Genomic DNA, 72,089 nt, shown 5'->3' with positions numbered 1-72,089 from the left:
CTCCAGGACCTTCTCCCTACCACAAACCAAATAAACTTTGGTGGGGATTAAAATCCCCTAAATTAATCCCTACCCTAAAATTATAATTATCTTGGTTAAACACACAGTGATATTCTTGGTTGGTCCATCCAGTTCACACTCCCTGGCTATCCACGCAGGCATGACTCTTCACACTGGTACACAAGAACAGGAACAAACAAAGGACTGGCTTTCCAGATCTTTTTTAAAAGCAGGTGACTAGGGTTAATTGATAAACAATTATTCAATTGACACCTGGCCACATGCTGCACATTCAGCTTCAATTGCTCATGGAAGTTTAACCTCCATGCCATATCCAGCATACACTGTTTTACAAAAAATATATATTTTTAAAATTTTTAAACTAACAAACCATATTTATAATATATCAATCAAACAACCTTTCATAGTGGACCACCATCACAAAGCGCTTTACAAGATGCAGTAACAAGACAAATCCATACTACTTTAAATACAGAAAAATGCATAATACATTAAATACAGTGAAAACTGCATAATACATGATAATAGCATAATACATGAAATAGTAGCAACAACACAGCAGCTAATAGCAGCTTTCAGGCTTAAAGAGCATGGAAAGCAAGAGAGAACAGGTGGGGCTTGAGAGTTGATTTAAAGCGAGCAACAGTGGGAGCATCACGCAACAAAGCTGGGAAAGAGTTTCAAAGAGTCGGAGCCATGAAGCTAAACGAGCATTCTCCAAGTGTGGTGCACTTTTGTGTGGGGATAACAAGCAGGCCAGAGTCGGAGGACCTCAGCTTGCGGGCAGGGACACAGCGGTTCCCCAAGTTGAAGAGGTAATCAGGACATGTGTGATGAAGGGCATTTTAGGTGAGCAGGAGAGTTTTGAAAGTAATCCTGAACTTTACAGGTAGTCAGAGCGCTGGGCAAGATGGGGGGGTGATGTGATCACGTTTTTTACATCTGGTAAGGATCCTGGCAGCGGCATTCTGAACTAGCTGCAGTCGGTTTATGGTGTGTCCCGGGAGACCACCATATAGAGAGTTGCAGTAGTCAAGTCGAGAGGAGACAAAAGCATGACAAAGTATCTCCACATCCGGGAGGTAGGCATGGACTTTGGAGATGCTTCGAAGGTGGTAGAAGGAAGATTTGACCACAGAGGAGATGTGGGCATCAAAGGAAAGGTTTCTGTCAAGAACCAAGGCTTCGTACTGTGGAGGAAGGCAGCAGCAGACAGTTTCTGAGGTTCAGGGCAGCTATACTGAGTTTTAGATCCTACTAGAAGCAGTTCAGATTTGCTCGTGTAGAGCTGAAGAAAATTGGCAGACATCCAGGCCTTGATGTCTTGAATGCAAGCCGAGAGCTGGACCATGGCAGAGGGGCTTCCAGAGTCGAGTTTTAAGTAGAGCTGGGTGTCATCAGCATAGGAGTGAAACATGAGGCTGTGCTGGCGGATGAGGTGAACCAAGGGAAGCATGTAGATATTGAAGAGACAGGGCCCAAGAACAGATCCTTGGGGGACACCACAAGTAACCGGGTTTGCGACACGACTGCATCCAGCGTAGAAAACAGATTGCATGCATCTGGATAGGTAAGAGGACATCCAGGAGAGACACATGTAAACCACCACCACATATACATTAATTTACAGGGGCAGGCCTCACTCCTGTCATAATATATCATAGTTTTGCGACAGCACAGCCTTTGAATTTAAAACACAGCTTTTTGCTGGTAGGTTCAAATTAAGCATTGCTCTCGCTGTGCTCCCACCTCTGTGGCACCTGTACATACTGATGTTCTGTCATAAACCTCAAAGCTATGTAAACAAGCATGTCTGATCGTGTTGGGGAGTGATTCCAGTAATCACTGAGACAGACAACAATGATCAGCAGAGGAGTAAGCAAGATACAGCAGAGTGAAAACATGAAATCAAAAGAATGCACCTGAAACCCCCTTGACAGACCCAGCATCTCTTTAAACAACATGATACGTCTTCAATGGAACACTTAAAATAATACCGCACTTGACGTCTTGTGAACAGGCTCATAATTATCAGTTCATTTATTGTTCTTTTTCAGCAGGTGTAAGTTTTAAATATATCCCTTTCAGTGTTTTGATTATAAATATGATGGGTATTTATAATAATAAAAAAATCACTTCACAAAGGGGACCTACAGCAGCTGTCTAAATTTAAAGGTAGTAGCATTGTTTAAAAAATTCTGATTGTCAAATTCCACTGTCTCCCATTAACTTTATTGTTTTTTTTTTTAAAACTGTTCTTCAGCAGCACAACCTAAAGAAAACTTTTTGAAAATAAACAGGACCGTAATCAACCAAGTAACAGTACATGCAAATATTATAATAAATCAATTATGTAACAAGATAAATCAATTTTATTAATAACTCAATTTAGTTAATATTGAAACATAGTAATAGTTTAAAAAACGTATTAATCATAGGCATCAATTGGATTTTTAAATTAATGTTACCAAGTACAAACGTTAATATGAAACGTTTCTGTAAAAAAACGTCTGAATCTCAAAACTTAGCCCACAGTACAAATGTATGCAATACAACTAATAAGTGAAAACAACATTCTATGAACACACTTAACAAATTATTATCCCAAAAGCATGTCTTTTTTTTAAATACTGAATTTTTACTATCCGTTGGTTAGTATCACATTTGCCAGCAGAGCAATCACATGACCTTACCAACACTGACCTCTTGCCAGAGCGCTTGCTCTGCATCCCACCTACAGATAGACAATCTGTTAGCTCTGATTTGCGAATCTGGGTTTTGATTGACAGTCCGCCAATACTAAAAAAAAAAAAAAGAAATGGACTCAAGGCTGCATCCCTTGCACTCCCCCTGACGCTGGCCCTGCCCCACCCTAATATCTGCTTGCTGTTCACAGCTGAGCTTTAGTTCCAGTTTCCTTATAGCATTACGTGCCTGCGCACACTTAATCACTGGTCATTGGTAAATCCTGTAGTTCTGTTTAGTAACCTACAGCATATAATCCAGTGATGATATAACTGATATCTCAATAGTTCCCCAGTATGTATAACATTCATCCCACTCCCTCTTACCTTGTGGGAGCAGCTCATACAAATACAAACACATGTAAAATAAAAACGTACACACTTCATAACATACCTTTTTCTTCAAAGGCTGACTGAGTAACTTATGGTGATGCTAAATAATCAGATCCACCTGGTTTCAATAAGAGGCAACCGCATCAGCCTCTTCTAAATGGTAACACCTTTCTGCAGGTGGCTGCTTTATAATTACAACTTAAACTTTCTTTTGGTAATGGTCTTACTGGAGACATTTGTACCCCGTTTATGATGATGTGGCTGAGGGTTTAGGATTCCTTTGTTTCACAGTGTAAACACGTCTGTCCTAGTTTGAGCTGCCCTAAATGTGACCTACCCACTTTAGGTCTCTTTCTTGCTCTACTCTGAATGCAGCCATGTCTGGGTCAGCTCACACAGAGGCACGTCATGGGCAATGCCCCCAGAGACAGTATCACTCAACTGTCTCCATGGTAACAGGATGCGTAAACACATTCAGATTAAGCCATGGTTAAGCAGAAAAGAGCCTTTGTTAATTATTATTTATTTTTTATAGTCTTTTTTCATGCACAGGGTCCGCGAATTGTCTGATATGACATGAAAACAGAACTCCATAAAATGATATCGTTTAGCTCATCTGTGCAACAATATGTATTAGTTTCAGACCGTATTATTATGTTTACATGAACCTTGTCCTGCTTAGTTCAGAAACAACACATAACAAACTGTAATATTATAAAGATAAGTCTTAATTACAAAATATAAAGAAGTGCCCCTTCTTCATTTCATCCTGTGTGTTGTAAGGATGCAACAGAGATATGGCGTCTTTAGTGCTTGTGTAACACGGCGGAGACTGGAAGCGAACCTGCAAGCACACACACAGCAAGTGAGCATCTTAACCACTAAGCAAAAGAGCTGTACTTGTCTGCATCCATGGTTACAGAGTTTTTAACTTTATATAATTTCACTGACCGGGGACATCCATAACAGCAGTGCATCACACAACATTGCCTGTTACACATGTGCATACAGGCATCTTAGAGTCAATCAATTGTCTACTTCAACAAACAAATCCATGATCTGACTGATTCCCTTGAAGTATTGCTATTACATAAGGTATACTTCAGTTGACCATGCGAAGGTGAGCAGCTGAGTGCCATGTGCATTCACTCATTTTCATATGGCACAAAGCAGGACTCAGCATAGCCATGCACCTGGAGGATAACCAGGGTCTGGTGTGAGCCTGGCTGTACTGTACTAAGAAGCCATTGTTTATATTATATTAACTTAACTACAGAGCTCTTCATTTGGCCTTATACGGTACTAAAGTGACGAGGGATGTCTGTGGAAAGCCTGCTGACTACTAACTCAGCTGGCCCTGTACCTAAACAATAAGAGTTAAGTCATTTCTTTTTTTCTCACATAAAGCAAATAATTGCTCGGACAGTGACAGAATCCCCTGACAGTTTCTTAAAATTGCACAAGAGGAACTTTCCTGTGGTGTTATTTTACAAATTGTCTAAGGTCAGGTCAGACAGTGTTTGATTTTTAGGTGGGCCACTTGATATTAATCTTTCCTCTGTGTCAACGACTCATTGGCTGGGTTGAATTATAACACTTGGAAGGAAAGTTTATGCATTGACTGTAAAAATATATATTTCTTCCTGGAAACATCCTCTAGACTTTTGAGACTGTCTTATATACTCCACAGGAAGTGTGAAAGAGTCACACAGTCGACTGTAAATACCAGCAATACATTTTAAAGTAACAGCTGAAATTAGATTGGATGTGTCCTTTCTGCTTTATTGAACATACTATTGTTCTAATAATGGAAATTTTAATTCAATGAAGTAACAGCAGTTGGTTTAATTGGTTGTTATATTAAGGCCTGGTCACACAGGCGACATTTGTCGACGGCACCAAGGGGGCTACAGATGTTGCCAGCTTGTCGCCTCATGTGACCACAGTGGGCGACACCCCGGCGACACACCGGCAACACCCCGGCGACACACCGGCAACACCCCGGCGACACACCGGCGACACCCCGGCGACACACCGGCGACACCCCGGCGACACACCGGCGACACCCCGGCGACACACCGGCGACACCCCGGCGACACACCGGCGACACCCCGGCGACACACCGGCAACACCCCGGCGACACACCGGCAACACGTCTCCCACTTAGGATGATGTTCTATTTTTCAGGCAACACGAGGGCAACATTTTTAATACCAGCCAATCAAATTTGATAGTAGTGTCACATGGTGATAAGGCTAGACCATAACGCCAGACAGACAGAGTATGATAAATTCAGATTCTTGCCTTTCATCCAATTAATTATAGTCTCTAGATCTGCAATACAGTGTGTATGTAGATAATCAAATGTTAATGTCCACGATTTCAATACCACATTTAAGCTATGAATAAATGTATCTTACAATAATAATATGCCACGTGTAGCGTATTTTTAAAAATGTTTTATTTTAAATTAATTTGTCATGTATGCAGTATGCCTGTCATTCCTACATTAACCCCCAATCATAACATCTTTCATTTTAAACAGTAAACAAAGTGAGATTTGTTTTAAAAGGTCTGCCTTCTTGCTCTCGAAAGACCTAGAATTAAAAGTACAGTATTGAAAACATTGTTTATGAATACCGATATATTTATTAGGCATATTAAATATGTAGACCTACTAACTAAATCATTCTACTAATGTAGACCTTTTTATTTAAGAAGGAGCTACAGGTTTGTTAATGTAATTAATTGGTACATTTTAATATCGTAGCTTTGCAGCATGTTTACGTCTCGTGACAAAAGCACACATTATGATTGGGTTGCATTACGTTGTTAGCTGTGTGTTACGAGCTTGTTGACCGCATGCTTGTCTCTCGTGTGATGACCGCAAACTGCAAGGCAACACGCAGGCAACAAATGTGGTCCTCTTATTGCCATCGACAAAAGTTGCCTGTGTGACTAGGCCTTTACAGTAAAATGTTTATTGTGGCAAGCTCTGCTACAAGTGTAGTATGAAAGCAAATACTGGTAGTGCTGATTATATAGGTTAAGGGTGAGGAAAGCAGCAGTCTTTATACCCAGAAAGTAACGGTTACAAGGATCAGTCACTTTTCCCGTTGTAACTGCATGTAAAACGTAAGTAAAACTAATAGCACACAGTTTTATTATGACAACCCTGTTACGGAAGAGAAATTCTGTGGTTGTCAACCTTCGTCGTCTTTTTTATTTATTTATTTATTTATATGTGGTATGTGTTAAAATTGCAATAGTTCTATATTTATTTTCATTGTTACAAAATACATTTTAGGGTAGTTTTCTGGTTCAGATTGCTGCTTTCTGACCCAAAGGCAAGCTGTGGTGTAGAGCAATGTGCCTCCAGTGTTTACTTTTTCCAGCAAATACCAGATGCACAAACTTCCTCAGTTCACAACAGATTAAATAAAACAGCCTTCAGGGAAGAACGTCACTCACAGTAAGGGTACCTTTTTGGAAGATGTAAGGTTCTGACAAGGACTTGTACAAACACAGGAAGTTTGAACCACTGAAACACAATGAACCAAAATGACAGAAAAGTATTTAACTGCTTGTTGATGATTTGCCAGCGTGAAGCAGAGCAGAGTCTTTTCTTTCTAACATTTCAAGTGTGAAAATAGCTAATTAAAGGAAATAAACATTACTCAGAAGGTGTCAGTATTTATATTAAGAGACACAATTTGCTCAGTGGTACATTTCGATGCAAAGTAATTCAATTATTATTATTATTATTATTATTATTATTATTATTATTATTATTATTATTAATAATTAGTTATTTAGCAGACGGTTTTATCCAAAGCAACTACAGAGACTAAGAGGTGAACTACGCATCAACAGCCGCTGCTGCAGAGTCACTTACAATAGGACCTCAGTTTTACATCTCATCTGTAGGATGGAGCACAAGGAGATTATCTAATTTAAGTTCGTGTTATGAATTGAATTAATTAACCAACCAAAAATCGAATCAACTAAAATATTTATTCCACAGAGTAGATAAATATTTCATTTTCTTTGGTTGTTATGTTATAGGTAGCTGACGAGTAGAGCAAGGACCATCCACTTTTACTTCACCTCCTGCAATGAAAATTAGATCAGAAACAGGTGACTCTGGCCTAGCCCTGCTTGAGATGGCTCGTAAGGAGCATGACATTAAAATGATAATCTATGCATAAAAGAGGAGAAGCTGAGATTACAAATAGCTGCTTTGAAAGGGGAGGGTAGTAAGCGGTTTGACCGTGCTTCAGTTCAACAGAATAATAATCAATAAATTATATTTTTTTCTGTATGTCATAATAAAAATAATTATAATAATAATAATAAAAATAAAACTACTGTATTGTAGCGATCCTGGGGGAAATCGGTGTGTAAGTGAATCGTGTAAGTGGTGTGGTTGTGTGTGCATGCAGGGGTTGCATGGTGCATTGTGTGTGTCAGGGAATTGGGTTGCAGGAATGGCACAAAAAACGTAGGGACAGGGGACTGGCGTAAGGGGCAGGGGAGCGAGGGTATATAAGTGGTTGCGTGGAAATGACCGGGAGACGAATGAGTGGAAAGAGTGCATGGTGCGTTTCCCAAAGAACTGGAAACGCTACAGTATTTTATCTTCTGTATATCATCTGTTTTTTTTTTCACTGAAAAAAATAATCGACTATATACTAGTGAAATAGTAATTTGTTATTTTACCCTATTTTAATGAATGAAAAACTGTGTAACCAACTTCTGTCTCATCACCTGTCGAATTCACATGTCTCTCGTGTACAGGAGACAGTAGGATGATTTCATCAGGTTCATCTGCTTCGAAATCACAAAGCCCCGCTTGTCTACTAAAATGATGCAAAACTGCACATGCCAGGATGATCAATGTGACCTTTGCAATTTAACACTAAGAAATGTTAAACAGAAACCTCTTTTTAAGAACTTTTTAATGTCCGTTCAATCACATTTCTAGTTTGTGCATGAGCCTTGTCGAAACATCTTTCAGGACCAGTTCCAGGGTTTAAAATTGGGGTCATTAAATACTGCCTACATGGGTAGCCATTGTAACCTAACAATATGCCTTCAATCAAACTGTTTTCAAACTTGGCGCAGACAAAACTGTTTTCAAATATTCAATAATCATGTGTAGATCCAGGCCATCGAGCAACTACGTTGGTAATATTTAGCTCTGAATCACTGATCATTTGTACATTGATTGAAGAAAAACCTTTTTAATTCCTAAAAGTTTCAGCACTATTGACCCCTGGTGATATTGTTGGCACATGGGTGCAGTCTATAGCACCTACCACAGCAAGAAAACCTGCTCTAACTAAAAACAATTGCTGTATACAATGGATATTTCGTCCATTGGAAAAGTTATGTGTTGCTCTCGTAAACTTGCAATAGCTTCAGTGATCCTGTGAATTACTTTATGCTGTCTTTTCTCATACGGAATCTTTGTAGAAAACTTCCATCATTAAATTCAACAAATGGATTGCTATGATCGTGAACAATTCCATATCTAACCAATCTTATGTCCCAAATTTGTCGAACAAGTTAAAAATAACTGGCAGCCATAACTTCACAACAATCCTGGCTCAATCCACCCTCACACCAGGACTGGAATGTAATCCAGGATCGAACAGGAATCTTGATGTGCCAATCCAGGATTTAATCAGAGATTCAGTCCAATCCTGTCTGAATCTCGATGTGCGCAATCCACCCTATAGTTTACAGAATTAATATCATAAATTGTCTGCGATGTACAGTACATACAGAAGTAACAATTATTTCCATTTGATTCTTGAAAGTAAAAAGGGGTATTTTGTGAATGTGCCTCACTGTTCGTTGTTTATCATTTTACTGTATATTTAAATAAAATATGTTATAAACTGACGGTTCTATATTTTCTTATTCAAGTAAAATAATTGTGAAGCCTTAGAAAAAACGAGAAATACTTAAGGCTGCCACACACCAGACGCTATGCGATTTTTCATTGGGTGACAAGATACTTTCGCAGCAACATGACCATACACACCAGAAGCGACACAGAGGTGATGCAACAGGTTTGAAAACTGCCAGATCTATACAACTATTAAAGTGTCACCCAGGCAGTGTGAACGGCTCATATAAAAAATACATTACATGTTTTATTTATTTTTGTTGTAGTTTGGTGTGTCGTACTACACCTTTGCTTGTCGCATCACATCTGTTGTGTAGAGAGGCCTTTAGGACGGTAGCATAATGCATTTTTAGTGATACAGTGATATTTACAGCACTAAGTAATTTGCTGAAGTATCCAGCATTTTCTCTGTTCAATCCAAACTTTATCTTCTTTGCATCTAAATCTAGTCTTACTTAAATCTTGAGTCAGCATGCTAGAGTGTAGGGGGATGGTGGGAGTTTTTTTTTCCTAAAAGATGAGGTGAGATTTGTTGCCCTTGGGAGGTTAGAAAATAACAGGAAATGACCATAAATCCTTCAGCACCAGATACATGGCTGATCACTGGGTAAATCACAAAAAGAAAAGCAATTGGTGTCACTTTAAAAGTAATCTCAGCAATGATATAAAAACTAGTTTATGGTTTCAGTTTGAATTGCATTAAGATAAAGTAACGGGCATGATTTGATACAAACCATGTACACAACAAGCTAATGTCAATACATCACAAAAAAGTAAGTTATTAACTGTTATTTAGATGGTACCTAAAAGTTATTGAGGAAAACATAGAAATGACATATGCAGATACTCTTTATACAAGCAATACATCATTTGTAAATAGAAACTAACAATCTATTCTTCTTATGCAGCATATAAAGAAAACTCTAAAGAAACTGTTTGGTCGTCATTTAGTATGAGCTCAAGTGGTTTGAATTTGGTGAAGGTTAAATTCAAAAGTAAAATGCCTGCATGAACTTGGAACCTCGCAGAAAAGTATGAAATATTGTCACAAAGACGGCCGGAGTGGGTGGCGTCAGACCAGATCCAGGAAATAAACAACAGAGACTTGGAGTTTTGGTGAAGCTGAGCACGTGATCGCGCTCAGCATTTAATAATTAACAGACCAGAAAATAAAAGGGGTTGAACACAAAACAGGACACGGCACTTCACGCCAAAATAAAGAGACAAACAAAATGGACTACACAGACAAACACGATGAGCTTCTATTCTTCACAATTACCTCCGTCTCCAATCCCGTTCTCCACTCACCGAACACACAACCCCAAGTGAATGAAACGTGCATCTATTTATACTGTTGTGCTGGGATTCAATTACTAATTAATTATTCACTTGAATCCCAGCACGTGAATTAATTACGTGCAACCTCGTGCGCGCATATTACTTACTTTAAATGCACGTGCAGTGATGTGCAATCCCGTGCCTAAATACAATTATACATTTTTAAATACACGTGAAACACAGACCCGTTTATATCCCGTGTACCAATGACTATACACCAACATTAACACACGCACCATACAACACATAACACACAAATGCACACAGGGGCGGGGCGCATTGCCACAAATATGTACTAAAAAAATGCATTAGAGGTTGATCCTGATGGTAATAATTGCTTCTCAAGGCAAGGATTATCACAATGGAAATCAGACCCCAGAGGATCAAAAACAGTGTTGTATATTCCTACAATACTCATCATATTAGGGTTTGTAAATCATTTGTTTGGTAATGGGAAAGTCACTCTCTTAAGGTCACCAGTTTAAGACTGCGGTTATTGGGGGGTCTATGTATAATAGCTTTTGGTGGTTTCAATGTATTACCTTGTTGAAAGTCACGATAAGTCATGTGAATAAAGGACTTCAGTTTCCAGTGATACTATCTTAAACAAGTAACATGGTCAGTCATTTGTTAACTGTGGATGATTGAAAAGGGAAATGATGATGTTGCCTTGTTTTCATCTTCTTCCTGCACATACAATAAACATGGTTTCAACTAAGTGACAAGTTGACAAGGTTGATATCTTAGAGAAAATATTTAAATGCAAAGTGTTTTGGCAATGGGTTGTCACTGACCTGTAAATACATTGTTGTGTTGCAGTTTATCTCTAGTCTCAGTATATGCAGCATTTGTCCTTTATGGGGTTTTTTTTTCAACTAAGTACATTTCATTGATGGTTTGGAATTTTCTAAAATACTTTTTCAGTACTTGTATTATTGGAAACACTCAAGGTAAGTGTTGGCATTATAAACAGGTTTGACAGAAGTGTCTCCATTTGCTTGATAATGGGATTTAGGGATTCACCATTGCTCAGTCAGCCATATACTATTTGGCCCGAAGCCTTGTAGGTCATTAGGTTTATATGTTCAGACAAATAGTCAAGTGATGGGTAAAACTAGAATTTGTCCTCCTTGTGTATAAAGGAGTAGCCAGTAAAAGGTGCAATATGCTATGTAAACCATAATGATATATTGCATGGAAAGCACAGATGCCTCGAAGTCACAGAACAAACTACATCGACCATCCACACATTCACAGAGCCTTGGCTGGAAACCCACCGAAAATAAATATAATCATGACAAAATCTGCAAACGTGAAAGGATGTTCCTGGCAAAACCTCCATGCAGACTCTCAATGGTTCCATGTGCAGGAGCCTTTAGACACTAAAAGACAGCGATACAAAGTAGTGCATGTGTTGTTCTTTTCCAGTCCTGAATCAGCTACAGCAGCCTCAGAAAGACTATGTCTTTAAACTGAGGTATTTAAATTATTTTGTTTGGAATTTTATGTATATATACACCACACTCCACTCACATTCACCCACATATGCAGCTCTTTCTTCTTCACTTTAAATTGAAAGTTCTCTTAACACCCCTTCTGTCCTATTACAGGCTCCGACGTATTGAGCGAACTGCTTCACAGTGATAGAGTATGACAGGGATTTCCTCACCTTTCAGTGGCTGTTGTGAAGTGGTTTAACTGCACTGAACAGACTCACTCAAAGGTGCTGATCTGTGGAAAGATTACATAGCCTGCAGGTGAGACGGTGAGGTGGGAAGCTTTCAGCCTCTTTCCCCTGCCCCATTGCTGATTCTGAAATTATCATGTCACTGTTACACACACATCAACAGTCACACCATTTGCCACAGGAAGGCATTTCAGTTGAGCAGAAGAGATGGTATTCCACCAAGCATATTGGAGCGGACTTCACTTCCATGTGTAAATGACATCCAACTGTTTAGGTGTTTAAATTGCAGGGGGCATGGAGGCCATTAAGACCTGTCAGACACCATTCTTATATGTCCTTTCAATGAGCTTAACAAACTCTTGAAGCACCACCACCATGATAGTAAAATAAATGCTGCTCCATGTGATAAGTGATTGATAAGTAATAACTTTTAAAATTACCAAACAACAAACATTTCTACAACCAAACTGACAGGACAGAAAACAAAAGATTTCTGTAAGAAATTAGTATTCATAAGAATTAATCTTTTTGTATTTATTTATTATTCATTGACATTATTTTAGCACCACAGTATTATCTTTCTCTTTCAGTTATTTATTATCTTTGTTGGACACTCAATATGGGTAATTGGGAAAAAAATTAGTATGTATGTAGGGCAGAGGCTTAAAAGTGGTGGGCATGACAAGGTTATCAGGGGGGCGCAAGAGCTGACTGGTAATTATTTGTTTCTGACTTCTTGGCGATTGTAAAACAAGGTGTATCGTACCAAAGCTTTATTGAACAATATTCTGACGCATGTCATTGCCCCTTAGCGCCCAAACTGACGTGTGAACATATAGACATGAACTAGAGCCTTGCTACCCGGCCCAAGCCTGATGGGACATGACAATAAGTGTCGGGTTTGGGTCGGGTGTAATTTGTATATTATAGTTCGGGCTTGGGTCGGGTCGAGTCAGTGTGTTATCAGTGAGTGGATTACGGTGTTTTTATTTTTTAAGTATTTTTTTCTTCCTCTGTGTGCAAGTGCTTCCTACAGCTCACTTCCTGCTTCACAATTTTTGATAAACCACTCTCCATGCACCGCAGGTTCTTTGAGAAATGACCTCTCTTAATATGATCTCACAAACCCGCTTATTCGTTTTGTGCAGCCTGTCAAATGTTGTGCCGCGCTTTACTTAATAACCACAGGATATAATTAGTTTCCAACGCAACTAACAACCAATAATCATCTCAGCTGATAAACTTACATTTTGTGCAGCCTGTCAAATTCTGCATGGGAGGTCTTAACATAATAGAGTTCAATTACAAAACACCAACATCACCAAATTTTAACATAGTCTTATGCAAATGCACACACAAAAAACCCCACCAAGTGCACCGCCTAACTGATAGCTGTCATCAGTCAACAAGTCATGCTTTTTTAAGATAATGACACAACTGTTTTGTTCCAGTTAATGGTACAAAACGTATGTGTCCTTGTGGCAAAGTGCCCCGCCCCTGTGTGCATTTGTGTGTTCTGTGTATGTATGTATGCGTGCGTATGTTAATGTTGGTGTATAGATTGGTACACGGGATATAAACGGGTCTGTGTTTCACATGTGTTTAAAGTGTATAATTATATTTAGTCACGAGGATGGCACATCACTTCACGTGCAGATAAAATGTGTATAATGTGTGGCACGGGGTTGCACGTAATTAATTCACGTGCTGGGATTCAAGTGAGTAATTAATTAGTAATTGAATCCCAGCACAACAGTATATATAGATGCACGTTTTAGTCACTTGTGGTTAGGTTTTCAGAGAGTGGAGAACGGGTGAGAGAGAAGGAGTAAAAGCGTAATTATAAATATAATAAGTGTATTCTCACCGTGTTTGTTTGTCTCCGTGCACCGTTTGTTAAGTGTTAGTCCGTTTTGTTTGTCTATTTATTTTGGCTACCAGTGCCGTGTCCTGTTTTTGTACTGTTAAACCTTTTTATTTTGTTAATAAACGCTGAGTGCAGCCATTGCACTCAGCTCATCATCACCACCGTCTCTGTCTGTGTATTCCTCTCTGGTCTGACGCCACCCACTCTGGCCGTCTTTGTGACAGTCCTGTAGTAAATTATATGCCTTTGTTTAAATGCAAAGAACGACTAAATGTACAGTATTAAAACATTGCTCTTTAATTCACCATTAGTTTTCTTTCTTTTTTTCTCGCAGTCATAATGTGCTGTCATAGGCAAACGTGATATGATATAGGCTTGTCCAAAATGAGTATGCAAATTTCCAAGAGCATCTTCTGTGCTATTTATGATAACAAAGTTTTGAAGAAACCTGTTGTTGTCTTCTTTTAAATCATGCAGTGTTGGATTACTAGGAAAGGAAGTAAATGAGATATGATAATTGAGAGTGATTTTTTCTTTATTTATTCACGTTTTAACTGGAAATCGAGAATACTCTACACTGAAGGTACTTAGTTTCGATAGCATATGTTTGGAATATATCTGTGGAGATGGTTGGGTCGGGTCGGGTATGCAAATATTTCAAAGGTCTCGGGCTCAGGTCGGGTTCAGATTTGTTTGGTCAGGTCGGGTTCGGATCAGGTTTTAAATTTAGGCCTGAGCAGACCACTAACGTGAACGTGACTCAAATGTTATTTGTTCTCGCTAGCGATTGATTGCGTTAATGTTAGACAGCAAACAATAGGAAAGAATGTAGCATTTTCTAAAACGTAAAGTTGACAATATTGATCCAGATGAAAGAGCAGTTAAAGCCGGGCAAAAAAAGAACAGGAAATACCAACCCTCTTACTTGGACTTGGGATTTACATGTATTGGTTCTGACTAACGTCAGCGACTACAGTGTGTTGTTTGTGTGGATGTTCTTGCCAATGATAGTATGAAACCAAACAAACCAAAACGCCATCTGGAGACCAAACATCCTGCCCTCAAACATAAACCACAAGATTTTTTCGAACGAAAGCTCTTTCAACTCAAAGGACATAGGAGGTTAATTGAAGAAAGCAGCGTTACACCTACCAAAGCACTTGAAGCATAATATGCTGTCTCCTACCAAATAGCAAGTGAAAAACCCCATATGATTGGTGAAGATCTTGTGCTGCCAGCAGCAACTGAAATGGCATTGATAGTATGTGGAAGGAAAGTTGCTGATCAGTTAGGTCTTATTCCACTGTCTGACAACACGCAGAATTGCTGATATGGCAGAAGATATTGAGGAGCAGCTTGTTGAAGCAGTGAGGCGAAGCCCCTTTATAGCACTACAAATTGACGAGAGTACCGACAGCACCAATGCAGCCCAAATAATGGTTTATGTTCAATACATCAGCTCATCTTGATTTTGCCGCTCTGCCCCAACGAAAACTACTTGTGAGGAGCTGTTCAAAATTGTAGATCGGTACATGTCGGATAAAAACATTGAGTGGAATTGTTGTGTCGGGATTTGTACGGATGGGGCAAAAGCCATGAGTGGCTGCGAGAGTGGGTTTGCAGCTCGCATTAAGGCTGTTGAATCACGCTGTGTATGGCGTCGTTGTCGCATTCACAGGGAAGCGCTTGCTGCAAAAGCGATGCCAAAAGAGCTGTCAGGTAAAAATAGTTAACTTCCTAAAAGCTTGACCACTGAACTCACAACTTTTCTAAGGGCTATGTGAAGAGATGGGATGTTTGCACAAGCAACTTCTGCTTCATACAGAAGTTCGATGGCTGCCACGGGGTAAAGTTTTAGCAAGAGTCTGTGAACTTAGGGAGGAGTGTTCCCGACACTGTCTTATGTCATTATGGACATTGTGTTCGAAATCCGTTTTCAGAGAACTTTGTAGAAAAGGCTGAGATTGGTGTGAGTCTAAAAGAGAATTTGATAGACATTGTTGGGGACTCTGTTTTGAGAGATAATTTCAAAGGCAACAGCAAAAGGCTAACATGCTGGTAGATGTAGCTAGTGGGAGTACCTGGTAATCAACACCAGTGAAATTCTCTGTTTATACATACTTTAAAAAAAGACTACAACTGCCTGTATATTATCTCATGATCTATGAATTTAAGTAGTCGTGTCAGTGGAGGGCAAGTTATGCCATGAAAAATAAAGTGTGATATATTTCCTGAAAGCTTTTATAATACACTTCAATGAACACAGCTTTTTTTGTTATAAATTACAAATGCAAAAACATATATGAATCATTAAATCATATTAGCCGATAGCAATTTTTAAATATGTTCCAATTGTGTGGGCCGAATGAGACATGCACCAAACGGGCTACTTTCAAAGTGCTTTACTGCATATTTGTATGTGTCCATGCGGATCTCACTTACAAAACAATAGATTTGTATGAGGTAAGATGGCCCTGCCTAGTTCAGAACAAAAAACCCTGCATTCCTTTGCTTTTAACCACAAAGCAGTACAGTACTTACAGCAGGTTAAAACATGCAGGTTTTAATAACCACTGCTTTTGGAAATAGTTTGAGTGGCCTTATCAAGGTGCCATTATGTAGGAGCCTCATATATTTTGTTTCCCCTAGACATCATTGATACCTCAGAGTTAGATCTACCCACCCCAAACAATATGGCTGTGACATATTTGTGCAGAAGAATAGTGTGCACCTGTTTATAGTTAGCAACAGCAGAATTCTCATCCAGCGAACCACTGAACCATACTGATGTTTTTTTGTTTTTTAAGTACAGCAAACAAATTCAAAGTTTTCACACGTTATAAAAAATGTTGAATTAATTTTGTGTGGGATTCAATTTGAATTATATAGAACATGCTTAGTTTCTGCCTGCTTAAGTAGGGTTTTTAGAAAGGGTTACCAAGGGCAGAGACTGGCATGCCTCTGCCCTCAAATACCTGTCCTATACCACTTTCACACACAAATACCGCTACTGAGCCGTCTCAGAGACATTAAAAAAATGATTTATAATACCCATTAACACAACATGAAATTGAGCAATCTAGGCTGGTATAATACCATCATAACCCTTTCACACAGCCAAAGAGATCATGTGAGTACAACTTTCAAACCTGTCAGTCAACAGATCGTTTTCATGGCAACGGCAACGGAAACAAATATATTGCATGTTTGTCGCAAAAAAAAGTTCTACCTATTGCATATACTGTCAACAGCTACAAAAAATTGCTGATACGTTGTTATATATACAGTATATATATATATATATATATATATATATATATATATATATATATATATATATTAACAGCCTGTTGTGTCTGTTGCTCGCTTTGAGTTTGAGTTACCTCTGCATTCTCAAGAAGTCCCCCAATAACTGGATTTGCACAGGGTCTGTCCTCCCAAATTCTACTGCACAATTCAAAGTGCTGCATCTTTTTAGTAGCTGCCACTCCTAGAATTGTACAATTAACAATTCCTTAACTTCTTCTGGTCTCCAATTACTACCTCGTTCTTGATCAGCCATTGTATTTGAAAAAAATGAAAGTGTGTAACACCGATGACAAAAATACCCAACACGTCTGGTATACAGTCACGTGGGATGTTGACTTTCAATCCACGCCCACTATAGCAATTCAGTGCCGGTACAGCATTTCACACAGACAGTTAAGATGGTTCAGTGCTGTCTCTGAACCACTAAAATGCTGCATCAGTGCCGTCATAACTCGTCTGTGTGAAAGGGGTACTAGGGGAGAGTCCTGTTGACATTCTGGTCTGAAAGACCCCTACCACATAATTGTAACCCTCATCAAGCACCAAATGTTATAATAGGAAATAAAGGACCCATTTAGACACAAATTGATCCTAAATCAAATATATTGTAAGAATTGGTTTTCATTACAGCAAATCATAGACACCCAGGGTGGCATTCATAATCTAAGCAACAGCAGAAAATTATGCATTTTCCTTTTAAGTTAAAAATGCATGACCCATATCCTCTCCTATCAGATAACTGAATATGAAAAGCATGTTTTCATAAATACTTAAGTTAAATCCTTCAGAAAAGAAAAAAATGAAGGCATTCGAAACCTAGGTCTATTTTTAACTTTTACTTCTGAGAATGTAAAACTCAACTATTAAATCCTTAAAACTGTAACCAGCTACTTTACGGAAATCCACTACAGGCTTAGTTTAACTGGAAATTTAACTTTTCACCCCTTTCCAAAGAGCTCCAGTAAATGAGACTCCCTCTAAGAAGTTACAGCTGCTGAGAACTCTGAGGGCTGCTCTGTGATTTAACCTGGCAATGCTAAAGGATGTTAAGAACAAAATGGTACATTTTGGCAAGAGGGTTAGCATTACCCTGTTTTAATGCATTCTGTCATTTATTTAAAAAAAAATGCTGTGGAATACTATGAAAAGCATAGCAAAGTAAAAGCACGATAAAGAGTGGTAAATCACAAATAAGTGTGGGTAAGCAGTGTAAAAGATATGGTAAAGCATGGGCAAGGAATAGTATAGCATGGGAAAAGTATGCAAACTGTAGAATGTCTGTGTTAATATACCATGGTAAACTATATAAGGGAAGACATGTAATCTATTTAAACAGTTGTATTTAGAGCCAGATTTATTAAAATAATTTCCTACTGTTGGTTTATTAAGCCATTTAATTAATTGAATCATTTAACAAAATATAAAAAACATATTTGTTTTAATTTTGTACATTATGTTTCTCTAGCAACTAATATTTCTGAGAGCATATGTTATAGCAGGATGACTTTGTGTACAGCCAAGAGCACGGTGTTGAAACAGCGTGGGTTAACAGGAAAGTTTGTAGCTACTTAATAGCACATAGTTAGCTGTTGGCACGCCGCATCTTGTAAGGATTTGATGCAGATAAGAAAAAGATAATGCGTCCTAGAATTTAGTGTTGTAAAAGATAAATGCTTAAGCAATATAACAAAAAAAACAATGTGTGTAATTCAAAAAGCGCAGGTCTCAGCAATTTTGAGATTGAAAATGAATAGGCTGACAGAGTTTTTTTTTTGCTTGTCATACTAGAATTAAGTTATTGTTGATTCCCGAAGCATTCAGTGAACCAAAGCCACCCTTCCACTGCTACGAAAATTATTGTTTAGTGGCCTTTTGCAAACAAGGCAGTGGTACACATGGACCATAATGTGATCTTCTAAGCTATGGTAGATACTATATGAATCTAACAGTAAACAATTAAACCATCTTGGAACTGTAACATGTTTAGTTTCCCATCAACATATTACCAGTATACTTAAACAGAGTGTTCTGATCCAAATTGTGGCAGTTCCTAAAACTCATAAGCCTCTCAGATCTCATTTCACTGTGTATGTATGTATTGCATTTAGTTATGCTAATAAGGTAGGTAATACATCACACCTGGGGGAAAACACCAGCAGGAATAATGTAGATCAATAATCAGTTTACTTTATATAATGCCTTTCATGTCAAAACCATCACAAAATACTCAACTCATTAAATATTGAGTAGCTTTAAAATACTGAGTAGTTCAAATTGATTTGTTTGAATTTTAGGAAATCAGGAAACACTGAAAGCTAATAATAATAGCTTGTTTTGTGTATGAGAAGTCTATATATGTCCTACTTGGGAATGTTTGCTATAACAGTAGAGAGTTTTTCTTATACAAAAACTAACGGTTGCAGCACAAATAAATAAAAAATAGCAAACCAAAAACTTCCTTTAAGATATACAGAGAGGACTGCAATCTAAAAGGAGGGATCTACTTTCCATTGCATGTAAATATCATGGTTTAAAATCAGCCTTCCGGTGAAAAAAAGAATGGATATTAAACACAAAAAACTTTTTACTTGACAGTAAGAGATGACAATTCCGAAAAAGAAAAAATTGTCAGGTTAGGCCACCACTTCGCCCTTACCTGACCCATGTTCTGACAAGGCTTTCCAGCACACACTGCTTAACTGGTACAGTAGGTGGGTTCACATCAGACACTTCAGATGAGTAGTATAAAGGTGTATACAGTTGGGGAATATTATGTATCTTTTTTTTTTCACTAAACACTGTAAATTCCCTCTTGTTCGTCCTAGGATTCAGGCTGCTCCCTTGTTGCCAAGATTCAAAGATTTAATATGCAAGCAAGTTGAATGCAGCCAAAACAAATTCAATTATTCTGCAGTAAGTGCAAGGTACAGTGCTGGCCTGCCCTTGATTATATATCCCAGACCTCAACTAGACCATGTAATTGTGAGTTATTCTCACTCGCCACAGCAAAAAAAAAAGGGGGGGGAGGGGGGAGGGGAGCAAAAAACATTTTGGCTCATAAACTTTCCTTTAGAAAAAACTATTATGGACAGAGTGTTCAGAGAGATGGAAGGCAGGCAGGCCGTCCCTGACACAGGAAGTAGATAACACCTGTCAGTAGAATTTAAACCACCTGCTTCCTCAAGGGAGTCTACAGCCAGCTGGCCTGAAAAAAGATAAAAATAAACTAGCTTGATCCCTTTTTGTAGAAAAAAAAACATTTAATTCAATCCAGTGCTCTACTTTTTATTGGATAGAAGAATTATTAAAGATAGGTTTCTTACAGCAGCAGGTCCTAATGGAGAGGACCACCTGAAAATATACTTATTTACCGTAAGACGGTAGTGAACATTCCTTAGGTTCAGCAGAGAGGCATTAAAACTAAGTTAATCTTCCCTTCCAAAATAGTTTTCAAAAATAACTCGACTGCTATTCATTCAAATGTTGTTGTTTTTTTTCGAATAATTAAATTAAATTGTAATACATGTAGCAAGAAAAAATAATTTACTTAAAACACACTAACTGCTCCTACGTTCTTTGTACAATATTGATGTTGTTTTTGTAACCCTTACACTGACTGTTTGTTGCTGTAATTTGGTTGTAATTCCAAAGCTGGTTTGCAAGGAAACATGGTAAGGCAAGTTGGCAAAACTCACCTCCATGTAGCTTATTTACATTTGTATGTTTTCAGTGTACTAATTTTCTAGCCAGATGATGTCACAGCAATATGTTGGCCCCTACCCGTTTTATGGATTGGAAGGTGTGATAAAGTGTGATAAAATGATGATTACCCAATAAATTACAGAAACAAAATTCTAATTGCCAAAGCACACAAGTAGATTTAGCTGTTATGTGTGTCTCTAATAATGTAAAATAATGTAGTAGACACTTTTATTTGGTCTTACTGCTTGTAGAACAGGCTCATTATTGGTGTAAAAGCCAATACATTTTACAGTGCAAGCACATTAGGTAGATTAATGCTGAACATGGTAAAAAAAAAAAAAAAAAAAAGAAAAAAGAGAAAAATTTGGCATAAAACAGGTACTTTTTTTTTTTTTTGGTTAATTATGTTCCTGGAACATAGTATGTTACATTGAATAATATAATGACTGCTGTGGTCATGTAAGACAATCTACCACACATGCTTTCCCTTTGACATATGAACCTATATCCATATTGCTGCTTGACCACTGTCCCTCTAATGCTTCAATTACGTTGTTTGTTCATAATCAAGGTATTTAGTATTTGAAGGATGTGTTCCATGCCCTCTACTTATAAGAATGGGTGCAGGTCTCCCTAACAGCATATCATTTTAAAAACAAAATAACATGTCCAATAACATTCTCTAGTCTTAAATCTTTTGTCAATTTCTAACTCTGCAGAGTTCAAAAGACAAGGGTTCTGATAATAAGGACGACTGAATGACAGAGAAATAATTTTATTTAAGATTTCTGTCTGTAGAAGCAAACAGCTTTGCTGAGCTGTATTGTGTTTGGAGGATTACATATTGCAGCTATTATTGTTGCCACAGAATGCCCAAAGGAAGGAATTTTAAGTTTGCCTAGAAGGAATAAACCACATACATCACAGGGCAGGGAGGTGTTATCAATCACATCAATTATGTGTAAACACACTGAACCAATTCCAGCAACATGGTGAGACATGTCAGTGCTCCACACAACTAAAACATGCAGTCAGAACTTAAACTTTTGCCACACACATTCACTATGTAGTTGTCCACCATACTTTCTATTGTGCTGATGTAAAAGGATAGCTAGCAGGCCAGGAAAGAAGAGATTTGAAGCAGATTTGAGAAGCAAACTTCCAGGCTTAGTTGGCCTAACAGAAATCAAACCAAACATTATGTGGCAGTCAGAAAATGTTATTTTTCAGCTGCTATCAATCGGAAATGAACATTTTTAGATTCCCATGCCCTGTCTTGCTGCAAAACATTTCTGCCAATCAGGAAACTTTTGGGTGTAAGCACTTCATTCACACACAGGAGAGATCGGTGGACTGTTTAACCCTTTAAGGACAGGGATTGTGTTAACACGATCATACTGAAGTGGGTTTCTAGGACGCAATTGTGTAAACATGATAAAAAAAACAACACTTACTTCGTTTTGATGACTTATAGGGCCACCGTACTTTGCAGTACAGGTTTCAAACACATATCATTTTTTTTTACCCCCGTGTGACGTCACTGAGAGGGGCATTTAGCATCTAAAGGGTGGAGAAAGAAAAGACATCACAGCCTGCTTGGGAGAAAGGTCTCATGTGTTTTAATATATATATGTGATTTTACTAGAGGTCGGCACTGGTACCCGAAAACCTGGGTAAAACCTGTGTTTTAAATTACCCAACGAGTCTCTCTTTACTATTCGTGGTTTTGATTTATTAATTTGACAATTTAAAGGAAATGTAGAAAATATGACAATACAGCTGAAAGCACAGGTCTCTTGTAATAAGACAACGTTAAAACAAGCCTTGCATTAAGCCTTTTCCTAACTGACAGGATATCAATAATTTACAGAAAACAATAACACAGCGAGCAGCAAGTACACCTCAGTAATAATAATTGTGGTGACTATTCTGAGGAACTAAATCAGAAACAAAACAACATAACAACAGGGCTCTACAGTGCGACTAATTTGGTTGCATATGCGACTTAATATTTGCTTGTGCGAACGTAAATTTTAATTTAGGCACACGTGTGCCACTAGAAATTTTTTAGCTGACAGTATAAAACATAAAAAATATAACAATTATTTTTTACACAGATCTAAATTCTTATAGCTAAATCGTAATGCAATCTGGGAATGTAGTTTATTGGTGTCTACTGCCCACTGATAATCACACATTAAAAACTACAAATCCCATACTCTACCAATTTCACTGGTTTATCAGTGCGATGGCTACTCGTTTCCATACAGTTTGAAAACTTATAATCAAACCAAGATGAGGAAAATAACAAATTATTTTCACGTGATTGGAAAAGTTTCAAAAGAAAACCACGATGGACAAAATTCAGATATGTCGACGTCTTTACAAGAAATGAGCAATTGTATTATTATTATTATTATTATTATTATTATTATTATTATTATTTTGATGTTTCCAGTACTGAAAAAGGTTACACAATAATCGTGTAGTATGTCATTGCAATCGCTCAAGTGAAACAATGTCTTGTGTCAATGTCATCAATCTGTTTCAACAAAACTTTCAGGAAGTATTGTACAAGTTCTCAAGAACCAACAAGCATTTTACAGTCACTGTCAAGATATTATGTAGGCAGCTACAAATATACGTACGATGTGTGAACGTTAGCGACAGAGTCGAGTAGTAACTACGAAGAGCAGTCTGTTGGTCTTGTGTGCATAAACATGTGTTTATTATTATTTTCTTTGTAAAAGTTATTAAGACATCAACACGGTCTCATCTTTGGCAACAAGTAAAACATAGCATGGTGTCAAAAGTTAAGAACCAGAAAGTTTAACTAGAAAGGAATGTCTCGAGAAAAAAATAAATAAATAAATAAAATGGAAAAACTGAGCCTGCCATTGCAACTAGGCCTAGAAGGCAACCTTGCTGAACAATGGCGAAAGTTCAAACAGAGATTCCAGATATACCTAGCAGCTACAGAGTCAGAAGAGAAGACAGAGAAACAGAAAAACTCACTATTCCTTTGTATGGTGGGTGAAGACGCTCTGGAAATTTACAACACATTCACATTTACCAGTGAAGAGGAAAAAGAATGACTGGAAGTCGTTATGTAGAAGTTTGAGGAATACTGCACACCAAGAAAGAATATCACATACGAGAGGAATGTCTTCTTCACGCGTGCAACGTCAAGATGAGACAATAGACCAGTGTGTAACAGAATTGAAGAATAAAGGTAAGACGTGTGAGTTCGGTAACCTGGCAGAATCTTTAATAAGAGATAGAATTGTGTGTGGGATAAGTGACCCAGTTTTAAAAGAACGATTGTTGAGAGACCCTGACCTTACATTACAAAAGGCAGTGGACACTAGAAAAGCAGCAGAGGTTACAAAAATAAGAATAAAGACGCTCACAAATACTGAAGTAAAGAACCAAAGCCCTGAACTGGATGAAATAAAACAATACAAAGAAAACAGAAGAACTGTAGTGGGGAAAAAACAAAAGACTGCAAGGGGGCAGTCATGGACCAAGAAAACAGACAAGATGCGGAAGGTGCGGTAAAGAACATGAGAGAAATAGCTGTCCAGCCATGGGTAAAAAAAATAATTTTGCAAGGATGTGCAAAACGGGGAAAATACAGACAGTGAAACAGCTAGAAGAAGGCACCGAAAGTGAAAGTGAGCTGTTCATTGGAGTTATGCAGAATGCAGAAAACCCTGGAAAAGACTGGAAAATACAGCTTCAAATGAATGGAGAACCGGTCATGATATGGGAGCACAAGCTAACGTATTGCCAAAGGACACCTATAGGAAAATGAACTCAAAATCCGCTTTGAAGACTAAAATGAAACTGACTACGTACAGTGGAGAACTGATTCCAGTTATCAGTGTGACAACAATGGACTGCTCACATAAAGGTACTGTGAAAGCTTTAGAATTTATAGTAGTTGATGTAAAAGCATCATGTAAAAGGGATGTGTAGAGGGTACGCACAGAATTAAACTTGACCCGAACATTGCTCCTGTTGTGAATCCACCAAGGAAAATACCGCTCACTCTAAGAGACAGAGTTGAAAAGGAACTGAAAAGAATGACTTAGGAGTGATTGTGAAGGAAAAGAAAACCAACTGAGTGGGTCAGCCCCATGGTAATAGCTGAAAAGCCAGACAAGTCATTAAGAATATGCTTGGACCGCAACAACTGAACAAAGCAATTAAAAGAGAACACTACCAGCTTCCAATGATGGAAGAAATAAGTAGCAAATTGACAGGAGCTAAATTCTTTAGTGTTTTCAATGCTTCCAGTGGATTCTGGCAAATACAGCTGGATTATCAGAGTTCAAAGTATAATACTTTCAACAAACTGTTTTGGGAGATTCCACTTTCTGAGACTGCCATTTGGAATTTCTAGTGCACCAGAAGTGTTTCACAAGAAAATAGCAGAAATAATGGAAGGGATTGATGGTGTTATAACATACATTGATGATTTGATAATCTGGGGAAATACTTGAGCAGAGCACAATGATAGAGTGTGAAGAGTCTTAATGCGAGGAAGAGATGTTGGCTTAAAATTCAAAAAGAAAAAAATGCTATATTGCGCTGCAGCAGCTGAAGTATTTAGGAAATATTCTCATAGTCGATGGATTGAAACCCGATGATGCAAAAGTAAAGGCAATTGTGGACATGCCAGAGCCAACAAACAAAATAGAGTTGCAAATATTTATGGGTATGGACAATTTTCTTGCAAAATATCTGCAATAACTGCACCACTAAGACAATTGCTCCAGAATGATATTGAATGACACTGGACGAACGAACATGAAAAGGCAATAAAGGAATTGAAAGCATGTTTAACTAAAGTAAAGTACTTTGACCCAAACAAGTCAGTAAAGCTAACAGTTGATGCCTCTCAAAGTGGTTTAGGAGCAGCGTTGCTACAAGATAATGCACCAGTTGCTTATGCATCCAGGGCACTCACAAAAAAGAGCAGAGGTACTTTATGCCCAAATTGAAAAAGAGATGCTGGCTGTAATTTTTGGAGGTGAAAGATTTAATCAGTATCTTTATGGAAGAAAAATTGAAATACAATCAGATCACAAACCACTGGAAGTTATAGTGAAGAAACCATTGAATAAAGCACCACCTAGAATTCAGAGATTCCTTCTGAGATTACAGAAATACCAGTATGACTTGAAGCATATTCCAGGTAAACAAATGCTGGTTGCTGATGATTTGTCAAGAGCATACCTGCCAGAGACAGATTACAGCATGGAAGTAGAAGCTGAGGCACAGGTACATATGCTTATGGAACATTTCCCTATCTCGTATGACAAATGCCAGGAACTGAAAACTGAGATTGAAAATGACAGCACTATGCAGGCTCTGAGAAAGGCTATAGAAAATGGTTGGCCAGAAACAAATAAAGAAGTACCTGATGAACTGAAACCTTACTGGAATATACGAGAATAATTGACTCCCTGATCTTTAAAGGAGAACGCATAGTGTAAATAGTGTAAAGTGTAAATGTGATTGCCCTGATGAAGTCTGCATTCGCAAGACATGGAATACCAGATAAAGTACTCTCTAACAATGGGCCGCAATATGTCAGTAAAAAATGTAAAGAATTCACTGATCTTTGGGGCTTTAAACATGTCACCTCAAGTCCCTTGTACTCGCAGTCTAACGGATTAACAGAGAGAACTGTTCTAACAGTCAAGAACCTGCTCAAGAAAGCCAAAACAGCTAATCAAGATTTTTATTTAGCATTACTGGCATACAGAAATACACCTAGAGGAACTGATTGACAATCACCAGCTCAGTTGCTCATGGGCAGACAACTAAAAACAAGATCACCCACAGCTGAGAGTTTACTGTAACCTGGAAACAGCAAGGCAGTACAACAAACCCTGAAAAAACAAAAAGGAAAACAAAAGTGTTACTTTGACAAACGTGCAAAAGAAATGCCAGCCCTGACAGAGGGAAAAAGGGTGAGAGTTAGGCAAGGAAGATACTGGGCAGCAGCCAAAGTAGAAAAGCTGACACACCAAAATCATACATCGTGGAGCTACCTACAGGACATCACCTGAGAAGAAACAGGAGAGAAATGCAAAAGATTCCACAGGATAGTACTTTTCTTCTAGAAGAGAATGCATCATTGTCACAGGACTGGGACTTTGAACATACTGTATCCAACAGCAGCTCAGAAGGACCTGAGGTAACTCCTGTAGTAGAGCAGGAAGAGAGTACAGAAACATCACCTGTTCTGAGAACTGGAAGTGGATGACTGGTAAAGGAGCCTATAAGATTTAACAAGTGAATTTGTATCGTCTGGGGTGTAGGCGGATCACTGCCCCAAACCAACTGAACAATGTAAAGCTTCATTATAATACAACATGAATAAATGTTAGTTAAATGAATAAATACATAAAAAGAATGTATGTAAACACAGACTGCAGTAAAATAAAATAATTACAAACAAAAGATAAGTATACAAATATGAAGCTGCAGAGTTGTTAGATCCTCGCATTAAAGTAATTCAGCTTAATTATTATTACTATTATTTATTTCTTAGCAGACGCCCTTATCCAGGGCAACTTACAATTGTTACAAGATCTCACATTATTTTTTACATACAATTACATTATTTTTTACACATTATTTTTTACATACAATTACCCATTTATACAGTTGGGTTTTTACTAGAGCAATCTAGGTAAAGTACCTTGCTCAAGGGTACAGCAGCAGTGTCCCCCACCTGGGATTGGACCCACAACCCTCCGGTCAGGAGTCCAGAGCCCTAACCACTACTCCACACTGCTGCTTATCATTTTCTTAATAAAAGTTATTAAGACATCAACATGGTCTCATCTTTGGCAACAACTAAAACGTAACAGTCACTTGCTTCTTTCTTTATTCACTCTCTCTTATCCTTATAATACTGATTCACATTCATAATTCAACCTCTTATTCTTAGTTTGCCTGGAGGAACAGCATACAATATCTTATTCCCCCAGAGATTTCCTCAAAAGAGAGGTTTTTCCTCTCCTTAATGCCATCTATCCAGGTTCCAGATGTTGGTAAACATGCACACTTTTTGGTTGGGTTTGCATCCTCTCTCTTATACCTCCCATTCCACAATAATGCATAAAACCATACAAATATATGGTAGATAAAAGTGCCTTTCATGGCAAGCCATCCTAAATCTCTGTACAATTCCATTATTTGCTTTTTAAAACAAATGTTGCATGTAGCAAATACTTCTTATGCATACAAAGCAACTAATATAAGACTCCATCTCTGTCTTTCAAAATCACAAAACAAAATTATTCTACAGCAGAAAATATTTTTAAGTGTGGAAATAACCTAAAGCTATGCCTTGTAATACTGATGACAGAGACCAACACAACAGGGGTTCTGCCATATATACTGTATACACAGTTACAGAATTTGAATAAATACATTCATCGGACCTCTGTCTAAGTTTGCATGGGACATATCCAGCCTGAGGTGAACCACAGGAAACTTGCCAGGTCTTAATTGGGACAGGACTGGTTCCTGAAGTGTGGAGAACGTCCCCAGGGGGCAACCCACTACATCCTGCACTCTCAGCCTGCACAGATAATGGGGATGACAATGTGTTCCTTTGTACTGATCGGTCAAGGCAGCATGAGACAAATATTGTTTAAATTACAGAGAGACTGAAGCCCTGCTTGCTAAAGGAGTTGCAGATGAAAGGTATTGCTTTGTTACTCAAAACATATGAATAAAGATTATTTGTTCAAAGTTGCAGGTATTTTTAGGTGAATTCTAGTATATATGGTAACAGTATCCTGGGAGACAGTCAGCATGGTTTTAGGAAAGGGAGATCGTGTCTAACTAACCTACTTGACTTTTTTGAGGATGCAACATTGAAAATGGATAACTGCAAAGCATACGACATGGTTTATTTAGATTTCCAGAAAGCTTTTGACAAAGTCCCGCATAAAAGATTAATTCTCAAACTGAATGCAATAGGGATTCAAGGAAATGCATGCACATGGATTAGGGAGTGGTTAACAGGTAGAAAACAGAAAGTACTGATTAGAGGAGAAACCTCAAAATGGAGCGAGGTAACCAGTGGTGTACCACAGGGATCAGTATTAGGTCCTCTGCTATTCCTAATCTGCATTAATGATTTAGATTCTGGTATAGTAAGCAAACTCGTTAAATTTGCAGACGACACAAAAATAGGAGGAGTGGCAAACACTGTTGAAGCAGCAAAGGTCGTTCAAAATGATCTAGACAGCATTCAGAATTGGGCCGACACATGGCAAATTAAATTTAATAGAGAAAAGTGTAAAGTATTGCATGCAGGCAATAAAAATGTGCATTATAAATATCATATGGGAGATACTGAAATTGAAGAAGGGAACTATGAAAAAGACCTAGGAGTTTATGTTGACTCAGAAATGTCTTCATATAAACAATGTGGGGAAGGTATAAAAAAGGCCAACAAGATGCTCGGATATATTCTGAGAAGTGTTGAATTTAAATCAAGGGAAGTAATGTTAAAACTCTACAATGCATTAGTAAGACCTCACCTAGAATATTGTGTTCAGTTCTGGTCACTTCGTTACAAAAAGGATATTGCTGCTCTAGAAAGAGTGCAAAGAAGAGCAACCAGAATTATCCTGGGTTTAAAAGGCATGTCGTATGCAGACAGGCTAAAAGAATTGAATCTATTCAGTCTTGAACAAAGAAGACTACGCAGCGATCTGATTCAAACATTCAGAATCCTAAAAGGTATAGACAATGTCAACCCAGGGGACTTCTTTGACCTGAAAAAATAAACAAGGACCAGGGGTCACAAATGGAGATTAGATAAAGGGGCATTCAGAACAGAAAATAGGAGGTACTTTTTTACACAGAGAATTGTGAGGGTCTGGGACCAACTCCCCAGTAATGTTGTTGAAGCTGACACCCTGGGATCCTTCAAGAAGCTGCTTGATGAGATTCTGGGTTCAATAAGCTACTAACAACCAAACGAGCAAGATGGGCTGAATGGCCTCCTCTCGTTTGTAAACTTTCTTATGTTCTTATGTTCTTAAATCAGAATTACAAAGTTTTAATAATAGATTATTTGAATTTGCGTGGTACATATTTTACATGCCATTTTCATTAAACAAATATGCAGAGGATAAAAAAAAATGTAAAATTACTTTTACATGCACTAATTGGCCAAAAATGTAGAATGACCTGCTGCCAATGCCCACAATGCACAGCTCCTTGCACTTTTGTTGAGTTTGTCTGCTCTGATTTTGGTCACAGGAACACATCTGTTGTTTACGACCAGTGGTGGTTTCCAGGATTATGTCTTGATGGAACCACTAAATTGAGTGATCAGGCTGAAGCCCAGGCACCCGTAATCATGGAGAAAATGGCATGTCACTCGAACACATACATTGGCATAGATTGAAGACCTAATTTTTCTAATTTTATTTACATTCTGGCCAATCACATATAGCCATAAAGGGTGATATTTCTTACTCTTGTTTTGATTTATTAAAATATTGGGTGGGACAGATTAATGGAGAAAGCTTAGAGTGTTATCTTTTATGCAGGCCTGACTCTGGGTTCAACAGAAGAACTGAGCTGAAATAACATTCTTCATAACAGCTTGTACAAAGAGTTTGAGGAGCATGAAGTGGTCCTGGGCAATGTTCACTCTAAGATGCGCGCATGTGCGGCCTCGCAGCAATCTGGCGGGTGCCGCACACCAAAAACATCAGGTCGCGCAGCACCGCACACGTTCACTTGATAAAATCTCATGCACAGCACTCCTCTAGCTTTAGGACCCTATATATATATATATATATATATATATATATATATATATATATATATATATATATATATATATATATATTTCTTTTTTTTATTTTATTTATTTATTTATTTATTATTTTTTTTCTGGATATAAATGCTGTACCGCTGCGGAGGTATCAATCACCTGCTTTGAGTATATCAGTTTGGACATTGAGGAAATCCTATTGGTTAAGAGAAACAAAGAGCTACCTAGCAATAGCCAATTGAATGTGTTTTAAGACATGCAGTGCCCACCCACTGATCTTTCGACATAGTGAAGACAGAGCTTGCAAATCATTATTATTATTATTATTATTATTATTATTATTATTATTATTATTATTATTATTCATTTGGACTGCACGTTAAGTTACAGCAACGAACACAAAGGAAAGAAGAAAATGTAGGCTGGTATGACACCATTGCAAAGTTAAGCGGTATTTTTATAATAATAAACTAAAAAAAAAAAAAAAAAAAAGCATAATACATTAAATACAGTGGAAAGTGTATAATACATGATAGTAGCATACAACATGAAATAGTAGCAGCAACATAGCAGCTAATAGCAGATATCAGGCTTAAAGAACATGGAAAGCAAGAGAGAACAGGTGGGTCTTGAGAGTTGATTTAAAGCGAGCGACGGTGGGAGCATCACGCAACAAAGCAGGAAGAGAGAGTTCCAAAGAGTCAGAGGCATGACGCTAAACGAGCGTTCTCCAAGTGTGGTGCACTTTTGCTTGGGGATAACAAGCAGCAGAGTCAGAGGACCTCAGCTTGCAGGCAGGGACATAGTGGGTCAGCAGGTTGCAGGTTGAGGAGGTACTCGGGACCTGTGTGATGTAGGTCATTGTAGGTGAGCAGGAGACTTTTGAAAATAATCCTGAACTTTACAGGTAGCCAGTGCAGCTGGGCAAGACGGGGGGTGATGTGATCACATTTTTAACATCTGGTAAGGATCCTGGCAGCGGCATTCTGAACTAGCTGCAGTCAGTTTATGGTGCGTGCCAGGAGACCACCATATAGAGTTGCAGTAGTCGAGTTGAGAGGAGACAAATGCATGACAAAGTATCTCCGCATCCTGGAGGGAAAGGTAGGGACGGACTTTGGAGATGTTTCGAAGATGGTAGATGTTGTCGATTTTGTTGCGAATCCCGAAGTTACTACTTTTTTTCGGCACTTGCCCACGTCCAATCAGGCGGATCTAGATTGGCCCATAACTTGAAAAAGATGACTGGGCAAAACCCGCTTTTCAACAGTTTTCAGTGAATTTCGGGACTATCCCAGGTGAGTCTTGTTTCGTCCAACGCTTCAAAATTGATGCTGGGCAAATCGGTTCGCCCATGCCATCAATTTGGGCGAGTCTAGTTTCATCCAAAGCTTCAGCATCGATGCTGGGCCAATCTAGTATTGCCTATGCCAATTATTTCGGCGAGTCTAGTTTTGCATGTCGACACTCTCCCCTGCCAGCTTCCAAGTGCGTGCCGGGGTGCCTACCTCGCCTCCACTCCTGACAACAATGTAACGACAGTGTGCTGGGTTTCCAGCGGCGGCGCTGAAAAGGCAGGGCACCAGGTCTGGTTGTTCAAACCGGCATACTGTACGTCAGCCGATTACAGCATCAGGAAAGTCCATACAGGCTTGTTTTACTTCCCCATTACTCTCCGTTCCAAACATTACAATTGTATCCACACTCCTACACAAACAAAGGATAGACAAACAGACACAAACCCCCAGGATGGCCATCCCGTTTACAAGCAATGTGGGCTATTTATATGCAGGTGCGTAAAACTATCAGAAATTCAATTAGTCTGTACCCAATAAAGCATTACAAGGGGGACTGAGTGGAGAAGCTACTAGAAAGTGATAAATCAATTACAAAGTGCTAGTCGATAATATATAAAAAAACGTGCACTAATCAAATCAAATTGTACAATTATAAAACATACAAGTGACAAATAAATATGTGAAATATAACAGGGGCATCATTGACCATGTTACAATCTTAACTACCTTTTAATGAAGACAAAACAAAAGAAGATTTGAACAAGAACAGTTAACATATTATTTCTCTCTCTTTTGTATGTGTGTGTGTGTGGCGAGTTTGCCTGCGCATATGGAGGCGCGAGACTTTTTGACTAAACTTTTTGGAAGAGAGAGTGCTAATAAAGAGTGGTTTTACTGCAATTAAAACCAGCCCTGGTGTCCTGCTTTTTCAGTAAATAGTAGTAAATACAGTGATTAAATATTCATTGTGTTATACATTACATGAACATAGTAAAAGTCAAATCATTTTAAATATATGTTGCTTACCTTTCCAAAAGTGTTTCTTATCCTCTTCATCAACGTCCACTGCAAGCTCTGAAGAAGGTAGGATTTTTAAGTGATGGTGCTTGATGATATCGTCATTACACCACAATGTCAGACGTCTTCACCTTACAAAGTGTGCATGCTCATTCTCTTCTCCTGAGAGAAGTACCCCCTGCTGTTTCATACAAGTGTAAACGCACCATTCTTGAACACAATGTTTCAGAATTCTTTTGAAATATAGGATTTTTTTTTTTTAAATAGTGTTTGGTATACTTTAAACCAGTGTAAACGTGCTTAAAGGCTTTTTCAATGAACCTACTGAAAATAAACCACATTTGCTGTTCCTTGTATTTTCAGGTTAACCAAAAAATCAAGTGTGGAAAGTATTTCAGTGTACCATATTAAAAAAAAAAAAGAAATCTGCTAAAAGCAAAGAAAGTTTGAATTATGATAACAGAAAAGTAGCAGAATGGAAATATACATGCCATAGCAACATTTTAAATAGTATAATATGATCCTCATGTAACCAGAACTGCTTTCCATCTTAGTAATAGGCAGTTTTGGTGGTGGTCTTTTGTGTTTTTGGAGTCAATGAATGAGTCCCATAGAGGTTTGGCATACCTCAACTTACATTTTCTTTAAATTGATACAGTTTATTTGAAGATCATTTACATAACAGTTCAAAGTATAAATACCCCATATTTATTCTAATGTGTTTTCCAATGTGGTTTAAATTGATGTGCACTGATGTGTATCTAAAAACAAGAAAGAAGATGATGTGCCATTATACCACCTCCAAAAATGTAATGATTTCTTTTTTAATGTTCCCATATATCACAAAACGGCATTTGTAAAGAGTTTTCTTTTAGTACTTTAGGTGTGTTGAATGTAGGGTCAAACAAAGATACCAGAAAAATCACTGTGAGATTTGTGTAAATTTGTGTGACTTTATCAATATATCAGGTTTCATTTTCTTTTAGATTTCGTAGTGATTTTAGGGTTCGGTAAAACATAAATGGATAGTTTCACAGACCGGATTACCACTAGTCTTTGATTGCTCAATGCCAATTTTATCGAAAGTAATCTAAGATTCAAGATAATCAGGGTCTGTGAAACCACTAGACAAAAGTTATTAAAATTTATATTTTGTGTTTTGTCTTTATTAGTGTAATTTTATATTGATTTAAAAATTGCTGCACTGATGATTTGGAAATAAGTAGAGTACGCTGTGAAAAAGGCAAGGGCGTCATCATCTCCTGGGCCTAATGGAGTTCTGTACAGAGTGTACAAGACTGCCCCTGGTGTTCCACGAGTCCAGTGAAAATTGATGAAAGTAGCATGGGAAAAACAGGTTGTACCAAAGAGCATGGCGCCAAGCAGGTGGGGTCTTTATACCCAAAGAAAAAGAGTATTGGTCAGTTTCGCGCTGTTTCCCTGTTAAACGTGGAAGGCAAGATTTTCTTCACCATTGTTGCTCAGAGATTGTCAGCTTACCTATTGAAGAACTGTTTTATTGACACTTCAGTACAGAAAGCCGGTATTCCAGGTTTCCCAGGATGCTTAGCCAAAGTTGTAACGAGTCACCAAAATTGGGATTAAAGTCGAGTTGAGTCATTTGGGAGTAAAGTTGAGTCGAGTCAATAAACTGCTTGAGTCGAGTCGAGTCTCTAAACTGCTCGAGTCGAGTCACTAAACTGCTCGAGTCGAGTCACTAAACTGCTCGAGTCACCAATCTGGCTCGAGTCATTTTGAGTCATTAGTTCTGACCAGTGCTTAATTTGTAAAGAAAGAGGTGCCGGGGCGTCAGCAGTGACAATAATACTGTCCTTAAGAACTGCACATTCAAAATCATAAAAAGTATTGTACGTACTAGTGTTAGATGTTTAAATTAACGTATTCTACATCATATACAAAGTAGTAGTACGTGCATAAAAATGTATTAAAGGCAACCGCAGGACAAATGGTAAATACAAAAAAAGCCTGTATACATGTTTTGTTACGGTTTTGCATTTAAATGGTTTAAAAAATAAATAAATAAAAGGCATTCAGAGGACTCCAGAAGGACAACATCGATTAAACAAAAAATACGCAACCCAACACGAACGTTGGTTTGACCCACGGGCTGCACTATTATCAGCAATGTGTATGCAACAGAAGCTGCTGGTAGCTCACAAAAATGATTAATTAAACTTAGGCTAGGTATTGTTGTCTTAGTACAGAGGCAGGGGAACGAATTTCAAAAAAGAGGGGGGCTGGGGATATTTTTTAATGATTTTTAAATGTATAGAAAATAGTCATTTTTGTTGCATTTCATAATCATATGCACAGACCAAACCAAGTGAGTTTTATAAGGAATATCACAGTGTCACGAAAAAAAGAATAAAAATACTTTGTGTGTAGCCTAACATTAAAAACCAACAAGACAACACATTAATAACTACGTTGCAAAACAGATGTTACATAAATAAAATGCAACAACCTCCTTGGATGTCTTATGTGATATACAAATACAATACATTCATCTTTGGCACTATAACACTTTAATTCTGTTCGACACATTGTCAATTCACAACTGAACAATTGTATACCATTGCAGTGTATTGTTTGCAATATGTAGCGGCTACATTGTAGCCTATTCAGAAACGAGAAGCACCTAAATGTTTGCAACAGCTATAGAAACAAAATCCCCAAAGCTTACATTTGATTTCAAACACATTACTTTTAAAAAATGTACCAAGCAGTGCAAATACCTTACTTCTTTCTACCAGTATTACCAATGCATAATAATTGCTAAGGCAAGTCTCACATAAACCGTAGGCCTGCTGTATACAATGGTTCAGAATGAAACAGGCGTCATGTCGGGAATAAAACATCAACCCATCCTTAACTGTACAGAAAATAAAATGGATCTGTTTAGAGTGGGCTACTCCAAAATCTGATTTGCGCTCCGGTGTCATGCTTACAAAATTCCTCATAAGGGATACAACATCCAGACTGTCAAGTATGTCACGGTGGACATGCATAAAAGAGCAAGATGTGTGTCTTTTTTGACTCATTGTGCTGCATCTCAAACACTGGTCTATTAATAACAATTAATAAAGTTTTCATATGTTTTGTTCAAAACAAGTACACCCACCGTTAAAAAAAGGCAACGAATACTGTAGGTTACAATTTTAAAAATAAAATAAACAAAACATTTAAAATGAAAGGGTCTTCCTTAATGACTGAATGTCCCTTATTGAGTTCTTACCGAAAACATAAAATGTCACTTACAGAAAGCCATTAGCTACTAAAAGAAAAAGAAAAAAAACTAACACGAATTCCAAATAGTGCAACTAGAAATTATTGTGCGCTTTTGTATGGCAGAGAGGCACGTTGCCTAAGCTGTAATAGTTACAAAGCCAATAAAAAGTACATAACAGATAAGCACTAAAAATAGAGTTTTTAAAATTTCTTCTTTGGTGTAATTAAATTAAAAGTGGTATACAGAACATTTGGTCTTATAGTAAAAAGAAACGCACAGGTAGTTTTATGGTTTGTTTATTGAGAATATATTGACATAGGTTAAAAGTGAATCTTTTATTCTCTACTATAAAACAATGTTTTATTCAGAATTTGATTTAAAGGGCAATTTAAAAATAGCTACAAAGCACCAGCTCCCTTAAGAGATATGGTGTCCATAAATAAATAGATAAAATACATACAACCATACATACATTAAAGAAAATAGTGAGCACCAAATACTTCTCAAATTACTTACTTTTCAAGCTTTCACTAGGCAACATTTTACCTTTATTTGTGTGCTAATACCTGAAAAATAACTCCTATTCGGTGCTTTTTCTGCTGTGTTGTTGTTGACATAATTTTTTTTAAATATCGAATATCGACTACCTACTCATTTTGGAAAGATACCGCTTGCATTGTGCCTGAGATTTGAATTAATTCAGATTCTCATTTTAGCCGTTGAAAAAAAACCCCAAAACTACAGCTATAAATTAGTGGCAGTTACCGGTGCTATGTTTTGAACGCAGTTTATTCATATTGTCGCTTTACAGTGCCTGGCAGGATGCAGCTTGTTTCTCTGCTGATCGACTGTATAATTATTAAAAGTGAACTCCACCACCGCAGGTACTTTTAGTGTACTCTCCATGTTGTTGTTTTTGTTTCTTTCATGTCTGTAACAAAACTCAAAAATCACTATTTTTCTCAGGATTTTCTGTGATCAGTGATCACAAATCTGTCTTTGCTTCCCACCTACACATTTGATTCTTACGCTCCCTATTGCTTGTGACATTATGATCACAAAACGGCGCTATAGGCTAGAAAGGTGTTTTCTATTTCCTTAGCAACTGTCTTAACAACCAGACAGGAACCTGTATATGAAATGTAAAATGACAAGATGACTGCATGTGTTGGAGAGGGGCTGCATGTATTGAAAATGAAATAAGTTTGTTATTGATTTTATCATAAAGACAATGACTCGAGTCAGACAGAGACTTTTTTGCATGACTCGAGTCGAGTCACGTCTTTTGAGCAAGGAGTCGAGTCGAGTCTTTGCTTGCAGGGACTCGAGTCAAGTCGAGTTATTTGATGGCAATGACTCGAGTCGAGTCGAGTCACGAAAAATTGTGACTTGATTCCGAGTCGAGTCATTACAATCTGTGCTTAGCGCACATCAATTTGATCTGGCAGCAAATTCAAACATTATAAGCATAGGCTTCAGGGAATGGATCATGGAGGCTGGTTTCTCCTATCGCTCCCTCCTACTTATTTAAACTTCAGAGAAACTCACCTACCTGTTGCTGTTGCAATCTGAGTTGCAACTTTATCCTCCACCTTTCCAACATGCACATTATTTTAAGTCAGTTCCCTTGATGGGGCGGGAGCGGACAACTACATGGCTTCATCATGGTCCACCCTACTGACCTGGCCTTGTCATATCAGTCCCTCTTTCAGAGGGCTTTGACTTCCTTCTGCCCTTGAGATGCTGGACTAGTGGACAAAACTAGAAGCACTTAGATCACCCATACCCAAAGAAGCAACCATGATCTAGACACTGTATTGAACTGGGCAGTTTTGAGTATAGTTTTTTTTCCTAATATTTTTCCTAATTTTAATATATTTCTCTGTTCGTTAGTGTCAAATGTGCTTGTTCTCCTAACAGGAAAATGGTGTAACTTCCTTCTAACCTCTTTCTAAACCCTTCAACTTCTTTTTATCTTCCTGAGGCATGATGTTTTCCAGAGTAACTGAGGATGCAACATGCCTCAGAATTAGGTATTGAGTGAAAGTTATAAAGCAGGTGCGACATCACAACACATATGAAACTGAAAGATCAACAAAACTGCACCCAATTACAGACATGACAAAAAAGTAATATATCAGAACATAATTTGTGGCTGTCTTGCTCTTTGGAAAATAACAGCTTTATTCCTGCTACTTCAATTAAACATATAAATGAATTATGCTCATAATTTCCCATTACTTTTAATTTCCTATTAAAAACATGGTATTAAAAAGGCATTTAACATTTAGAATTTCCAACCTAGTAAAGAGTTAAGATTTCAATGAAGTAATTATGGAAAAACTGATGAGCTAGCTTCCCATTCTATTGCAGTTTCCCAGCTGGCACTGCATGGCTTACATTTCAAATCACCCACAACAAGCACTTTAAAAAATAAGGCCAATTTATTAAAATTACCGCTGGCTCCACAGTAGCATCTACCCATGAAGCCAAGCTTATACGCTGGAACATTTAGCTATCAGGGAACAAATCTAACATAATGGTATTCAAAAGACATTTCCCCCATGTTTCTGTGACTTCAGCATGATTTTAATTTATGATTCCGCTAAAAAGTGAAGTTCTAAATTGTCTGCTTAGATTGGGGAGAACTTCATTCTGTATCTTCCCTATAAATTCAGTGGTGAGATGAAGCTTTACATTGATATTTCCAGACTATTAAAAAGACCAATGTTTACCATTTAAACACATGTAGAAAACAAATTAAATTCAAGCCTTAATAAAGTTAATTAAAGAATCTGGTTATAAAACAATCAGAGTTAATCAGTCACGAATGGCTTTTCCTTTGAATTAGTAACACATAGTAGAAAAAAAGTATATAGGATAGACTAAATACAATCTAACTTGGACTCAAAGCAGGTTATAGTAATGCAGTAAATGAACCATTGTATACAGCAGGCCTACGGTTTATGTGAGACTTGCCTTAGCAATTATTATGCATTGGTAATACTGGTAGAAAGAAGTAAGGTATTTGCACTGCTTGGTATCAGGTTGTTAAGATCGTTAGAACACGGTATTCATCAAAAAATGTTAGTTTATGGGTTGTTGTTTTTTTGTTATGCTTATGTGTTTTGTTTTTTCTGTTACAATACAGTGTTTAAATAAAACATTGGTTTAATTTTACTGATATGAGAAGTGTTTTACATATACAGTATCTTTTTGGGAGACCTATGGTGCTACCTGATCATTGTTATCATCAATTCATTGGATTAAATGAGAAGCAAATGTGTATTAAGTAAATTAAAAAAAAGTAAATTCCAACACACCTGGACAGTAAGCATTTTTATTTTGCTGTTTCCCAAATGAGTGTGCTCTACATAATAGCACCACTTTCTGCTCCATTAGATCCATGCTCCATAGATATATACTTTTTTTTTTTTTTTTAAATGATAAAATACCCTTTTAAAACTATAAAACTGTGTTGCACATGGAATAAATTAAATGCAGGTTGCTTTGGGTCCCACTGGGAGGGGAATGGGTGTCACCTACGTAGCATACACCCAGTGAAACCCAGCACACAATACAGCTGTGTGTCTATACAGCACAAAGAGGGGGACAGCCAGTCAAGTGTTCCTAGCAGAATGTGAGTAGGTGTACTAAAAATGTAAGCACAACGGCAAAACATTTGAGAGTAATACAGTTATGCTGTCATAGTAAAATAGTCATGGGGTTGTAAACCTGCAGGGAGAGTAGTGGCTTGTTCCATTCTTTGACATTACAGGATGTTTGTTATAAGGCTGCTAATCATAGCATTAGTAACAGCAGTAGGGGAATGTTGTTTGGCCTAATTGTGAAACAGGTGTATTTCAGAGCTACAGGAAACAAAAAAAGTGATTGGGAAAGCATGCTGCCTGCCTATGATTCACCCTTTCATTAATAATCCACCATTCCCATTTCCCTAGGCAAACTGTGAACTAAAGAGTTAGTCAGAGATCCAGACTGGACTGGGGTGAAGAAAATCCAGATCAAAAGCCAAGCAGACAATGGCGTGGGAGGCAGTGTATGAATTGAAACAAGCGTTTCTGACTAGAACTCCATCAGGGAAGCATTCAGGAAGCTGTGCCGAGCCAGGAAGGACACTGCCCGAACTCTTCCTATGCCACTTTAAAAATATCAGCTCTGTTAACTGAGCTCTTTAAAATTACACTACACAGATCCTGTTTTTTTTTTTTAAACATTCATCTTCAGAATTTACAACATCCAACATGAATTTCTGATTTAGCTCTATCAAGTAACAGATTTCAAATACCTAACTTGCCTAATAAACGTATTTCAACTACAGGTAATCAGTGAGTTCTGTGATTGCTCACTGTGCAAAGATAGTTGGTTATCTCTTTGGTTTACTTAATTAACAATCAAATATCCCACTTCAGTAATAGTAAAATGACTCTTAGAAAGATCCTTGCTAGTATAAATTTATGCACAGCACTTTGAAGACATATTTTCATTGTGGCTGCATTGTAGCCAATACAGGAGAACAGGAGACAGTGGTCTCAGAGAACATTCTTCAATTCCCTTCCTGCTTTGTGGAGGCCAAGGCAGTGTGTTCGGTCCCTTACAGCAGGTGCTGCCCAAACTCAAGAATACCCCTAGTGACACAGATGCTATAGGCTAGTCTTGAGCATGGAGATGATCTGTATTTAATGAGGATGAATGTTGGTTGCCAGGAGGGACAATAGTGTGAACTTATTCATGTACAAACATAGTTGTCTTCCTGTGACCTTATAGGGTTGTGATAGAACACCTCAGAGGAAACAATTCCTGTCCTGCAGCACTTCTCTTCAATCCAGTGAAATGTATTAATAATTTCCTTTCAAATTAATCACCCACTCATCATTAAATCAGAAAGAAATGGTTTTAAAGACCCTGTCCCATGAATCCCAATGTTTAAGGGGTTAGTGGTTGCTTGTACATAAGGAGCTATCATACAGCATACAGCAGTGTCTGTTGCACTGTATGATAAAGTTTTGTGGCACCAAACAACCTGACAGTCATAACTTTAGAGCTTCTACTTCTGTGTAAGCAGTGAAAGCTTAATCATACTGTAAAAATAACCTGCTTTACGCTCCATCATCTAAGATTATCATGGAATACTGCTAATTTTGTAATTAATATCTTGTGGGAAACAGATATTAATGCAAGTGTATCAGCCCACACTACCACAGTGGTCCTCTAAACAGTGGCCAAATTAGAACCTTTCAAATTAATATAGGGGTTAATTGTTTTCTCTGAGTTTAATCAGTTATATTTGTAATTCCTGGCATACATAAACCGACCTGGTATGTTCTATTGTGTAATGTACATGCAAAGTATTGCATTGGTCATGTAAGCACTAACACACTCAAAAGCGGGCGGTTGTTCTGAGTTAAACGCGCACCTCAAACTGTGAGGTTGGACTGACATATTTACATAGTTTGCAATCCTTTTCAGCCAATCAGAGCACTTGCATGAAGTAATTTTATAAGTGTTTGTAATAACAGGGCGAGCAGCCCTGTACATTGTTTTGTTTATTTATTTTTAGAACGGGGTCCTCCTCCGCCCCTGTGTTATTTTGTATTTGTTTATTATAATTTTGTATTGTATTTTATATGACGGTGAGCGCCACAGGATTTATTATTTATGTATTTAGAACGGCGTAGCCGAGTGTTTGTTTATTTTTAAAACATGTTCTGGCAGAGGCGAGATTGGTGCTCGTTCTCTGCCAGGAATAATTAAACTCGTGCAGAAGGTGGCCATCTCCCGAATTAAGTGATTAATTTTGTTGCTAATCGGGAGATGGTCACCTGAATATAAAAAGCCTGCAGCTCTCCAACTCGGTGTGGGAGTTCAGAGGAGGAACGAGAGCGGAGAGAACGTGAGAAAACAATAGCGTAAACATTTAAGTATACTATTACAGGAACAGTGACAGCGACTGCCCAGTCTGACCTGTACAGTTTATTTATATTTTGTATTTACCCTTTTAGTTTGCTCTGTGAGCACGTTTTCTTTTTGTAAAGATATTTTATTTATTTTTGTTATTTAAAAATAAAAACGGCAGCCAGCCGACTCTTTCTTTGAACTGCAGTACTTCCCTGGTGTCAGTTTTTTCCCTTCCTGCTTCTGCCGTGACGTCAGACCACTCGTCTGACTCATTCAAGGTTGTTTTGCTTGTTACTTTTTTTGCAGCCAACACAGACCATTTTAAACATCTTTGTTTGCAGTAGAAGTTTGTTTTTTAAAGATTGTTTTAATAGCAAATCGAGTTACAATGTAACTTCAGGCAAATTACATCAGTAGAATATAATGTAAATAGAAAATGCATGTTTTTTTTTAAATAAAATGTCGGTTTCATGACGCTGTGAAATTTGTTGTTTTTTTATATTGTCATTGGTGAATTTCTTTTAAAAATACCATGCATTTTCTGGGCCCCTACATGACTGCTGCCATGATGCTCTTTCCTATCAGCTGCTTTCTGACTTTTTCTTTGTGCCCAAATAAGACCAGTTTGAACTTGTTCTTGTTTGTGGAACATTATTGGGCCGGCGCAGCTGTGCTGCAGCTTCATAAATCTCATTTTAATATCAAAGACTTAATTTACAAATGAGCCCCACCTACAATGTGTCCATACATATAATTAAGTCTTGACATGCCTTAAAGTGCATGGGTAATGAGTGGCGGAGCGCATTGCACGGCGGGGTGCTTTTTGACGGTGCTAACACGGCCTTAACTTGCCAAAAGTGTCATGATACATACAGGGCAATTTTAAGGCCGGTGTAAACTCGGCACTATGGCTTTAATGCCTACACAAACGTTTGATACATGTCCCCCTAAGACTTTAAACTTATGAACTTGTTAAATGATAGCAATTGAAAGAACAGAAGAACACAACTAGATCCTTTTGATATTAGGTCACCAGTGGGCACCCATTTTGTAGATTTCTAGATTTTCCGTTGGCATATCCATTATGTCTACATTAGCAATGCAATGCCTGTTTAATCTTTAATAATCACAAGAAGACTGGTGCCGGTGCCGACCAGTGTTTTAGTAATATGTAAGACAGGGCATGCTAGGATCTAAAAGGGGTAATGTTCTTCTTCTGGCATGTATTTTGTAATCAGTGCCTCCAGTAAAGATATTGAAAGAGGCTTTCTGCCATGCTAATCTCCAAATATTATGTGCACACTTGGGAAATACTGCGGTACAGTATTTGGCATCACAGCGCAGATCAGATTTCTGATGATTTTGAAACTCTGTACTTCCTGCATACAGCATATGTGGAGCAAAGAGAAAAACCCCAAAAGGAAGAGCAGAGACGGTTAAGAGGTTGACACAAAGTTGACACACTTTGCAAAGGCAAAAGCCAAAAAGCAAAATATAATAGATATAATGGCAGCTGCTTAAAAACAAAATTACAGATAAAGTACACGATTTAGCCAAAGCGCTGCCAGTAATAACGGAAGGAATTGCACTCCTTCATCATCACTCCTTAATTCGAATTGTACTCATTTATCACTCCATAGGAAAATATAATGACACATGCCTAACTTGTGACCAAAAGGGGTATCTGTGAGAACATTTACATTACCCCTCCCCAACAAACTCTCAGGCATATGCTCAGCAGCGATTTCAGGTCAAAATGTTCATTTTAGAACAACATTTAAGTTGTGGAATGTTGTCCCTGATGTCATGATGTCTGTGCCGAGCTCCCAAGAGCTTTGCAGGTCACATCACATCACTGCAAAGCTTGTCAGTATCTCAATGAATCTGAATTTATTGATGCATGAGTGTAAATCTGCATTTCTTTTTTATTAATTTGATGGTACTGAACTTTATTTATTTGACTTGCTTGTATTTTGATATAGCTCCTAATCCCAGGATTTATTGATACTATATAGTACCATTTATATTCCTGAATCCCCTATAATGCAAGGCCTTATTCAGAAAATGGAAATGTGCAAAGTCAGCATCATACATAGGCTCTATAGTCTTGAAGCATAGGAGCTAAACGCAACATGTGTTATGGAGCTGCGCTTCTGTATTATAATTTTTCTTGGCTTGGCATTAAACTATATACTGTATGTGTGCAGGGCTGATTAAATCCAAATGTTGAGCAGCACTCAGAAATCAGCAAGTAGCGTTCTACATATTATTTGCTAGTGCTTATAGATTTTAAATGTTGCGACGTTTCAACAAAATACTATCGGCTATCTTTTGTCCTCAGCCATTGGTGTAATAAAATGCAACAATTTTGTATTTTTGATGCCTTTTTAATGGGGATTGAAAGGGTGCAAAATACATGTGTTTCCCTAAATTAATTTGGAACCTTCACACATTCCAGGTTACAGCAACACAAACATAATGTTCCATATAATTGGGGTAAATAAGTAGAATTTTAAATAAGAGTTTAAATAAAGCAGATTGTAAGGGGTTTTGTTTGAAGGTGAAGCCCTATCTCCAGGATCCTTTGGTCATACATAACTCTAGGTAGGTTAGTTTCAGACATACATACCATTTACACATAGCAAGTAGCCCTTTATTGGTTCCTTTACTGGCTTTCAAATACAGTTACATCTGCCTGTCCCTCACACTTAGCTGCTCCAACTCAACTACTCCTCTGTTCTCAGCGTGCAGCATGGGGGAATAAGAAACGCTCACAGAGGGGAGTGGTTAATTACAAGTTGTATAACATTATAACCTGTAGTAGGCCTGTTCCCTCATTTCCCCTCAACTAGAGGGGGGCCGACACACATACAGAAATAAAATTGCAAATATCAGTAAATGTACAATTTCTGTGCCAGCTATTCTACTCAAGCAGCCTTTAGGGCTAGAAATGTTTAGTTTTCACTAAACTAAACTAAACTGTATACGAGCAGTGCAGTGGAACCTTTCAGATCTCCCCTTTTTTCTTTTCTCTTTTCCTGCTTGAGTCCTGTTCCCTTAGTCCCACCTCTTTTCACTCCCTATTGGCTTCTGTCCTCCCCTGGTCGTTGAAAAGCCGAAAGCTATTGGCTGATCTCGACATACAATTATACAAACGTGCCATAAAGACATTCTATAATTGGCACATTTACTTTCCAACACTCAAGACTTTCATTTGACAAGCGTTTTGTCGAGCCTCATTATCATAACGCCTAAATGCCTATTATAATTATAAGTTTTTAAACCATCAAAAATGAAACCTGCCGAAACCTCGTGAACCTCCAAATAAAATTAAACACAAATCTGGATGTTTAAAATGGAAAGAAAAGAAAAAAAAACTGCAATAAGTACACTGTAAAATGTTCTATGTAAATTTAAAAAAATATTATTTCTGTAAAGTGTGTGTTGTGTTTTTTGTTAATTGTGTACTAGGTAGGCTAGAAGTAAAAAAAAGAAAATGCACTAAAATTATTTTGTTTTAATTAAAAATAATATTTTATTATTTTCTCATTCCACAGTAATTGGTAAAATACAGAAGCATGATTTATTTAGTGTTACCGGCACGCTCAAGTAAAAAGAAGGTGCACTGCAGGTATTCATTTGATTTTAATACTGTATAGGACTTGTACAGATTTATAACAAAATATTTTTTTTTTAAAATTAGACAACTCGCGTCTCCAGACATGTCCAGTTTAGCGAGGAACTACTGGTTATAAAAACCTTGTGATAGAAAAATATTTTTTATTTTGGGGGTGAAGGTGTGGGGACCCACTGGAGGTCCCGGGGCCCACAAAAATCTGGTGCCAGCACTGCTTCAGTGCCCACCCAAAAAGTAAAATATCCTTGCCTTATATATCCCGTCCCATTTTGTGGAGCCCATATTTTCAAGAGTTTTTATAGATTTGGTGCTGCGTCAAACAAATCACTAACTAGAAAGCTGCACAATTCTAAGCGGGATGCAAATGCAGCTTTCAATTTAAATTGAACCTGATCCTGTTCGTGTGTAAATGAATTCATTCTGCATTAACGTTTTGCCTAATACCCTCAATGAAATCCATCTCCTTCACCTTTAGTTTTCTTCAGCTTGTCATGTCGTTTTTAAATCTAGTCTTCTCTAATTCACTCCCCCAGCGTATTCCATCACCGATTATCTCAACTGGCTTACAGGGGGAGTCTTGGGTAACCTTGATTGAAAGTTTAACTGCCTCCCAGTACCCCCAACCACCCTCCCATCTGATTTCTGTTGACTATTCCCCTTTCTTAAATTATAACTTGTTTATACAGGGTGGTATAAATTCCTCTGAGTGAAATATGTGCACAAATTGTCTGATTCCACCTCATTAAAATACCTTTGCATCTATGCATTCATTTAATGTACCTCTTGAAGCCTTTAAGCAGAACACACACTGTATCATCCATAAAACAAATGTGTTAAATATACAGTATATTCTCGGTAAGGAAATAACCAGTAATTGACCTGGGTCCATATGTTCTATGTGAGTAATGATGATAATGCGTGTGTGGCGGGTGCCGTGTAAACAGGCTCTTTTCTTTTATAGTAGCGACTACGCCACTTGGGTATTGCACCCTAAGAAATATTTTTGTTGTTGTTATTATATCGATGTTAATTATAGTGTGGTCAAGAAAACCCTGCGTTGGTTCTTTTTATTTGGGGAAGCAACACACTGGACCTCTGACATGCAACAGGAGGAATCACACAGAAAAACATTTACATATAAAGTACTGAGACCATAACAAGTGCTAACTAGTTCCCCCTACCATCTGGTTTGTTGGTGGTAGTGCTAGTGTCTGTTCCTTGAAAAATCACCTCCAGTTCTGCCTTTTTTTACAAAACAAAAGCCAATAACCCTCCCACTAGAGGTCGCCACGAACATCGCCAAACAACCATCTGGCACTGGGAACACAAACTAACTAAAGCCTCAGCAATCAAACAGATGAATGTAAGTGTATAATACAGATGACAAAATAATACAAGGGGGTTCTGTGCTGAATCATTCCTCCACTCAGCTTCTCCACTCCTTAGAAAGCCGGTCGGTTTTAACTCATCCACATCACAATTCGGAAGCCATCTAATGTCCAAACACTCCTAGAGTTGTGCACTGGACCAATAGGGTTAATTCCTATAAAGAAACTGACAAGAAACAAATCACACAGGGGGTGATGTAAGTATAGGCGCAGTGCAAATAATTGCAGATGCAAAATTCAAATTGCATTGCAGCCAGACAATTATTTTGTACTGAGCCCTATGTAAGCTTAAGAACAATGCAAATTACTCAACACGCACAAGTAATGAGGTGTAATGTTTTTGGAGGGTCAGCAATTGCCTAAGTGCAAGGCAAAATCCTTACATCACATTATAATGTTTGTGCCCGCTTAGTATCCAGATCCCACCCAATGTCATGCTCTTTTCTTCATTTGAATGCATTTCAATATAATTTTAATGGATTAATGATGGCAAAGTGAAAATTTGATAGCGGGTGCAGAACGCCAGGTGAATACGGCTCCTAAACATGATTTATGTCAGCATTATGGGGGTTTTGCACCCGCAAATCACTTTGCGTGTATCCTTACATCACCCCCATAGTGTTTAAATGGTTTTGTTCCAATTAACAATATAGAGCGATCACTGAAATATATGACAGAATTCTGAAACGTGATATTTTTTAATGTTATATGTTGTAACAATTGTAAGTCGCTCTGGATAAGGGCTTCTGCTAATTAATTAATAAATAAATAAAATTAATAAATAAATAAATAAATAATAAACACCCCCTCACCCCCAGTATAACTATACAATGAATAAAAAAGGTTTAAAACTACAGTACAAAGCCCTAAAAACAATTTATAGCCTAGTATGAAAGGCTATAACACAACTAAAATACAAAAACCCTTTATTATGCGCAGCTAGTTGAGATCTGTAATACAGCTGTATAGACCTAAACAGGACTTAAGCAGAGAAAAGTGAATGTAGTGTTCACTTTAAAACAGTAAATCACAATCACAGTTTCCTTCCCAGCAGAGACCCTAAGCACAATTAGAGCTACCTTATACACCAGACAAACAAAGACACTTTTAACTGTCGGCTGAAACCCACGGTCCATTACTCCACTTCCATTTGCCCATCAGTTGTGGTTTTCTCAGCTTGCCTCTGATCCTTTGCAGCGTATCCCGCTGCTGCTGCTGCCACTGTGGTTCCTTCTGCCTCTCACTTCGTTGCTCTCGTCCTGCTATTACTGCTCCCCCTCCTCTCTCCATGCTTTCCTCTCTTTCTCTTCCTCTGCTCTTCTCTTAATCCTGGTCCTTGATTGAAACCCTGCCTGTCGTCCAATTACCAATGGCACCCCAGCTGTCTCACATTATCACTGCTGCTGTTATCAAACTTGGAACTAAACAAGTATTAAGTATAACTCAAAATTGAGGCCTTGAACCGAGTGGAACTGGGCTGGGCACCCAAAAGGCTGAACTACATGATACCACAGAACCTTAGCCGTGGGCAAGGCAGTTTGGTCTTGGGCAGGTACAGCCCAGGCAAACTTAGTAAACGTGTCTGTCATTACTAAAATATTTTAATATGCATTATTTGGGCTGCCCTGCATCAAAAGGTCTATGGCAACTACCTCTAAAGGAGCAGTAACCTGAAAGGGCACCAACAGAGCACCAGGGTCTGCCTTAGCCTTTCATAAATTGCAACGGGTACAAGCTCGATGCCAAGCCTGTTCCTGAGTCTCCATCCAGGACCAATAGAACCGTAATTGAATTGTGGTCAAGTTCTTCTCAACTCCCAGGTGTCCAGCCTCCTGATGATAGCATTCCCAGGCCTGTTTCTGTCAATCTTGCGACACAATGATCTGAAAATAAATCCCACAAGTGCATCCATCCACCATCTTTCTACACAACACACCTCCTTGAAGTTGCAATCGCTTCCATTGCTGCAATATTTGTTATGTCTCGGGCGTCTCTTTCTGACAATCAGCTGCGCTAGGTGCCTTCATCCTCTGTACATACCTCTTTACAGAAGTGAGGGACTCGTTTGTGTCTTGTGTGTTGCCCCATCTGGTCAAATGGATCTTCATCCACTATTCCACCGTCAATGTTTGCCACTTCTATTAAAACTCCTGTGCACGCCAAACAGGGGGTCCCTAAGCCTTCTTCCATACCCTGTTAGAAAACTTGGCTTTCAGGTAACCTTGAGAGAGCATAAGCATTATAATTCTTTCCCAAGGCGATACAGTATTTTAAACTGAAAACTTGTCAACTGTGCTACCCACCATTGCTCTGTGGCTCCAAGTCTTGCTGTTTGTAAGTGGGCCAAAGGATTATTGTCTATAAACACTGTAAATGGGGCACCTATCAGATCATCTTTAAATTCCTCTCTAATGGCACATTTCAAAGCTTACAGTTCCAGTTTAAATTAACTGTAATTAGAATCATTCCTTTCAGTTGGGTGAAGACTCCTACTCGCATATGCAATAACCCACTCCCTGCCGTCTTGTTTCTGTTCTAATACAGCTCCTAATCCCCCATTTACTTGCATCGGTATAAACCACAAAAGGTTGGGTAAAATCAGCAAAAGCCAGGATTGGTGCAGCCAAGAGGGCTTCCTTGCCCCTTATTGGCAGCCTTCCTTGCCCTTCCAATAGCACATGTAAGGGTGCCGTTAACTTCGCAAAGCCCTTGATGAACCTGCGATAATAGCCAGCAAAGACCATACTTGTTTCACGTTCATAAGAACTGGCCAATCATGCACTGCTTCTACTTTCAGGATCCGGGAGAACGCCTTCTTGCTTTAATACATGACCCAGGAATCGTACCTTGTATTGAAGGAGCTTGCATTTAACCACACTCAAACATTGTATCCAGATGTTTCAAATGGGTTTCAAAGTCTGGGGAGTAAACAATAATATCATCCAAATACACCAACAAGGATTTTGTTAGTTGGTTCCCCTGGCAATGCTGCATAAGCCGCTGGAAAATCAATGGGGCCTTTCACAACCCAAATGGCATTCTCTCAAATTCATAAAGGCCAAGTGGGGTGGAAAAAGCAGTCTTTTTTCTATCTCATGGGTCTTTCATCCATGGCAAAGAATATGCATCTTTATGGGTAACGGCGTTAAGCCTCCTATAGTCTACACAAAACCTCCATGCACCATCTTTCTTCTACACTAAGACTATAGGAGCGACCCATGGGCTACAGATTTCCCGAATCACCCTAGACTCCAACATACCTTGTAACAGGGTCTTCAATGCTTTATACATGGTTGGTGGAAAGGAGGCTATAGCTTTCAAATGTGTGGCACATCTCCAGTTGGGATCTGGTGTTGCACAATGTCAGTCCGGCCAAAATCCTCCTCATTGGTAGAAAACACTCCCTGCCACTTAATTAGTAAGGCCTGTAATTGCTCTTGTTGTTGCAAAGACAATTCTTCACCCTGGGGAGGTATAGAGAGAAGTTCCACCTTACCTGCGAATTGTGCCTGCTGAACTTCCTGCACACCAACTTCGACAACTCCAAGGTCCACGTTGATTAGGCTGAGTTGTGTCCCTTCACATCAACTGTGTCCACAGCATACACGGTGGCTATCTTCTGATAACGTTCTAATATTATTGGAAAATAGTTCACATTCTTAGTATGGACAAGTACCCTCCCCTTGTTCACAAATGCCACAGAACGTGCTACAGACACAGCTTCCAGACCTTGTATTGGTTCAACTAACCCACAATAGGGTTGGCCCTTTATCCCAGCCCGGGTTCTCCACCAGATAAGTACTTCGCTGTCTGCAGCAATACGTCCAGTTTGTCTGTTTGCTGGCCTCACAAAACCCACAAACCTATCTTCATTCCCAAACCAGGCTATCCGTTGATACACCAACAATGCTTGTTTCCAGGCTTTACTTGCTGCAGAACTGTGTTAGGTGAAAAAGAAAAATTACTTATGAGCAGACTGGAACATTTCTTGCAAACGGTCCTCTCCCTCCACCAAATGCAGTCCGTATCTCTCACACACATTATGCATGTTATCCTTTAACCTCTTGTAGTAAATCTTTAAAAAAATCTTGTCTCCAATATGTAACATCCTAATCAGGGGTTGCAACATCCAACTCACCAATCACTTTACACACTGTTGGCTTCCAACCTTCTCTCGACTTGTAACCTGCGGAAGATCTCTAGAAGACGCAGAGTGAAGGCTTTTAAACTCTCATTACTCTCCTGCTTACAACTAAAGAAAGAAGAGTGTAACACAGAACTAGACACTTTATCACCAAACAATTAATCTAATAACTTCAATATTTTCTCAGGAGTATTCCTATCCCTGTCATCTGTAACCAAGATTTCCCGTTTGGCCTCCCCTTCCATTTGCACCTAGTACAAAGTCTAAACACTGTTCATCACTCAACCGCTGCATCCGTATCATTGCCTTGATTTGCTCTCTCCACTCTACTATCCTTGTCCCTGCCTCGGTGCCTTTAAATTTCGGGACCCAAGGTGCACCCATAAAAAATGACATTATCATGATTCCTCTCCTGGCATATCAGAAGGTACACTGTGTTGCTCAGAAACCCGAATCCTGCCGACTGTGCCAAGTTCTAGTGTGGCAGGTGCCGAACAAACAGACTATTTTCTTTTATCTTGTAGTGACTACGCCACCTGGGGGATTGCTCCCTAAGAATTAGTTTTTTATTTTTATTATAGTGATTGAAATTGTAGTATGGTCGAGAAAACCCTACATTGGTTCTTTTCATTTGGGGGAGCAACACCTGGCTCTCTGACATGCAACAGGAGGAATCACACAGAACACCAACATTCCAATTAAGAGGGTTTATTAAGTTAAAACTAATTACAAAAATTTAAAACATGTACATATAAAAGTACTGAGACCATAACAAGTGTTAACTAGTTCCTCCTACTATCTGGTTTGTTGGTGGTAGTGCTAGTGTCTGTTCCTTGAAAAATCACCTCCAGTTCTCCTTTTTTTCACAAAAAGAAAGCCAATAACCCTGCCCACTAGAGATCGCCACAAACACCACCAAACAACCACCCGGCACTGGGAACACGAACTTACTAAAGCCTCAGTAATCAAACAGATTAATGTAAGTGTACAATACAGATGACAAAACAATACAAGGGGGTTCTGTGCTGAATCAAGTAGTTCCTCCACTCCGCAATTTGGAAGCCTTCTAATGTCCAAACACTCCTAGAGTCATGCACTGGAACAAAGAGGTTAATTCCTATTTTTAAAAAAAACTGACAAGAAACGATTTAAACGGTTTCTTTCCAATTAACAATATAGAGTGATGACTGAAATATATAGGCCAGCAATAAACACCCGCCACCTCACCCCCAGTAAAACCATACAGTGAATAAAAAGGTTTAAAACTACAGTACAAATACCTAAAAACAATTTATAACCTAGTATGAAAGGCTATAACACTGCTAAAATACAAAAACTCTTTAATATGCTCTAATAGAGCAGGACAAGCAGGCTAATTACTACAGGCAGCTAGTTAAGATCTGGCATGCAGCTGTATAGACCTAAACAGGACTTAAAGCAGAGAAACGTGAATGTAGTGTTCACTTTAAAACAGTAAATCACAATCACAGAGTCTCTTTCCCAGCAGAGACCCTAAGCACAATTAGAGCTACCTTATAGACCAGACAAGCAAAGCCACTTAACTGTCGGCTGAAGTCGGCGGTCCGAGTTACTCCACTTCCTTTTGCCCATCAGCTGTGGTTTTCTCAGATTGCTGCTGTGTTTAGGATTTGCTTAATTTACACCCCGCCTCCTTTGCAGTGTATCCCGTTGCTGCTGCTGCCACTGGTTCCTTTTGCCTCTCGCCTCATTGCTCCCGTCCTGCTATTACTGCTCCTGTAGTTGCTGCTTCCCCTTCCTCTCTTGGTGCTCCTCTCTTTCTTTTCCTCTGCTCTTCTCTTTTTATCCTGGTCCTTCATTGAAAGCCTGCCTGTCATCCAATTACCAATGGCACCCCAGCTGTCTCGCATTATCACTGCTGCTGCTATCAAACTCGGAACTAAACAAAACACCTGTGCGTAAACGAAGAAAAAAAAAAAGATATATATATATATATAAAACAATACTTTTAAAACAAATCATGCAATCATCATCAAGTGTGAAAAAAAATAAAACAAGTGAACAGTCAAACAGAATAAGAGAATAATAATAATAATAATAATAATAATAATAATAATAATAATAATAATAATAATAATAATAATAATAATAAACACAAATCAGACATGTAACCATTAGGCACCGCTATGACACATGGAATTCAGATTGTAGACTTGCTAGAGGCAAATCCACCTCCACTTTAATTTCCTGGTACCTGTCGGCTGTCATGGAAGAAAGGTAACGGATGTTTAAAAAAAAAATAGGCGATAGAAAGTCCTACGTAGTAGAAAGAAAAGTCCTACGTAGGAGATACTTTTCTTTAAATTTAACTGGCACTAGGACGCTTCCGTACATATCCAATCACGTATAACTTTCATCAACAAATGTGATTAGAATTCGATAACATTTAAATGTAATGTATGGTTCATATTAAAACTCTGATAAACAGACGTGGGCCATAGAATGGCTTATATTCATTTAGAGAGATATGACAAGTCTGCAAAAAGCTATGACTCTCTTTTAAATGCAAATGTATACTGCAGATGTAATGGCACTTGTTCATTTTGCACTGAAAGATGTATCTCCTATTGCTCCCATGTCTCTTTCAGTTTCTCAGTGTAATTAATTATGTATTTATCTTTTATATCTTTCTAATCAACTACATACAAAACTATTATGTATTTCCTCTTATGCAATTATATTTGTTAAAAAATATAGTATAGATACACAGACACATACTGTATGTTATGTGTGTGTTTCATTCTTTAATAAAACTTTACCATGTAACCAAACATTTTTTAGAATGAAATGCTGTACCTCAATTTATTTTCCCCATATATTTAAATAAATTAATATACCCTGTACAAACAGTAGCAAAAATACACAAAAATATATCCGGTTACATTTTTATAGCTCAACATGTCTGTTTGAACTCAACACAAAAAATGCATAAATACAGACTCACAGAGCTTTACTTTAGTTCTGGCAACAACAAGGACAAATAAATGTATGCTGCTGAGTGGCCTGTTTTTTCCATCAGAGTATGCAAGTTTAGTTACTGAAAAATTACTTTAAAATAGGGATAACTGCAGCTTTAAGAACGGAGTCATTTATCGAAAAGGGGGGAGGATATAGCAATGTTGGCATTGCTCTAACAAGGCCCTGGCGTCCCCACAGCCGTCAGTGGGATCCACACAGGGCCCTTTTGCAGCAATCAGCCTGCCTGTCTTGCTCTAATTGTTTCCAGATTTGTGTGGGAGGTCAGGGCCCTGGAGTGCTGATCCATGCCAAGTTTATAAACAGAGCAGTGTTTCCAGATGGCCACTGGCTCCAGCCTGGCTAGCAGGTTGATTGGGACCAGAATAACAACAGGTGGAGAACAGACAATGAATTCCTTGACACTTTTTTCCTCCCTCCAGCACCTCCCACCCTCCAACACACACACACTTCTCTTTTAACCACAACCAACACCATTGCTAAAGAACGTTACAGCAAAAGAACCACTGACTCTCCTTAAAGAAAACTTTACATGTAAGTGTAATATTTCACTGGCTGATTCAACAGCCTGCTTCGTTTACAGATTGTGTAAAAATATTAAGAATGCAGGCCTGTGTGTCATACTTTATAACAGAAGCATAGCAAGAAAGTTATTTTCATTTCAATAGTAATAAAAATAATAATGGTATTAATAAAAAAAAAATGTTTTCTTTTGTCAAATAAAGGAAGTGTTTGGTCTCTGTTTTGTTTCATTACAATCCACTGAAAACTATTGTTTCTCATTCTATGATATTCAATCTAGTGTAAGTAGACGTTCCGTGGCCTTGGGATCAGTAATTCAATTCCTTTGTTTTGGTGTTTTTGTATGGCGAATAAAATGTGCATGAGTGCTTAAACTGCAGCATTCTGGTCTCTGAGTCTCATTGCCAACGCTACCCGGTCACATATGGGATAGCGGCCCTGGAGACTCAGAGACAGAAGGGCAGGTTTTTGAAAAAAAAAAGAGAAAGAAAATGGAAAAGGAAGCAGGAAGGAGGCAGTGCTCCCATGGTGCCTCGCCTGTGCAGAGCCTAGGCACTATACCAGGTGCTGCCCATTTTAGGGTGACAAGGAGTTGCCACCTGCCCAAAAGGTAAAAGATGGGGAGGAGCTGTCAGTCCCAGAGGCAAGCAAGGGAGGTGCGGCCTGCAAAAGAGTCAAAAGGGGAGAGTAGCTGGGACACCTACATCAGCGTTCTCAAGGCCTCATGTTTGTGCCTCATCTGCAGGGAGTGGGGACACTTTGTGCTCAACTGCCCCCTCCAAGAAGAGGAGTGCCCAGTCCCGCCGCCCCTGTCGGAGTGCTCCGCACTGCTGTCACCAGCACCACTGTCAGCGTAGTCACTGCTGGAGTGCCACGCACCGCTGTGAGCGTGGCCATGGCTGGAATACCCACCACCGCTGTCAGCATTGTTTCTGCCAGCGTTGTCACTGCTGGAGTGTCCTGTGCCACTGCCACCATTGCTGCTGCCAGTGTTGTCCCTGCCAGCATTTCCGCTGCTGAAGTGCCCCGCGTTGCTGCCAGCTTTTCCACTGCCAGCGTTGCCACTACCAGCATTTCCGCTGCCGGAATGCCCCGTGTCACTGCCAGCATTGTTGGGGCCATCCCAGCAGAAAGAGGAGGAGAGGAGACCACCTCCATCACAGCCCCGATCATCAACACGCCCACAAGAATCCACGTGGGGAAAGATGGACATGAGGGGGGGGAGGCTGATGTTTTAGGGGGGGGAGGTGGCCGATTGCGGCCAGGTGTGCTGTGCACATGGGGAGAGGTGTGTGGCAGGGCAGTGTAGTGTGTGGGTGGGTGTGGGTGGGTGGGTGGCAGGGAGGAGGTTAAATTCCTCCCTGGTAAAACATATGGGAATGTGGCTGGTGTATAAAGGTGTATTAAAAGAGTGATGGTCAAGGCACGGTGCTGTGTGGTTTTTTGTATTTATGCACAATAAAATGCACGAGTGCTTAAACTGCAGCATTCTGGTCTCTGAGTGCCAACGCTACCAGGTCACGGCCTTTAAAGAGGGAATCTTCTAGCTTTCAGGCTGGTGAAGTCATCAGTGATGTCGTCAAGGTATCTCATGCTGCGTGTTTTAAAATAATATACCCTGTACAAACAGTATTAAAAATACACAAAAATGTATCCAATTAAATTATTATAGCTATAATATGGCTGTTTGAACTAAACAAAAAAAAAATACATAAATACAGACTCACAAAGCGTTACTTTACTTCAGGTAATAACAAGGACACAACAAATCTGTGCTACTGAGGTCTTTGTGACTAGCTGGCTCCCTTGATTTGTATGCATTTTACAGTTTCTAACTTCACATACCCATAGTACTCTTCCTTTCTTGTTAATCTTTACTTTAAATACAGTATGAATTCCCTTTACACCTGTTAAATGGATAGAACAGAAGTACATGTTACATTCAGTGTCAATAAAATGCATTATGTGGTTGTCAATGTCTGCATTAATATGTCAGTTTGGTTGGTGAACACACTGCCAGCATTCTGTAATAAAAACAGCAGTGTGTGCAAATAAGAAAAACGACTTTGAGCAAACCTCTTAACAGTCCAACTTTTACTGGTCTTGCATTCTGATTCTAAAGTTGTTGGTTTTTTTCCTATGACATTGACTATAATATAAAATATAAACAAATGTATAAATACTAATACTAATACTAATAATATTAATAATTATAAAATACCTTTATAAATTATCTTTATTCAACTATTATTATTATTATTATTATTATTATTATTATTATTATTGCATATTTTATGTGTGCAGGCTAAGGTGTAAACTTGCCAAACCTAATCTATACAAAATTCTTAAATCTTGGTATTGGACATTAAGCTGAAATAAAATATACACTTTTCATGGCCTGAGAATATCACTACTTGAAAGCAGAGCAAGTTGCTATTGTTCATGTCCTTGTGTGTGTGTTTTATTTTGTAGGGTTTTTTTCTGTAATTCCGTCAAACATTTTGAAAACATCTAAACCAAGGATGACTTTTTCCTCAAGGAGAATTTGGCAGCAATTTGAAACTATCAGTATGGAGGAGGTGAGAAATACCATTTCCAAATGCTGAAGAAGCCAAATAAGCTGTCCTATATATTCCAGGCCCACATTGGTAACACTGATTTATTTATTCTACCCCTCTGCATTTCAGCTTGCAGCTTGATTTCAAACCTGCTCCTGAGAGATGGAAAAACATCTTGTTAAAATGTCTGTTATTCTGGCACTGATCTTTTTTCATTTCAGGATTAGCTCTTTCAAGTTCACATAGGTTTCATTGGGCAGAATTATCACACATTATAGGTCCCTTAGCATATTCATCACACAGTATTTTTTTTATTTTTTTTTTTATTTTTTTTATTTAAATAATAATAATAATAATACAAACGCAAATGTCAATATTTGGATCTGTTTTGTCTAGATCTTGAGGAGTTAGGCCAACTTTTAACATAATCTGCCATTTTTTCATCTTTCTTCTACTCCATACTTTTTAATATAGACCTTTTAAATGTGTACATTAGGAATAAAGAAGAATTGGAAATAATAGGTCACCTTTTAGGAAACTAAAGTTTATTTCTTTTATTCTAGGTCGTGTTTTACTGTATCACAGGTTACTGTCTGCCATTGTCCCTAACTCTAACCCTAACCCTAACCCTAATGGTCATGCATTTGGAACTAGGTATTTGAAGGTCGCCTGAAGAGTGAATAGGTTTTGCATATGCCTATAAAATGTCATCAATCAATTATAAAGATAACTGATAATTAAAACAAGTGGAACTGCAATACATTTCTAATATTACTTTACAACATAATTTACATAATGGATGACACATGACCTACAGCATTTACAAAAGAACTAAAACTAAACAGCAGCACATGCTCTCCATTTGATGGTTAGGGTTAGGATTAGGATTCAAGCTATTTCATCTACTAAAATAATGCGTTCAGGGTTAAGACACCTATAGCATTGAATGATATTTGTTAACGTTATTATTAATACCTAATGATACTTTTGCAAGAATTCAATTTGTTTTGAATTTCCTTAAGGAAGCCGATGTTAAGACTTAAGATAGTTCTCTTCCAGGTATAAATGCGGGTCACGTCAATCGAGCATACAGTATTGCAAGCTCATGATAAAATACAGGAACTTAAGAAAGGTAAAGGTTAAGGGTGTAATCCACAAAAGAAACAACTGCATTGTGCAACAGCCAGGTTTCGCAACAAATTATTGCTTTGTTGGTTTGCATTAAAATGACTAAATAAATTGTGAAGGTCTTTTGGAGAGGGTGTTTATTATCGAGAAGGCAGTACAGCACCTGATCCTTTCAGCTATTATTGTGTTTGTTGTCTTCTCTCTCTGGCTCGGTGCCATGAAATTGACAGCCGGTTTATTCGGAAGGGTCTCTGCTGCCAGATACAATTTAAATTCTGCCTTCTGATCAGGCCTTTTATAGTGCAAAGGGAAGGTATCAGCAAATTTCCAAAGATATGGGGTTATTTTGGCAGTTTTTAAGATTTAGAATGTGATATAATCTGACCAGTGGTTAAAAATAATAGGAAAAAGTTATTAATTGTATATACGTCGCTGTTTTCACTGATGGGGTCCTGCTTCTCTTTGGGAAACTGGAAGAGAAAAAAAAAGAATCAGTGCAGCTTCCAAAGCTACGATAAGGAGTTTAGACAAGCATCCACAAAGTAAGAAATTAAAGAAAGCAAATCTTAGACAAAAGTGTACAACACACTTTATCTTGCTCATGCGGAAGTCAAAATTGTGATTCTGTCTATGCTGGATACTATATTAAATTATACCAGTAGTGCAATACAATATTTAACAACCTAGTGTAGCGGTAGTGTAAGTAGTGTAGTGTAGTGCTTAAAACATGAATACATTAGGCAGATTTGTTTTTCAAAGAAACACTTTTCATAGAGGCTGCCATGTTTCAAACTATTAGGGTTTATAAACACATTCACTTGTGGAATTCTGTCAAGGTTCCAACTTGACATAGTGTCATGGAGTAAATTAGACTAGCAATAACAAAGAAATAGCTTCCCACATAATATTTGGTTTCTCTAGGCTACCTGGCTACTGAAAATCCTGACCTCTGTTCATGTGAAATGCTCCCTGTCTTAACTCATTTGCAACCATAACAAATCATTAGGTTTTTATCCAGACTTTTTTTTTCTACCTGTGTAAAAGCAATTGCAGCTCAATTTTATGAAGCTCATTGACTTTTAATCTGAAATGGGTTTAAGTAAAGGCGTGTACAGTTCTTCTTAATACACTTTTTGTTCAGTTGCCATAATTTTCACTGAACATTTATTTGGCACTTTAATTTCATTTTAAAATATATTATTTAACTGTAATTCAAAGTTTGACTCATTTTACTCTTATTCCTATTAATAATAATAATAATAAAAAAAAAACCTTAATCAACGTTCATATATTAAAAGCTGGATCTGAATTGAAATTGCTTATGAAACAGAGATCTCTATGCACTGGTCTTGGGAAATATCCTGTATAAACTGGTCAAATAAATAAATAAAAAGTATAATGTTTCCTATGTACAGACGTGCTCAAATTTGTTGGTACCCCTCCACAAAAAACGAAGAATGCACAATTTTCTCTGAAATACCTTGAAACTGACAAAAGTAATTGGCATCCACCATTGTTTATTCCATATTTAATAGAAATCAGACTTGGCTTTTGATTTTTTATTCAACATAATATTGTATATAAGAAAACAAATGAAAATGGCATGGACAAAAATGATGGGACCGCTAACCTAATATTTTGTTGCACAACCTTTAGAGGCAATCACTGCAATCAAACGTTTTCTGTAGCTCTCAATGAGACTTCTGCACCTGTTAACAGGTAGTTTGGCCCACTCTTCCTGAGCAAACTGCTCCAGCTGTCTCAGGTTTGATGGGTGCCTTCTCCAGACTGCATGTTTCAGCTCTTTCCATAGATGGTCGGTATAGGATTCAGATCAGGACTCATAGAAGGCCACTTCAGAATTGTCCAATGTTTTGTTCTTATCCAATCTTGGGTGCTTTTAGCTGTGTGTTTTGGGTCATTATCCTGTTGGAGGACCCATGACCTGCGACTGAGACTGAGCTTTCTGACACTGGGCAGTATGTTTTGTTCCAGAATGCCTTGATAGTCTTGATATTTCATTGTGCCCTGCACAGATTCAAGGCACCCTGTGCCAGGCGCAGCAAAGCAGCCCCAAAACATAACCGAGCCTCCTCCATGTTTCACTGTAGGTATGGTGTTCTTTTCTTTGAAAGCTTCATTTTTTTGTCTGTGAACATAGAGCTGATGTGACTTGCCAAAAAGCTCCAGTTTTGACTCATCTGTCCAAAGGACATTCTCCCAGAAGGATTGTGGCTTGTCAATATGCATTTTAGCAAATTCCAGTCTGGCTTTTTTATGTTTTTCTTTCAAAAGTGGAGTCCTCCTGGGTCTTCTTCCATGGATCCCACTTTCGCTCAAAAAGCGACGGATGGTGCGATCAGAAACTGACGTACCCTCACCTTGGAGTTCAGCTTGTATCTCTTTGGCAGTTATCCTTGGTTCTTTTTCTACCATTTGCACTATCCTTCTGTTCAATTTGGGGTCGATTTTCCTCTTGCGGCTGCGCCCAGGGAGGTTGGCTACAGTTCCATGGACCTTAAACTTCTTAATAATATTTGCAACTGTTGTCACAGGAACATCAAGCTGCTTGGAGATGGTCTTGTAGCCTTTACCTTTACCATGCTTGTCTATTATTTTCTTTCTGATCTCCTCAGACAACTCTCTCCTTTGCTTTCTCTGGTCCATGTTCAGTGTGGTGCACACAATGATACCAAACAGCACAGTGACTACTTTTCTCCATTTAAATAGGCTGAATGACTGATTACAAGATTGGAGACATGTGTGATACTAATTAAATAAACTAATTAGTTTGAAATATCACTATAAGCCAATTATTTATTATCTTTTCTAAGGGGTACCAACAAATGTGTCCAGGCCATTTTAGAATATCTTTGTAGAATAAGCAATAATTCATCTCTTTTCACAGCTTCTTTGCTTTATTCTATGACATACCAAAGTATACATGATAAAATAGCTTTTAATTTCATCACTTTTCAGGAGGGATGAAGCATTATTTCAATGAGCTGTAAGGGTACCAACAAATTTGAGCACGTCTGTATGTGTATATATAATGGTATACCTTTTTTTGGAAAAGTACAATCTGGTTGTGGTTAACCAACAGCAATGAAGTCACTAATCTGGGGCAGTACTCTCTATTTTTACAACATGCACCAGAAATAATACATTTCAATACACGGCAGAGGTGGATCCCATCTATGCAATTAACAGCATAAACTTTCACTAGACAATCATCCTTTTAGGTTAATGCACTGCAGTAAATGTTAGGACAAGGACCAGCTGCATCGAAAGGCCAAGTGTAAACAAATCAATGGCTTCACCAAGACAAGAAAAAGAAAAATCACAGGAAGAGTGACACTGTGGATATGTCTGCAGCCATGTGTCTTTTGGTAGAGGCCTGAGTATTTTAAATCATTGCTCATCCTGATAGGGATGAGAATATAGGCCTAAATTATTCAGGGGTAAAATAAGAATACAGGTTATAAGTGGCTCAGGTGGGTATAGCTAACATCACTCCAAGATATAGCTAATATCGCACAAAGAGCCAGTAAAACAACTAAGACCCCGTTCACTCTACTAAGGTGGCCCAGGACTGCCGCATATTTAGGTCTGCAACCCCGTTCACATTTGCGGTTTAAGGCGCCTTTGCACGTTCACATGTGACTAAAAAACAGGCCTAAAATGTGGCGAATTGCTTTTTTTTTAATGGAACGATAGTCTGCACTTAGAATGGAAGAGCTACCGGGATATACAATAATCCTTGATTTGTAGCAGATGGTTCTTATTAATATATATATTTTTTTGGTTCTTATTAATATATATATTTTTTTTAATGCAGCACAGTAGCATTTTATGGTATATATTAAAAAAAACTATATATATATATTATTGACTATTTTGACCTAATATTATGGTGCATAAACGATCTTAATATTTATGGATAAGAACAGTATTTTATGTGTGTGTAAAAGCATGCAGGTAAAAGAAATGATTGGCATTTTAATGTAAAGACACACACTTCTGTAGCTATGTATACCGTTGCGTAAAAAATAAATAATGGTGGCTGAATATGCCAAGTTGCCAGCATTATTGATCATTATTGAGATCCACAATCCTGTCGTTTTTATATTTATTACTTAGTTACTAAATAACAGGAAGAAAAAGTAATTGTGACAAATGAAGCTTAATTGTGAATGCACTGCAGCTTGTATATTTTGTGAAAGAAACAACCTGAATGTTAACCCGCTAGATTTTTTTAAATGTAATATTTTTATAATTAAAGTTTTATGATGTGGAAATAATTACCATTCAATATTGATCCACTGCCATCTTTGCTAGCAGAGCATTCACCTTTCTATTTACCTTTCGTGTGCATGGGAGTACGGGAGTACTGAGCGATGCAACCAAATTGGTCATGTGATATAAAAAGGCGGCCCTAAGTGCTTTGCGTTCATATATATGTAAAGGCCGGTCTTGGTCCTGTAATTGCAGGCCCTGGGCCACATCGAAATGGTGGCCTAAATCTAGGTCGGCCCTGGGCTGTGTTTTCTTTTTTTTCGAGCGTTCACATATGAGAAAAGGTGGCCCTGGGCCGCCTTAAATCGCAAGTGTGAATGGGGTCTAGCCTTATTTTTTAAAGTGCTTCATCCATTCCTGAATTAACTCCTGTTTTTTAAGGAAAGGAAAAAAAAAATCACATTCATGTTACAAAATGAGATACAAAACAAATTGAGATTTCTTAAGATAACTTGAAATCTATAACTAAGTTGTTTGGTTTTACTTCTTTAAAAAAACAGGAGTTAATTAAAGATTGGAGTAAAAATATGGCCACTATAACTACTTAAACTTTATTGGCTGGTTTCACAGACCCAGATTAGCACTAATCTTGGTTTACCTTATCTAAATTAACATTGGGTAGTCCAGGACTAGTACTAATCAGGGTCTGTGAAACCAGCTATAAGTCTTAAATATTTTCTTAGACATGGCGGTTGATTTCTCCAGAGATTCTGTCTCAATGAAGATGACATCTGTCACCGGGGAGAAGGAGAGGAGACCGTAAAGGACTTCCAGCTCAAGGGGTTGCAGTTTGCAATAAGTTGTTCACCATGAAACTATCACCTTACTCAAGCCCACAGTAGGTATGGGTATGAAATATTAGAGTTAACTATTATTCTTGCTGTTATATTCACTTTGTATCCAAGTACATTGGATACACCAGAGTGCACAACTATGGCCCAAAGTTTTGCGTCACCCTAGAATTATCTAATTTTGCTTTCGAAAGTCTAATGAAGTGTGCTGAATAATGTTATGTTAACATATTAAATTACATACAACTTTGTAGTTTTCTATATACTTAACAAAAACTGACAAAAATATGACATTTCGAAATCTAACATGAAAACACACAATTTCCAAAAAGACGTCACAAATCTTGACACGTGTTACTCAATTAGAAATAATCAAAAGGTGACAATTAGTGGTAACAAGGAGATTTAAGCTATGTAAGCATGATTTTTACATAGATTGTGTAACTTCAGAGCAAGCCATGGGGAACAGCCCTCCTTGGAAACACGCTGAGCCATCATTGCACTTCATAAGGAAGGTTTTAGCAGTCATCAGATAGCCAACAGAGGCTAGACAGCCAAAGCACAGTATCTAGGATCATCTAGAAAGATAAGAAAACTGGAAGCTGCAAACCTGCCCCCAGGTCTGGACACCCAAAAGTCAGCACTGCTCGCCAGGATCGCCACCTATGCCGTTCAAGTTTGAGAGAGAGGACGGCCAGTAGTGTCCACTTACTGCGGCAATGGAAAGAAGCAAGAGTTAAGGCATCTGTGCACACCATGAGAAGGCGTCTGCTAAGAAACCCCTTCTGAGCAAAAAAAACATCAGAGGTCACCTGAACGTTTGTCGCACATACAAAGACTGAACCAAAGATGACTGGGCCAAATACCCCCTTCAGCTGTTTTTAAAACTGGAGTCGATTAAGTTCAAAGGTGCAAAGAAGAAAGATTCAAGCCAGAGTGTACCATCCCAATGACAAAGCATCCAGAAACTGTCCATATCTTGGGATGCTTTTCTGCCAAAGGCACAGGATCCCTACACATTTTACCAAGTAGACAGTTATGAACAATGAACAAGACCACCTCCTCCCTATGGCTCACAGCCATTTTCCCAACAGTGATTTCTACTTCCAAGATGACAGAGCCCCTTGCCATGGAGCCAAACAAGCGAAGAAATGGTTAGAAGACGACACTTCAACTTTGGCCTGGAAATTCGCCGGATTTCAATCCTATTGAGAATGTTTGGGGTTTCACAGGACTGGGAATCAGGAAAAGTCAACCATGCAACTAAAGCGAACTAGAATCAAATGTAAAGGATGCATGGAGGAATCTAATGGATAATGCGACCCTTCAGCGCCTCATTTAGTCTATGCCTGAAAGGCAGTCTTAAAACACAATGGAATGCACTGTAAATACTAATTGCTGTACTACTATTATGGCTTCTGGAAGACTTTTGCAATATAATTTTGTAGTTTCTTTGATTACATGATGTTAAATAAAATCCTAAAATTCTAGGGTGCTACAAAACTTTTGGCCATCGCTGTAAGTATTAGCCTGAAACAGAGAAACAGAAAACTATATAAAGTGAATCTAAACTACTAGGGGAACACATTAGTTAAGATAACTCAAATTATCTCATACCAATACCAAGTTGATTACATTATTTTGTCTTGGGTATATATTTTTTATTTATTGCACTTTACCATGCTTACACCATTTATTTGCCATGTTTTACCATGGTTAATAATGGATTTTACAATGTTTACTTGACTTTAGTATGTAATTGCCATATATATATATATATATATATATATATATATATATATATATATATATATATATATATATATATATATATATATATTAAAACACCCAGTCAAAAGACTGGGGATTACTGGGGACAGCCATGGCGTGAGTTATAGGTTCTGGACTCATGTCTCATGACCTTCTTCTCAGCAGCCCATGTCTCTAACGATTGAGTTAAACATTGTGGGGGTGGATAGAGTGGGTGCAGCAAAGCCCCTTTAGATAAGTTGTACAGTTGCCTGATGGTTTGGAATGGAGGAGGCGGGGTACAATAAAGGAGCCTGGCTTCAGGTTCTCTTCCACTGAGAATCACCGTAGGCAATAGTGCATGCATGGAGATCAATGAGATTCTCAACGAAGAATCTTGAGAAACCGGAAACAAAAAATGAAAGAAATGACCTAAAGCCACACTTTATGCGATAGGAAAAAGAAATAAAGATGCAGCCAGAAAGTCTATGATTTCTATGCAACTTGGGATAAAAACATTAATTGCTTGGCACCCATGCCACGAATCCACAGAGTCTTCATCACACGTTGTGTAAAAGCTGCATCTGATTGGCCATTCTTACACAAGCCAAACCTATTCATCAAAAGCAAAGCTTGCCAGTGAGGGCTATACCCTATATTTAAGAATATGACCAGCTTGTTATTATCCAAGGACCCTGCAATGTGCATCTGATTATCAGGCAAGCGCCAATACAGGTACCATCAAAGACAACACTATCTGAAGGGTTTCAAACAAATGGGCCCTTACTTATCACAAGGGGGCTGTTATTCAGTGGAGGACTGAATCTTTAAATGTGATGCTACATGATTTCCCACAGAGACACACTGGCTGTGAGAAGGTGATTTATTTTGTGGGTCTCTGTTGTCTCCACAGATTTCTAGGTGCCATAAGGAAGAGATTAAAGTTAATGGTCCTCGCTGGAGAGGTGAGACTTAAAACTTGTTAAGACTCTGACTGTTTATACTTTGCTTTTTAATCGTGTTTTCTTTAATTCTCTTGACATTTGTATGCACATTAACAGGACGTTGTGTAAAGCTGGAGTATGCCTATTGTTTTTTTTGCAGGGCTGATATGTGAGACTCTGTGACTAATGAGATGGCTCCATGGCAGTTACTGGCAAAAGCAGTGGGTGACAAAAGTTCTGTCTAGAAACAAGAGCCCCTGGAGACAATGAATATGGACACAGAGAAAGGAGGTGTTTTTTTAACCCATGCCAACATTCCTGCACTTGTCAATGGCACAGTACAAGTGTGTATGCTCATTCCAAAAAGCCAGACACTATTTACTTCAGACTGTTTCTCTCTCAACGAATTAGCATGTATTTAGAAAATATACCACTGGAAAACCAGTATGAAAATGATCAAACAAGGGACATTAAGCAATAGCATTTCTCCTTAGTCAGGATATGCACATTCCCATTTCATCCACGAAGAAATCTGTAATCTTTTTTTTAAATTATGATTTTTCAGAACAGAGTAAAATAGCACATTACCAGGAGACAGAGAGGACTAATAGTCTGGTCTTTCACCCCTGGGTCGCAGTTGTAGGCTCAAGCTCAGGTCACAAGTGCATTGAATATGTGGGTCCTGAATTCAACCACAAACAAGGAAGCCACACATACACCAACACATAATTCATAACAATTGAGCACAACTAGTGTTTCTTTAAAAATACTTATTAAACCAATCTACCAGCTTTTATAAATAGGGCTTTACATTTTTTTTTTTAAATGGCCCGGCACAGGGTTTTTGCTTGTTTTGTTTTTTGGTAAATATAAGTAAAAGAATATATTAAAAAAAATCCCAATACTAAAATTCAAACTTTGAAAGAGAAAAGAAACAGATTTTTCTCCAGAAAGATTTTTTATTCAGTCTTTTTTTCTCCTTAAACTTATTCGCAGCTTTATTTAACCAGAATGCAAACTGCATGTGGCAGTATTATTATGAGTTACTGCACCCTGTTTCTAAGACAAGTTCTGTTTACAGAAAGATATCCTCCCAGGGATTTGCAGACGGTTTGAGAGGGGTTATGGAGGCGGGAGGGGGGAGGAGGAGGTCCTTCTTTCATCGGCTGCTCTCCACTTTGCTGGCCCTGTTTCTCAGTAAGTTTACTCCACTCCAGATGTGCCGTGGCTCCAGTGTGGCTGCCATGAACAGTAAATCGGCATCTGAGGGCTCGTCAATCTGTGGGGTAGAGCGCTGCGGTGTCGTCAGCCTGAACCACTGGCATAAACGGAAATGTGTACTGCTGAGCTCTCAGGGGGATGAGAGGAAAAAAGGCGAGGCGAGGGGGGGGGGGGGGGGGTTATGGTGGATATGTGACGCTGGAACTGATGACTAGCAGGGAAAATGTATTGTGCACATTTATGAAAAATGGTTGTAAATATTTAAAGTTTTTCTTTCTTTGCTGTGTGCAGAAATAAGGGTTCCTATCTGAAGGCTGTGCTAGTTATTTATTGTTTATATGATGAGGAAAAGGGAAAACAGTACTGTGAAATGAAAAAAAAAAAAAAACGTGACTAATAAAAAGTATGAACATTTGGCCAATTAGTAGTTAAGCTCACAAAAGGATTATTTAAAAAAAAAAAAAAACTGCCATAGAGCTGTAATATTCAGTTAAACCTGTAATACATCCCCAGGTAGACAACTTTATTGTATTTTTTGGAGACATACTACTCACTCTAACGTGCCAGAAACATGCAACCTATTTAGAGCTGCACTGTCCCATATGTGAGGTATTAATCAGGCTTTCCAATAAGAAGGCACATTTACATTTTAAATGAATATAGACACATTTACCAGCCATATAGGTTTAGAGGTCAATTTTAAGGCAATCAACACATTAAGCATTCAAAAATAAAATGTTATCTGAGAAATGATAGTACAGTGACGGCAGCTTTGTAAAATTACTGCCACTTTTTTTTTATAATACCCATGATAAAACATGACCACGAGACCCAAAAAAATGTTTTTAATGAATATCTTGGTTAGTTATCATCTTGAAAACAAAGAGTCACATGACCACAATATATGCCTGCCATTTAGGTCAAAGGGAAGAGTATCATGTTATTTGCTGGAGAAGTTTCCATAAAATTGTAAACATGCCATGTGCTTAATTTGAATGACTATATACTTCAGTGATATGGGTAATAAAACTTTGACATTTCTAGGGAGTTGAGACACTTTTCAAGGATTTCAACATCTAGTTATCAGTTTCTCTAAGATGTTGCAACATCATCAGGAGCTTTTTTTCCCCTTTTCTTTATGAAGTTTCATTCTTATCAAATAAGTTACTTTTTACAGAAACTATATATTTTACTACCAGGTTTACAGTTCACTTATATACAGAATATGTAGCACTTCTGTCGGATGGGAACTTTTACTGTATAGGTTAAAACGATTTAGCCTTAGTTCTTACCTAGATTCTGAGTGGGATGTGGATCCATTGAGGTCATTAATCGAAAATCACCAACATAAATATGTAAAGAGCACAGCTACCGGTCTGTGATAGGGAGAGTGTGCAATGCCTTTTATTACAACATCAGCTGTTGCATCAAAATGAGAGTGACTGAAGTAAAAGGGAGAACAGTCTGAAATGAACCCACACATCAAGGAGTAACATTTACGCATCTTGTCTTACGTGGCATAAGAAATGTCCTCCTCCAAACACAAAAGCTTATAAATTAGCACATAATTTCTCCTTCACAGTGAGCAACAATACTAAATATTATTTAATTCACTTGTAGGAAGATGCATTAGGTTGTCATTGCTAGAAAGGTTTGTTCAGGGTGATACATTGGTACTCTTTGGTAATGAGATCTTAATGGCATTTTTCAACCTTTTTTGTAGAGGCAAGGCTCCACTGAATAAACTGTACATAGCATGTGCATAGCACAGGGTAGATTCAATCATACAGTAATGTGCATGTTGTAATGTATAGGCTCAGCATTCCTTATGGGCGGTGGGGATTACAAAAAGGTTACAGCTGCATATGCTGCTGTAACAAGTGTGCTGCGTTCCAACAGTCCTGCTGCAGAGGGATTTCTGTGAACTATATAATATCTGAAGCTGATAGGGAACAGGTTTACAGCGTCAGCCATGGAGTGCTCTGTTCTGCTATTGTAGCAAGATCACAGTGGGCCTTGTTGGTTACACTGTGTGCTGTTTGATATGGATAACCTGGTGCTGTCACACTGAATTGTTACAGTTAACTTACTCTGTGTTCAAAAGTCTGATGCTAAATGAGGGTGGACAGTAGCTATAACATTTTAGGGATTGTATTATATTACATGATTTATCTACACCATAAAAAATTGTTTTTCATAACAATATAAGAATTGAGATTAATAAATTGTACTTGCATTATAGTTGGGACTGTATGTTTGTTTATATTTGTTACATAGTTTCTGGCCTTTGTTATAAAAAAACAAATTTTAGATTTCATGCTTGACTGTATGAAACCTCACCCAAAATAAATGCTTTGTTTTTAAATTAGGTAAAATATTTTGTCAGGAGAAAATACCCAAGATTTGAAATGGGAAAGAATAACAGTAAAATAGTTACATAGTTAACACCGGACTGGCTCAAAACATAAACTAAATATGTAACAAAATTGTCTTTCTGTAAAAAGAAATACAAAGATGAAACACTGAATGAAAAGTTTTTGAAGTTATCCATCACGTTTGGAATCATGTTCTTTTTTGAAATACACACAGTTCTCAATGATTTCATGAGAGTTGTTCCTGCTTTCCCCCTATATTTTATTTTCATGTCTTTCTATATGCATATACTGTATTATTAAAAAATACAGTTTATTTAAAAAAAAAAAAAAAAAAGCTTTTTGATTTAAATGTTCTGCTGTAAAACCCCATTGTTTTAAAATGTCTAAATGACTGTTGATACAAACTATTACAAATACATTGGAATAAGAGGATTAACAAATTAGTACAGATGGACAGGTTAATTGTCAATAATAATAATAACCAGAAAGGATACTCTATATGTTCTACTGCTGTGTAACCATTATATTAAAAATACATGTCTATTTAACATGTTATCTGATCAAATGTAGACTGTAAATGTAAATGGTCAAAGTAAAAGATGCTGTTTTTTTCACCTGCGAGGCTCAGATTAAATTTAATCCAAGGTCACTACAACAGCAGGTGCCTAGGTATAAACTATTTAACCTTTTTGCATTCCGTTGCATTTTTGTATTGTATTATATATCAATAGTTTTGTTTTTGTTAGCCTGGCTTAAAATTGAATTCTCAATCATATACGCCAGATCTGGTTCATGTGTTGATTACTTACATCATAAACTTGGATGGACTCAGGTCTCAAACTTGAGAGGTCACTCATTTACAAGCAGTAACTGTTTGCAGGACTCGATTGTAAATCCTGGGGATGCTCAGCCCATGGCGTTTTTCTGAAGCCCAAACAGTTAAACCTTTGACCTCTACAGTGATTTGATTTACTGTGATCTCTTCCAACTTTGATGGTGAGTTGAAAGCAATGCCATTTGAGCTGAGAGACTGGATAATAAATACAAGGATATATCCTCTAATACTGCAGAGCTTTCGTTTCCATTTTAATCTTCAGAAAGTTCAAAATATTATTTGTGTTTTAGTAAACAAATTAGTAATTATTTAAACCATCTTCCCTCTTGAAATATAATATATTCAGATTTGTAAACTATAACTTAAAATATATTTGTCATTTGTGAACACTTTCCTAAAATATCACATAAACATACCTCTATTAGTCTTTTGTTGAACACATTTTGTTCTTTTTTTATGCAGTTCTGTCTCAAACCTCTAGCACTTCTACCACTGGAAATATGTGTTGCAGTTGTTGTCATGGTAATGTCCTTAAATTTAAAAAAATATATATCACCAGCTAGTTTCGTGGAACTGATAATCCATTACTAACCCACATCCTCCCCCCTTTAACTAATGAAAGGTTAATAGTCTCTTAAATTAGCCTAATTAGAGACACAGCTCTCTATGGAAGGCAGTCACAACAGACTGTGCCAAGCACTCCAATTAGATGTGCATGTTAGTCTGGGAAGGACAGTGTTTTATTTGTCACCTAGGACCAAAGCTCTGAAGCCAGGTCCTGGTTTTCAAGCAGCAGGACATCTTGTAAATGGCCCGGTCCTGCCGCCAGGCCCTGATATACAACAGGGCTGCCATTCAAGTGATCTTCTGAGGAATGTCTCCTGCTCTGAAGGAGGGTAGCCGGAAGTCAGATCTGGTTTAAAGAGAACAGAGGGATGCACCTCTCTGGGATACTGGCTCCTTTGAAACCGGCATTCCTATGGTTGTCTCCTGTATCAGCTGACACAGTGCAGGCCTACACCCTGATGTTTGGATGAAAGCGTGTCAGTGATTGAGCAAAGCACTTGAGGCAGTTAACACAAGCTAACTAATATAACTGATAACATTGTATTGTATTCTTAGGCATGTACTTTTATAGTTTACTAGTGTAAAAACCTTTTTAATCTTATGATTTATACACAGCCATAGTAATCGATATCCATGATTCATCTATATACAGGATTTATCCTTGGTAAAATTACTGGACAAACATGCTGTGACAACAGCC

At 38.1% G+C, this 72,089-nt stretch overlaps 1 long non-coding RNA gene across 3 annotated transcripts; it reads right to left on the bottom strand.

Annotated features, from left to right (window-relative positions):
* Window positions 1-45,902: 45,902 nt before the first annotated feature.
* On the bottom strand, window positions 45,903-53,313 carry LOC117394264 (uncharacterized). Of its 3 annotated transcripts, none has more exons than XR_009320159.1 (3): window positions 51,383-53,313; window positions 50,741-51,182; window positions 45,903-47,410 (listed from the first exon to the last, which is right to left on the bottom strand). It is a non-coding gene; the product is annotated as an uncharacterized LOC117394264 (long non-coding RNA). The 3 variants fall into 3 exon arrangements; XR_009320160.1 differs by having other exon boundaries at window positions 45,903-50,874; window positions 50,974-51,182; XR_009320158.1 differs by having other exon boundaries at window positions 45,903-51,182.
* Between the last annotated feature and the right edge of the window lie 18,776 nt (window positions 53,314-72,089).

The sequence above is a fragment of the Acipenser ruthenus genome, chromosome 3 (genome assembly GCF_902713425.1).
Source record: "Acipenser ruthenus chromosome 3, fAciRut3.2 maternal haplotype, whole genome shotgun sequence".
In the NCBI taxonomy this organism is placed as follows: domain Eukaryota; kingdom Metazoa; phylum Chordata; class Actinopteri; order Acipenseriformes; family Acipenseridae; genus Acipenser; species Acipenser ruthenus.
The sequence above is the reverse complement of the archived record's forward strand: the minus strand, read 5'-3'. Positions and strand labels throughout refer to the sequence as shown.